This window comes from Mustelus asterias, chromosome 4, assembly GCF_964213995.1.
Source record: "Mustelus asterias chromosome 4, sMusAst1.hap1.1, whole genome shotgun sequence".
Classification (NCBI taxonomy): domain Eukaryota; kingdom Metazoa; phylum Chordata; class Chondrichthyes; order Carcharhiniformes; family Triakidae; genus Mustelus; species Mustelus asterias.
In genome coordinates, this window is record NC_135804.1 from 44,652,014 (window position 1) to 44,724,102 (window position 72,089).

General features: G+C 43.2%; 1 long non-coding RNA gene across 1 annotated transcript; it reads left to right on the forward strand.

The window, feature by feature from the left end:
- The first annotated feature begins 13,054 nt into the window (after window positions 1-13,054).
- On the forward strand, window positions 13,055-38,898 carry LOC144492271 (uncharacterized). The gene is made up of 3 exons (XR_013497571.1): window positions 13,055-13,228; window positions 29,354-29,437; window positions 37,468-38,898. It is a non-coding gene; the product is annotated as an uncharacterized LOC144492271 (long non-coding RNA).
- Window positions 38,899-72,089: the final 33,191 nt, after the last annotated feature.

Genomic DNA, 72,089 nt, shown 5'->3' on the forward strand with positions numbered 1-72,089 from the left:
ATGGCACTTAACACAGACACACCAGGATTCATTTTCAACTTGTGGTCCAAGCACATAACCGGCATTGTGGATATGCACCTGTGGCGGATGTATATATAACTGGCAGTAAGTTGGAACTCTACCCCATCGGCTGGTCTGCACTAAATTAAAATCACATTCATATGGAATAATTTCTTCAACTGAGTAGCACAAAGACTTAAAAAGGAAATAGGGCTACATCTCACCATCCCAGCTGTGAATCTGAAAATATCTGATGCAGAAGAGTTTTTTTAATATAATGAGCCAGCCAGTAAACCAGTCACTAGTGGAATGATCAGATTCAGTGTCGGACAGTGCTGTGTCTCAAAGGCTGTAAATGCAGTTAACTCTTGGACTAGAGCAGAGCAATTAAAGTAAATCCTAGATACTGTGTGCACATTTTGAATTTAATACTAAAACTGAAACAAAAGCAAAAAATGTTCGAAATACACAACATGTTCATAGAATCATACAGTGCTGTCGCAGGCCATTTGGCCCATCAAGCTTGCACCGACAACAATCCCACCCAGACATTATCTCTGTAACCCAATCAATTTATCCTGTTAATCCCCCTGACACTAAGGGTCAATTTAGCATGGCCAATCCACCTAAACCGCACATGTTTAGATTTTGGGAGGAAACCAGAGCATCCGGAGGAAACCCATACAGACACGGGGGGAACGTGCAGACTCCACACAGACAGTCACCCAAAGTGGGAATTGAACCTGGCTCCCTGGAGCTGTGAGGCAGCAATGCTAACTACTGTGCCACCGTGCTGCCCATGTTAGTCAATGTCTGTAAAAAAGAAATAACAGGTTACTATTTCAGGCGTGATAACAATTTTTTCCTTGATTATTTTTTAAGTATTTAGACATCCAATACAGCACTTTTGTTATAAAGAACAAAGAACAGTACAGCACAGGAAACAGGCCCTTCGGCCCTCCAAGCCTGTGCCGCTCCTTGGTCCAACTCGACCAATCATTCGTATCCCTCCATTCCCAGACTGCTCATGTGACTATCCAGGTAAGTCTTAAACGATGTCAGCATGTCTGCCTCCACCACCCTACTTGGCAGCGCATTCCAGGCCCCCACCACCCTCTGTGTAAAAAACATCCCTCTAATATCTGAGTTATACTTCGCCCCTCTCACCTTGAGCGCGTGACCCCTCGTGATCGTCACTTCTGATCTGGGGAAAAGCTTCCCACCGTTCACCCTATCTATCCCCTTCATAATCTTGTACACCTCTAATAGATCTCCCCTCATTCTCCGTCTTTCCAGGGAGAACAACCCCAGTTTACCCAATCTCTCCTCATAGCGAAGACCCTCCATACCAGGCAAATCCTGGTAAACCTTCTCTGCACTCTCTCTAACGCCTCCACGTCCTTCTGGTAGTGCAGTGACCAGAACTGGACGCAGTACTCCAAATGTGGCCTAACCAGCGTTCTATACAACTGCATCATCAGACTCCAGCTTTTATACTCTATACCCCATCCTATAAAGGCAAGCATACTATATGCCTTCTTCACCACCTTCTCCACCTGTGTTGCCACCTTCAAGGATTTGTGGACTTGCACACCTAGGTCCCTCTGTGTTTCTATACTCTTGATGGCTCTGCCATTTATTGTATAACTCCTCCCTACATTATTTTCTTCCAAAATGCATTACTTCGCATTTATCTGGATTAAATTCCATCTGCCACCTCTCCGCCCAATTTTCCAGCCTATCTATATCCTGCTGTATTGCCCGACAATGCTCATCGCTATCCGCAAGTCCAGCCATCTTCATGTCATCCGCAAACTTGCTGATAACACCAGTTACACCTTCTTCCAAATCACTTATATATATCACAAGTAGCAGAGGTCCCAGTACAGAGCCCTGTGGAACACCACTGGTCACAGACCTCCAGCCGGTAAAAAGACCCTTCGACCGCTACCCTCTGTCTCCTATGGCCGAGCCAGTTCTCCACCCATCATAGAATCCTACATTCGTGGAAGTGGAAATGAATAGGGTTGGGAAGCATTTTCCGATCAGGGCCAGTGTGATCTCCTGGACTCGTTTCGATCGCCTCAGGGGGTCGGAGAGGAATTTCCCAGATTTTTTTTCCCCATATTGGCCCTGGGGTTTTCACTCTGGGTTTTCGCCTTTCCCTGGAGATCACATGGTCTGGAATGGGGGGGTGGGGGTGAGTTAATAGGTTGTGATGAACAAAGCATCGTAGCTGTGAGGGACAGCTCGGTGGATAGGATATTGGTATGTAGATAGGCTGGAAAATTGGGCGGGGATCCTGGATTCAGGATTCAATCCTGGACCGGGGAGCGGCGCGGGCTTGGAGGGCCGAAGGGCCTGTCCTGTGCTGTATTGTTCTTTGTTCTTTGTACTGGCCAGAAACCTAACAGAAGAAACAATGGGTGCAATTCTCCCAAAAATGTCTAAATGTATTCTCTGGCTGGGGAGGCAATGCGGTTACTGCTGGGCCGGTTGGCAGAATCCCGATCGCAATCCATCCACTCTTAGATATGTTTTTGGAGGTTGGAATTATTTGCGCCATGAATGAGATGTGCGGGATTGAAAGACGCCAGCCAGATCGGCTCCTGAGAGATTGGGACGCACCAATCTCAAAGTAAAGTGATGACAGGCCCCTCCCTCCATGGACATCGCAACCATACTTCCCCTCCCTGCAGCCAAGGAGAATGCCCCTTGACAACAGAAGGGAAACCTACTCCCACCACTAAATGTTCAGGTCAACCCACACCACACAGGCATGAGGGTGACCCAATCCACCACCCATCCATATTCGCCAACATTGGGTCTTCAGGCCCCACCCCCAAAACGCTGGCATCAGCATCCCCCCAATCACCAGCATCAGCCCCCTCCCCCACCCCACTCCCAATTGAGTGACTCCCTGCTAAGGAGTTGCCAATGGCCGTGTTCGCCTTTGGGCCCCTGTCAGGCCCCACCCTTTGGCAACCTGGCACTGCCCCCTGGCTCCCTGACATTTCCAACCTGACAGCACCAACCTCTCATTGGCCAGCAGATCTCAGTGGCGGGACTTCTGCACCCATAGGCTCCTTGGTCCCGTGGAAGACCTGCAACTTCCCAGATAATGCCTGATTAGCATTTAATTTGGCACGCCTTCCAAAGATAGATGATAAGAGGGCTCACGCCTGTTCTCTGGCTGGTGAGTGAGACACCCATCACCTCCATTAGATACCCTCCACTGTGTGTGACACTGGTAATGGGCATCCACTATACAGCCATGGCAGCCATCACAGCTGGGATGAAGTTGAGTGCATAACAACAAAATCATGTCCCCATGGTTACTTTTTTCTCCTTCTAGTCTAAGAGTGCTGTCAGGTTGGAAATGTCAGGGAGCCAGGGGGCAGTGCCAGGTTGCCAAAAGGTGGGGCCTGACGGGGGCCCAAAGGCGAACACGGCCATTGGCGACTCCTGCTACCCCAATTCAATTCAACTATCTCAGATTTATTCGCTTAGCCAATTGGAAATAAACTGGAGCCATCCTTGTTGATATAGCTCCGTATCTTTGTACGTCCTGCATTCACCTTTGGAGCTGGTGAGCTTCTTCAGTGAAAATGGTGTCTAGTCCCTTCCTTCACTCATTTACTTTTCGCCTTCTTCCCGTACGGACAGCCATGGGACATTTTTCATACAGGAGGCACTTCACAAATACAAGTTGTTGGAATGAAATGTTTTCCCCTTGACTAATCTGAAGCTAGAATGTACAATTTCATGATGTGTCTCCTGCTCCCTGCAACAATCACTTTTGGTGCATTTTACTCTTCATTCTTACCATTTAATAAAAACTACGCAATACTTGGCTTTTCCGCCTGATGATATCTTTGTACTTGGAGTAATATAAGCAAATAAGTTATCTTGAAGCTATTAAGTCATTTAAAGTCCTACTAGGACTTTAATGAAAGTGAGTGCTTAAAGGCATTTATTCATAAGGAACAATAATGCCAAAAAATATTTTTACCTTTGAACCTTTCCGGAAAATGTAATTTAATCCTAACATGATTTTCTTACTATGGGTGAATTGAAGAATGCAGCACAAGATGATTTGCTATTAAATCTGCTGCTGTTTCACTGACACATTTATGTAAGAAAGTAAGATGTAATTTCGGAGTTCCATCTCAGGGAAGTCACAGCAAGCCATTGTACAGCGAACAATGATGAACAAATTACATTTTAAATTTCATGTGAATGCTCTATTGCACAGGGTATTTAAAAAATGGCAGATATGTCACAATCATGCAGAAACAAGCTTCACAAACATAATTGCAATGTGGTTTGTAAGATTAGTCCAAATTCTCTTCAGATCTTCCATTCTGACGATTTTGTTGGAGGCTGTGAGTGGCTAAATGACAAATTACATTAAGAAAAATATCTCTGATCAACTAAGCATCAATTGGAATGCTTGTTCGGGTGCTTGTATTTATAATACCCCTCGTTAACAACTGTTTTTTGAATTTGCTGCAGATACTGTTGTATTAAGATCTGAAGAAATGGTGATTTACTGACAGATTTTGAGCATGAAAGAAACAGAAGACTATTGAACCAGATGTATTGCTCATAGCTGAGTTAAGAAATGCCTTACCAACATCTGTTTATAGCATTGGTTCTCATATTGTTGAATGATAACATCCTGATTTTGCAATATGCCAGAAGTTGTTCCATATTTGGAAACTTTATAATGCGAGGTTCAGGGGTTTCTGGCCACGTTTAGAAACACTGAGAAAATCTAGCTCTGTCATAATAACACAACATGTGCTGAGAATTCATTCAAGTTGTGAGTATCATTTCTTACGGATAAATATGTCTAGGATTTTGAGAGATGGAAGATTTTTGCATGGTGAAGTAAGTCCACTTGACACCTGGGATATGGAAAATTATTGGTGCTCCGAACAACTGACTTCTTTGATTGGAGAATAAGCTATAAAATAGCCCATTAAGCGCACACAAATAAAGCTGAGCCCCTGAAGCTTACAATAAAGGCTAAGAAGTCAATTAGTAATCAATTGTTGGTGACACAGTGATGTAAGAGAGCTGTGTAGCTGGGCTCTTCTCTCTCTCTCCCTCCCTCCCTGAACAGCTTGGGATGAGACTGTGGGACTGGGATACGGGAGGACATCACCTTTGCTGAGTCTGTGCCGACAACATTGAATAACAACTTAGCAGAGAGCCTAATCTTTCATCTTACTCTAAGCATGGTGACCCTTTTCATCTGCTGCATTGTCACTATTTCACATGCATTGTTCCTCTGTTCAATGTATGTATTATTTCTGCAATGAAGTGGAATGCTTGCTAGATTTACCATTCAAGAAACAGAAACATTTACTTGATTTCATGGATGAGCCTGGAAGCAGGTCTAATTGTATATATTGTTGAACTTGATTCTGGTATGACATGTAACTGATAGTATATATTCCAATATATATTATTCTAATAAATTCTGTTTTTCTGCTTTATCCTCCAAACCAATTAAAGTTTATTTATTAGCATCACAAGTAGGCTTACATTAACACTCCAATGAAGTTACTGTGAAAATTCCCTAGTTGCCACACTCCGCCTGTTCGGGTACACTGAGAGAGAATTTAGCATGGCCAATGCATCTAACGAGCACATCTTTCTGACTGTGGGAGGAAACCGGAGCACCCGGAGGAAACCCACCCAGACATGGGGAGAATGTGCAGACTTCACACAGACAGTGACCCAAGCCAGGAATCGAACCTGAGGCCTGGCGCTGTGAGGCAGCCGTACTAATCAACGTGCCACCGAAGGTGTGAAACACCAAGGTGTTAATTACATGAACCTATCGTGTATGTTTACTTTTGTGATTTGTTCTGGGTACTTTTCCTTGTACAATCCTAGTAATGTGATTCCAGTTAGTTAAACTGAGATTTCACCTATCAAACGGAGCTACTCATTGTGATTAGCCACTGAAGCCCTGACTGATTTTAGCACAGAGCTTTGAGGTCAAATTCTACAAACCAACTTTTGGACTAAACAGTGTGGTTCAGATAGAGTTATATGCTTATCATTATTGGCCATTACAAATCAAGAAGATAAGTAGCTAAGGGAAACAATGAACATCTGTGCCATTGTGCACTTAACCTCCAGAACTACCCAAAAACAAAAGCTTAGGAACCAGGATATAGGGGTAAGCCATTTCTCAGACCTCCTTTGTAATTCAGTTAGACCATGGCCAACCTAATCAACTCCCTTGATCTGTTTCTGATCCATATCTCTTGATATTCTTACCTAACAAAGTCTAATGCTCTAATCTTGAAAACTCCAATTGTCTTACTACATGAATTGATGATCCATTTTACATGACCCAGTGATATTATCCTGGGAAGTTTATTTTTTCTGTTCTACCTCGACTGTGCCCAACAGCTCTTGACTCCAAGCACTTATGAAGAACAGAATAAACAGGTCATTTTCAATTCACTAGGTTGTAACTACTTTGGTGCTGTAAAGATCTAAGCATCAGCTATTTACAATCAATGTCACTGATTTAGATTGGGGATCAAGCGTAATGTATCCAAGTTTGCTGTCAGTACAAATTTAGGTTGCAGGTAAGCTGTGAGGGGGAAACATAATGGCTGCAATAGGATATAGACTGATTAAATGAGTGTGCAACAAGGTGGTACTTGGAATGTAATGTGGGGAAATGTGAAATTATCCATTTAGTAGGAAGTATAGAAAGTGAGTGGGCGGGATTTTCCGGCCGGGGTCATCCCAATGTCTGAAATTCCCGCCCAAGGTCAACAGACCCTTGCATGGTCCTCCCCGCCCGCTATGATTCCCATGACAGGCAGGATGGGAAAATTCCACCCAGCATGTTTTTAAAAGGTGAAAGACTTGGTACGTTGGGGAATTTGAGAGCCCATGTACACAAGTCACATGCAGGTACAACAATTAGAAAGGCAAATGGTGTGTTAAGTTTGGGTCTGAATCTTTAGGATGGTGGGGCCAAACCTGAAGAGATGGCAGGGAACACAACCCCACTGGATCTGACTGCCCTGCTGCTAGTTTATGCTCTAATGAGCATTGATTAATGTTAGGCTGGACTTTTTCCCCTCACTCAGGAGTAAGTCCCGTCTTGAGGAGCTGTTGGCCAATCTAATTGTCCAGCTGCTCTCCAGTCCCCCCAGCAACAGTGCTGCAGTGGCCTGAAGACAAACTGCACAGAGCTGCCTGAAACTGGATCCCGATAACCAGAGACCCAGCTAAGTGTAAGGTGTCACACAGCAGGGAGGGTAAGGAAGGCCAGAGGAGTCGCAAGAGGAGAGATTGGGGTCTCAGGGAATAGGCCAGGGGGAGTGGGGGTTGGGAGGGGTTTTGGGGTGGGAGGCCCAGGCCCAGATGTCACCAGCCAGAATGGGGCTTCTGATGAAGACGATCCCCTTAGATTGATTTCTGGAATGAGAGGTTGACTATGAGGAGAGATTGAGCAGAATAGGCTTTTTTTCTTTGAAATTTAGAAGACTGATAGGCGATCCTTTTAAAACATATAAAATTCTTAGATGGTTTGACAGGGTAGACACTGAGAAAGTCCTTTCCCAGGCTGGAGAATCTAGAACTAACAGTTATCATCTCACCGTAAGGTGAGAAATTTCTTCACTCATTTTTGGACTTCTCTAAGCTAGGGACACACCATTAATTGACTATATTCAAGACAGAGACCAACATAATAAAATCAATGTAATATTGGGATGAGTGGAAAAGTGGAGTTGAAGTTGAAGGTCAACTGGATCTTGTTGAATGATGGAGCATGCCCGATGGACCTTATGGCCTACTCCTTTAATTTTTTCTGTTTTCTGTTTTTATATGCTAACATTCAGAGTCTTTTGGGGAGACTATTCTACATATCTACCACCCATTGTGTGGAAAATATTGCTTCCTGATGGGCCTAGTCCTACTAATATAATGATATCCCTCCCACCTTTGCCCCCACCCCACAGTTCTTGATTCCCAAACGAGAGGAAATGACCTTTTCATATAGAATCATAGAATGTACAGCATGGAGACAGGCCCTTCGGCCCAAACTGTTCCATACCAATCAAAAAGCCCATCTAAGCTAACCTCATTTGCCTTCATTTGGCCCTTATTTCCCCTATCAAATTTTTTCGTCACTTTGAACATCTTGATCAAATCACCCCTCAATCCTCTGTACTTGAAGGGGTCACCTCCTAATTATTAGGGACAAGTAGAAATAGGAGTGACCATTTTATACCCTAAACATCCTCGATGGCAACAAACTGCCATTTTTCTCAAGTAATTTTAGTAAGTTTTTATCTTACATAAATGTATCAATATGGAATTATAAAATAATACCAAGTCTGGTCAGATTACTAATTAACCAAAATAATTATTTTGACAGCATTGGAGAATTCAAATTGCTGGAAATTTTTATTTTGAAGATCTTACATCTCAAAATGTGGAAATAATTGTTCAGGCATTAAAAATGTTATAGTATTTACATTTTGTCAAATATTTCTCAAATTGTAATGACCAGAGCAGATGTTAATTACTGAGTAAACAAAATCGCAGTGGGAAACTTGGCTTACAGACCATACCCTGCATATGTATTCTGAAAATGAGAAGAGATGATCTCAATAACGTAAAATTATTCTAGCAGTCCATGATCTTAAAAATTAAAAGATTTAATAACAAGAAGAAAAGAAAACTTAAGCACACAAGATTATAGTTACACATTTAAAATAGCTTTACAAAACATTCCTCAAAAGAAACCCAGTTGGTCAGACCAATAAGCAAACACCTTCCAGTTTTAACTATAAATATCCAACGATATTACCTAAAAGCTTTTGTCACTGTATAAAGGTATACCACATGGCCTCTCATACTCATTTCCACTCTGTTGTGGAAACCCAAAAAACTTCAGAAACAAGACTGTTTTCTGAAACCCAAGACTTTTCTGTCTTGACTGGATGGCTGATTCAAACTTTGCACCTTTTCCCAGCATAAAGCTGTTTTCAGGATGTCTTCTCCACACGGCCAACATAACTCAGTTCAACATCTTTCCTTAAGTATCCTTTCTCCCTTTCATTTCCGATTCCATTGTGCTCAACACCCCTTTAAACTTTTAACTTTTAAAAATGATAAAAATATTTAATGATTTTCCTAATGCCTCCACTTTTGGGTCAAATAAAATGTAATAACTTTCCCTTGTTTACTTATAAAACCTTTATAAACTGTAAAAAACTTACTTCCCTTTGACATTGGACAACTAAAAAAACAATCCCCCCTTTTCTCCTAATGCAACTTTCTAAATTTTACTTATTTACTTATAAGTCCACAAGCTTCATTACAATTGAATGCATTTAGCACCTCCACTCCTTTCATCTCTCAATCCCTCCAGACAAGCTGTCTCCATTAACCTTTTGGAAGCTTAATTATATCATTTACACATTTAGTTATTAAATGACACAATATTCCTCAAAACGTTTTAAAAAGTAACATACATCTTCACAAAATCCATTAAAATAACGATTGGTACTACTGATAAGAAGAGCAGCATGACAAAAGCCCAAATAAGTATGATTTATTAAGGTCTCCTTATTAAATAGACCTTTAATGATTGTCCTGAGTACCATTCACTATCCAGCTGTAGTACAGCATGGGCATCAAATGAATGAAGCCCAGTATTGTGCTTAATTTTAGAAGACAAATAGTAAGCTGCAATAGTTAATATGTAAGAACATTCGCATACTCTATATATCTGTGAGATTTGAGTGGTCAATTTACATTTGGTTACTGTTAGCCGTTTTCCTAAGGTAGAAAAGATGGTAGGAAAATAGTAGTTGGGGCAGCATGGTGGCACAGTGGGTAGCATTGCTGCCTCTCAGCACCAGGGACCCAGGTTCAATTCCAACCTCAGGTGACTGTCTATGTGGAGTTGCACATTCTCCCCATGTCTGCGTGGGTTTCCTCCAGGTGCTCCGGTTTCCTCCCACAGTCCAAAGATTAAAGTAAAGTTTATTAAAGTTTATTTATTTATTAGTGACAGGTAGGCTTACATTTACACTGCAATGAAGTTACTGTGAAAATTCCCTAGTCGCCACACTCTGGAACCTGTTCATGTACATTGAGGGAGAATTTAGCAAAGATTGGCCATGCTAAATTGCCCCTTAGTGTCAGGGGGATTAGTCAGGTAAATATGTGGGTTTTGGGGATAGGATCTGGGAGGGATTGTTGTCGGTGCAGGCTCGATGGGCCGAATGGCCCCCCCTCTGCACTGCAGGGATTCTATGATTCTATGAAATATAATTGCAAAGGTATCAATTCAACATAAATTCATTTCATATTGCAAAGCATATGAAAACCATTATGGCTGCTTGCTTTGACCTGAAATCTGACAAGTTAAGGGAAACTACAACATGTGCAAACAAAAACTTAATGGTTTTTTTGTTCTCCCACAGTCCTATTTTTGATTTCATCGACCCACAGATTGACAGATTTTTTCATAGGATTCAGTGATCAATTTGAATACCCATGTATGAGTCGCAAATCCAATGCTACTCATTAGATTGGATTAAGCAGTGAGTGGCAGGCTATCGATGGTAGAAATTGAAGCACATTTCCACATGCCCCTCTGTTTCAAGCCTGAAAAAGCACCAATCAGACTATTAATGGCTGCCCAACTGATTGATGAAAGGGAAGTGCCCATTTTGTTGAATTGTGTTTTGAGGGAGGGTTGTAGCAGTGAGGTTGAGCCATATTACTCAAGGAGGATTTGGCCTTAGATATAAAGGGTCAACAGAATTGAAAAGATGAGTCTCATGGGCAGAGAGTCACAATTATCTGGCCTTCATTACATGTTGGAAAAAAAACCATGTTTTGAGCAGGTGACTGAAATGTAAGAGAATTACATCAGATGCCAGAGACACTTAACTATGGCAGCTACATTCCCTGACCAATGGAATCAATCTCTCCGCATCCACCCTATCAAGATCCCTCAGAGTCTTGCATGTTTCAATGAGATTACCCTTCATTCTTCTAAACTCCAGAGAATTATAGGCCCAATTTTCCCAGCCTCTTATCATAGACAACACCCTCATCCAGAGACCAACCTTTGCTGTACTGTCTCCAATGCAAGTATATCCCTTCTTAAATGTGGAGACCAAAACTGCATACAGTACTCCAGATGTGGTCTCACCAAAATCATGTACAACTGTAGCAAGACTTCTTTATTCTTGTACTCTAATCCTGGTGGCATTATGGTACCATGTTTTCCAACCTGTTGGTGCTGGTCTGGCCTACATGTGACTCCAGGCCTACAGCACTGTGATTGACTCTTAACTGGTCTCTTAAAGGGTGTGGCAAGCCTCTCAGTTAAAGGGCAATGAGGGATGGGCAATAAATGCAGGTCTTGGCATTGTAGGTCACATCCCATGAAAGAATGAATCCTTTCCAGGATTTTGATTCAGTGACAGTGAGGGAATAGCATTATAACTCCAAGTCAGGATGGTGTGTGGCTTGGAGGGTAATTTGCAGATGGTGGTGTTCTCATGCAACTGTTGCCCTTGTCCTTCTAGCTCGTAAAGGTCACAGGTTTGGCATTTGTTGTCAAAGGAGACTCGGCAAGTTTTAATAGAGCTGTTCCGTAGTTTAGAACTGAAACCCTGGGCTGATAAATTGTTTATTCATCCACTTTCTACATTCCGAGTGATTGTGCACTTGTGATAGATCTAGCAGAATACATAAAGGAACAGGGTTCTCTGTTTGAGCCCAAGCCAATGTTACATTTCAATGTAAAATCACATTCCGGTCGGTGTGAAGTGAGGGCTCCATGGTCTTTGGCGAAGAGCATGGAATAATTACCTGGGCAAATCGGAAGGCACGATCCTGAATTCTACGCAGAGGGCTACAGAGCATGGGCTATCTAATCAGTAATACGTTGCATTGTACTTCTATTTTGCCACAGTGGGAATTTCTGGGCCTGATAGGAGAGATCAGAATAAACTGCAGAATTCAATTATGCTATTCATGGAAACGATAGTGATCTGACCACGTTGCAGCCTCTAAACAGTTGCGGTTTTTTTTATTGGTATTTATGAGGAACTGAAAGTGAAAGTGTTTATTGATTTGATTTGATGTATCATTGTCACATGTATTAGTATACAGTGAAAAGTATTGTTTCTTGCACGCTATAAAGACAAAGTATACCACACATAGAGAAGGAAAGGAGAGTGTGGAATGTAGTATTACAGTCATTGCTGGGGTGTAGAGAAAGGTCAACTTAATGCGAGGTAGGTCCATTCAAAAGTCTGATGGCAGCAGGGACCCTTGATTCAGAGATCAGTGCCACCACTGAGACAAGGCTGACACACACATTCCTGTTGAGTTGGATGACAAAATTAAAAGTTTACATTCACAAATTTGGATCACAATTAGTTTTGCTCAAAGAAAACTAAATGTGGCACACAAATTTGAGTGAGAAAACCCTGATGATAAGCACAGTAGATGTTCACACCTGACAGGCCAGTAATTTATGGTGTTCGCTGCAACATCTGTTTCCAAATGTAACAGTGCATATTAATACTTATGGGCTGGATAGGTTCTCAGATTAATGGCAGGTTCGCCATGCAGGGCTGTGGGGGCTCAGCCTCTTTGATGTAATTACAGTGTAAAAGGCCACAGCCCTGAGACAGAAGCTAAATCTCACTTAACTTTACTTGACATTAAAAAAAAGCATGAGGGAAAACAGAAAACCTTTCTTTTTGCCTATTTTGTCCTGTTGTGCTTCTGTGAGATTACTGAAACATCAAGGGCAAAGAAAAACGTTAAACTCTGGGATATAACTTGATTGAAATACCTGGACTCATTCATGAGCCCAGTGGGACATGTTTGTGATGTACCCTTTCTGACTGAGAACCGAGGAGGGGGCGTCAGAGGAAGTATCGGTCATAGGAAAGCAAAATTAACCTTTAGACAGCTGCTGCTAACGGAAACCTTCTGACAGGCTGCAGGGAATGTTTACAAGGAACTGCATGGGTCAGGGATTATGACAGTATAAAGAAAACAAGTTAAAGAAACATACGTGGAGGCTAGAGTTTTACTCCTACTAAGAGCTTTTAAAAACACTTGGGAGTTCAACAATGAGAAAAGGAAATGTCAAGACGTGACTCCAGAGATTAAAACAGTTGATACATCTCGCAGATCTGAGGTAAATGTTATGTTTCTCTTGGATAACCGCTCAGTTATCGAGTCCAAAAGATTTAAAAAACATTAGCAGATATATTGTTTTACAGCTATTAAAAATATACTGTAAAATTTCATTAAAATTCTCTCTCAGGCCTTATAGTTTAGGCTTGATCAATATTTCAAAAACTGTCATCAATTGAAGACAGACTCAATATGCAGGCAAAAATCATGTATGCATATTTTATTTCTATTTATCAACTAATTGTGACATGGATTTGAAAGTGAAATTCTTTAATTTCTAAAGTTTATTTATTAGTCACAAGTACGCTCACATTAACATTGCAATGAAGTTACTGTGAAAATCCCCTAGTCGCCACACTCTGACATCTGTTCGGGTGAGGGAGAACTTTGTGTGGCCAATCCACCTAACCAGCAAGTCTTTCGGACTGTGGGAGGAAACCGGAGCACCCGAAGGAAACCCATGCAGACACAGGGAGAATGTGCAGACTCCAAACAGGCAGTGACCCAAGCCGGGAATCAAACCTGGTCTCTGGAATTTCTCCTTTCATATCAACAATATCTTTTGTGTTAGCTGGATGTCAGAGATAGCACTCTCATTTCTGATTGATGAGTTCAAGCCTTTCACCAGAACTAGTCTTGGTTATCACCACAGTGCATTACTGAGGGAGCACGGCATTGTCAGAGGTACTGTCTTTCAGATAAGATGTTAAATTAAGGCCTCATCTGCTCTCTCAGGCTGTAAAAGATTGCCTGGCACTATTCAAAGAAGATTAGGGGATCTCCCTCTGGTGTCCTATCACTCAACCATCTTAAATAAAGTAGATAATCTAGCCACTTATCTCCTTGATAACTGTTTGCTATGTATACATTTCTTGTTGTGTTTCTTAACATTATTCAAGTGGCAACATTTTAAGAGTAAAAGAAAAGTACTATGAATGTTGGAAATCTGAAATAACAACAGAAAATGCTAGAAGTACTCAGCCTGTCGGGCAAACTCATCTCCACATCAAACTCTTCTTCTACCATGAAGTTGCACTCCTCAGAACTTCACCATTCCCACCAGGGTCAGCAAGTCCCACAATTTGAGACCCCCACCAATCTTACTCCGACCATGGCCCATTCCCAATGCAGATTTGCCTGCTGCTGCCATAGTCAGGGACCAACTCCTATCCAACTGGAGGTCCAGATGTAAATCGGGCTGGGCTCCTGGGTATCCAGCCAATCATTAACATCACTAACATGCAGGGGTGATTCCTGAATGCTGGGTTCCTCCAACTTTCTGACTGATGCAATTGAAAATGACATATAGGGTGGAATTTTCTGATCCCGCCTACCACAAGAATCATAGCAGATGGGGCATGGACCATACAAAGTCCGTTGACCTTGGGAGGGATTTTCCGACCTTGGAGAGAGCGCAGCCGGAGAACCCTGCCCATAAAGTCACTCTATAAATGTTTCAGTGCTCTCCCAGCCTATGTCTCAGGGTCCACCTTCGGGCATTTCTGCGCTCCTCCAATTGAGGCCTCTTGCACGTTCCCAAATTTCATCACTCTGCCTTCAGCTGCCTGGGTTCTAAGTTTGGGAATTCCCTTCCTAAACCTTCGACAATCCTTCCTCTTTTAATATGCGCTTTGAAACTTACTTCTTTTTCCAAGTTTTTGACTATGTGTCTTTATGTTTCAACATCTGCCAGGGAAACAGGGCAGGTGGACACAACAACCAGGAGATGAAATTAGAAATGAGATGACTGTATATAACTTAAAAAGAGGTGAAAATGTCTAGGCACATTATGGATCCGCACATTTTAAAACAATTTAGGGAAGAGATGATTAGCATTCTCCCATCTGTGAGAGATGACAGGAATGTAGCCTCAGAACTTTGGTGAGCTCAGATAAGATAATCTGCTGCATTTCTCTTGATAATTGAACAAGTCGATTCTGGAAAGGCAAAGTCTGTCACAAGTGCCACACGTGGTGTAGGATGATCTCTACTGACACTACTGAATTCAAGATGGTGCCAAAGTATGGTGACTTCTTGTAAGCTGTCCCCAGCATTCCCTCTAATTCTATCTTTTACTCTGATTCTATGCTTTTAAAACTGTACTCTAACTCTTTTATGTACTCTATGAATGGTATGTTTTATCTGTATTGCACACAAGAAACAATACTTTTCATTGTATCCCAATGCATGTGACAATAATAAGTCAGATCAAAACCTTGTTTAAAGGACTGACACTTACTTTGGAACTTCTGAAACCACATGGCATTGTGGCAAATTCTTGTCAACAAGTAGTGTCACCATCGGTTGTTAGCCAGAGTTTCTTACTTGTCATGATTGACATTGAGGGCATTCATGTCTCGTTTTGGCAACATCCTTGAATCAAAATTTTGAGTACACTGCTGGACTCTTGGCATGGGTTACCTCCCCTTTATCATATCCTTGGAGATATGGCCATCATCCATCCTGTGCACTTGCTCAATCCAGTGATGCCTTCTTTACTTAACTGGAACCAGAATGTTTAGCATTTTTCCCCTAGAAAGGATTGCTTCATTGGTGACTTTGTCCTTCCATGTGATGACCGGAATGCATCATAGGAACTGGAGGCGGAACTCATTGGATCTTTTCTCTTGGTAGGGGTAGGTTGTTCAAGCATCACTGTCATCTGAGTTTACAGGCCTTGTAGATAAGCATCTTGGTTTGCTGGTCAGTTTGTTGTTTCTTCATGCCTGATCTGTTAGTGGGTTAAAGTTAGTAACTACCTTTCCGATGCCAGTTTTGAACTCTTGGCTTTCAGTCTTGGTAAGTTGAGGAAATTCCCATCCAAAGGTACACTCTTTCCCTATCAGCAGGGAAAGCATAGGCTAATAAGACAAAAAGAGATACCAAACAGAGTAGGAGCTAAGGCGCAGTCCTGTTTCATCCCATTCTTGATCTCAAAATGCTTTTAAAACTGTACTCTAACTCTTTTATGTACTCTATGAATGGTATGTTTTATCTGTATTGCACACAAGAAACAATACTTTTCATTGTATCCCAATGCATGTGACAAGAATAAGTCAGATCAAAACCTTGTTTAAAGGACTGACACTTACTTTGGAACTTCTGAAACCACATGGCATTGTGGCAAACTCTTGTCAACAAGTAGTGTCACGAAAGAGGTGGAATGTCTTGTGAAAAGGAAGAGGGAAGCTTATGTAGGGGTGAGGAAACAAGGTTCAGATGGCTCGATTGAGGGTTACAAGTTAGCAAGGAATGAGCTGAAAAAGGGGCTTAGGAGAGCTAGGAGGGGACACGAGAAGTCCTTGGCGGGTCGGATCAAGGAAAACCCCAAGGCTTTTTACTCTTATGTGAGGAATAAAAGAATGACCAGGGTGAGGTTAGGGCTGGTCAAGGACAGTAGTGGGAACTTGTGTATGGAGTCAGTAGAGATAGGCGAGGTGATGAATGAATACTTTTCTTCAGTGTTCACCAAGGAGAGGGGCCATGTTTTTGAGGAAGAGAAGGTGTTACAGGCTAATAGGCTGGAGGAAATAGATGTTCGGAGGGAGGATGTCCTGGCAGTTTTGAATAAACTGAAGGTCGATAAGTCCCCTGGGCCTGATGAAATGTATCCTAGGATTCTTTGGGAGGCAAGGGATGAGATTGCAGAGCCTTTGGCTTTGATCTTTGGGTCCTCGCTGTCCACGGGGATGGTGCCAGAGGACTGGAGAATGGCGAATGTTGTTCCTCTGTTTAAGAAAGGGAATAGAGATGACCCTGGTAATTATAGACCGGTTAGTCTTACTTCGGTGGTTGGTAAATTGATGGAAAAGGTCCTTAGAGATGGGATTTACGACCATTTAGAAAGATGCGGATTAATCCGGGATAGTCAGCACGGATTCGTGAAGGGCAAGTCGTGCCTCACAAATTTGATAGAATTTTTTGAGGAGGTAACTAAATGTGTTGATGAAGGTAGGGCAGTTGATGTCATATACATGGATTTTAGTAAAGCGTTTGATAAGGTCCCCCATGGTCGGCTTATGATGAAAGTGAGGAGGTGTGGGATAGAAGGAAAGTTGGCCGATTGGATAGGTAACTGGCTGTCTGATCGAAGACAGAGGGTGGTGGTGGATGGAAAATTTTCGGATTGGAGGCAGGTTGCTAGTGGAGTGCCGCAGGGATCAGTGCTTGGTCCTCTGCTCTTTGTGATTTTTATTAATGACTTAGAGGAGGGGGCTGAAGGGTGGATCAGTAAATTTGCTGATGACACCAAGATTGGTGGAGTAGTGGATGAGGTGGAGGGCTGTTGTAGGCTGCAAAGAGACATAGATAGGATGCAAAGCTGGGCTGAAAAATGGCAAATGGAGTTTAACCCTGATAAATGTGAGGTGATTCATTTTGGTAGGACTAATTTAAATGTGGATTACAGGGTCAAAGGTAGGGTTCTGAAGACTGTGGAGGAACAGAGAGATCTTGGGGTTCATATCCACAGATCTCTAAAGGTTGCCAGTCAAGTGGATAGAGCTGTGAAGAAGGCCTATAGTGTGTTAGCTTTTATTAACAGGGGGTTGGAGTTTAAGAGCCGTGGGGTTATGCTGCAACTATACAGGACCTTGGTGAGACCACATTTGGAATATTGTGTGCAGTTCTGGTCACCTCACTATAAGAAGGATGTGGAAGCGCTGGAAAGAGTGCAGAGGAGATTTACCAGGATGCTGCCTGGTTTGGAGGGTAGGTCTTATGAGGAATGGTTGAGGGAGCTAGGGCTGTTCTCTCTGGAGCGGAGGAGGCTGAGGGGAGACTTAATAGAGGTTTATAAAATGATGAAGGGGATAGATAGAGTGAACGTTCAAAGACTATTTCCTCGGGTGGATGGAGCTATTACAAGGGGGCATAACTATAGGGTTCGTGGTGGGAGATACAGGAAGGATATCAGAGGTAGGTTCTTTACGCAGAGTGGTTGGGGTGTGGAATGGACTGCCTGCAGTGATAGTGGAGTCAGACACTTTAGGAACATTTAAGCGGTTATTGGATAGGCACATGGAGCACACCAGGATGATAGGGAGTGGGATAGCTTGATCTTGGTTTCAGATAAAGCTCGGCACAACATCGTGGGCCGAAGGGCCTGTTCTGTGCTGTACTGTTCTATGTCTATGTCTATGTCTAAAACTGTTAGTGGCTAGCCTCTAAGGGAGATGTTTAATAAATCATTCGAGAAAAGTGTTGTGCCAGAAGACTAGTCGATAGCTGACATTATACTTTAGTCAGTGAAGGAACAGAACATGTGCAGGGTGTGGCTCAGTTAGTAGCATACTTGTCCGAACTCAGAGGGTCTGGGTTCAAGTTCCACTATCCAGCTTCTCAACATAATCATCAAGGCTGACACTCCAGTGCTTCACAGAAATCGAAAAGACAGCCCCTAATTTTAGCCCAAACAGATCGGGTACAAAACTGACCAGCAAACTAAGATGCTTATTAACAAGGTCTGCATCCTCAGCATAGAGGGCAGTGAAACTGGACAACCATGAGATGTCAAATTGATAAGCTCATTTGCTTACTCAGGTAGATGTGAAAGATCGCCTGGCATTATTTTGAACTAAAGCAGGGGAGATATTCTTAGTGTTCTGGTATTTATCCCTCAATCAACATCAAAAAGACAGACTATTGGGTCATTATCGCATTGCTGTTTGTGGGTGTTCACTGTGCATGATTGGCTATCACATTTCCTCCATTGTAACAGTGAATATACTTCAAGTTTATTTCTTTGGGCTGGAGAGTGCTTTGAGATGTCTGGTGGTCAAGAAAAATGCGACATAAATGCCAGCCTTTCTTTTATCAATCGGTTGATCAGTGGAAGGAAAAATAATGGAGTCCTGACTAAAAGAGAAAATAAAAGACCAGCTAGAAATCAAAAATTTAATAATGAAAATGTGGCATGGATTGTAAAAGGGAAACACTTGCCTGACCAACGTTGGTGAATTTTTTGAATAGGTAACAGAGAGCAGATAAGGGTAAAGTAGTAGATGTAAGGGACGGCCTGGTAGCACAGTGGTTAGCATTGCTGCTTCACAGCTCCAGGGACCTGGGTTCAATTCCCGGCTTGGGTCACTGTCTGTGTGGAGTTTGCACATTCTCCTCGTGTCTGCGTGGGTTTCCTCCGGGTGCTCTGGTTTCCTCCCACAGTCCAAAGATGTGCGGGTTAGGTTGATTGGCCATGCTAAAATTGTCCCTTAGTGTCCTGAGATGTGTAGGTTAGAGGGATGTGGGTAAATATGTAGGGATATGGGGGTAGGGCCTGGGTGGGATTGTGGTCAGTGCAGACTCGATGGGCCAAATGGCCTCTTTCTGCACTGTAGGGTTTCTATGATTTCTATGAACTTATTTGGATTTTCAAAAACCTTTGATAAGTTAGTACACAATAAATTAATGAATAAGATTAGAGAATGCAAGGTCAGGGAATAGATAGCAGAATGGACTGCTGGTTGACTACAAGACAGAAAGCAGAGAGTATGAATAAAGGATAGTTATTCAGACGGTACTGTATAAGGTGGAAAGCAGTGTTCCACAAGGATCAGTGCTGGGACCACTGTTGTTCACAAATTATATTAATAAGTTAGAGTTGAGAAGTAATTACAACATTTCTAAATTTTCAGAGTAAACCTGAATACAGGTGTGGAGGTGGGTGTTGGAGCAATAATTAATACTGAGGAGTGTAGAAAATTACAAGAAGATATTAATAAACTTGCAGAATGAGGATATAATTGAACAATTAATTTCAGCATAGAAATATTTCACAAGAAAAAAAAAGCTGGTGGCATTTAATTAGAAAATAAGAATTTAAATGGCATTGAGGAGCAAAGGGACTTGGGAATACAAATACACAGATCATGAAAAGTAGCAACACAAGCTAACAAGGCCATAAAAATAAACAAAGCATGGGCTTCATTGCTAAAGAGATAGAATTGAAAAGTAAATAAGTTATGCTGAACTTGTACCAAACATTGTTTAGGCAGCAACTGAAGTACCTCATACAATTCTAGTCACCATTTTGTACAAAAGCCATAGAGACACTGGAGATGGTGCAGTGGGAGCGTGGCTATAGATAAGATCGCACCTTTTTTTTAACATCAGGGTCTGCTTTAATGGCAAAAGCAACTCGAAACAATGGCTAATTCTCTACTTGCTGATAAATAATACAATATTTGTACCTCGCATAAAAGGTTCAGTAATTATGGCCTCATTAATTTGAACCTTTTTTTAAAACTGTCGTCAACTTGGGTACAATCAAGACTATGGCACCAAGAGTGCTTAAACTTCCAAGCTTTATTACTTGTGCACAAGGAAAACACGCATACAGTGGGATGCACTGTTTGGTATTCTGTCAATTCATACAGATAATTTACAGTTATATTTCATTACAGCAAATGAGAAACGAGCAACATTCTAATCCTTAATTTACATACATAGTCCACCAATCATAGTATAGCTTATTGTCCTTTCTTATCCAATAGAAAACCGTCTCCTTCTAATCCATCATTAGCATAATATGTCGCCATATCTTGTTTTTGGTATTTGTTCTTGTGCTTGGTTCATCCTGTGGCCGTGGCCATGACCGGGAACATAGTATTTAAGAAACTGACACAAGGTTAGATTAGTCACTTTTCCGAATAAACGACCGTTGACCTCACCCAGGCCTTGTCTGCACATAGGCACTTTCCATTCTTGCTGATAGAGCTTTCTGCCATAGTTATTGTAACTTAATTTCCACAAATTATGCTCTTGAAGATAATGAATGTCAGCACTCAGATCACCCTAATGTATTTGATCTTTTGGCATTTCTGTGCATGTTAACAATGCAAATCTATTCCCTTTCCTGAACAGGAGATGTTTACATTGTTAATAGACGGCACATTTGTGTCGTCCATTAACAAGAAGCCTCAAGTAACTTAGGGTCATAGGATCATCAAATAGTCGCAGCACAAAAGGCCATTTGGTCCATCGTGCTTGTACCAGCCTTCTACCAGAGAAACTCAGTTAATTCCGCTCCCTTGCTCTGCCCTCATAGCTCTTCATCTTTTTCTCTCTGATAATTATCCTACATCCTTTTGAAAGCCATGGTTTGTGTCCACCACACTATCAGATTCTGTTTCTGTGGTAGACAACTTAAGCTTTGGGTACTGTACTCCTGTACAACCCCAACACTTAGATTATGGGCCTGATTTTACCAAAACTTCGGGCACGAAATCGCATTTGCATGCATTTAAATCGACTTAATGAACTGCGCGCCCAACTCTACCGCCAAATCCCATTTTACCGTCTTCTGGCCCGATCCGCGTCCGCGCTGTTACCAACCTGCAAAATAAAAGTCTGAAGTCGCCACTGCAGCTTCCGAAGAGCGGGGTCAGAGACTGCAACAGCTGTCTGACCCAGGTCATCCTCTGGTCGGGGCGGGAGGGGGGTGGGAGGAGGGAGGGGGTGTGACCGATCATCCCCTGGGGGTGGGGGGGCGGGTATGAGAGGGGGTGTGACGTCTCATCCTCTGGTCAGGGGGGGAGTCAGCTGCCAGTCTGCGCCGATGCCTCCTGCCGGAGTGGACGTGTGGCCATGCCATCCCACGAACCTTCAGGATGAAGCGATTCCTTGCTAAGAAGATGAAGTAGAACCGGCCGATTCCACAGTAGCCGATTCCACAGTGTAAAGGGATACACCATCACTGGTACACTACCAGCCACCGATTACTCTTCCCTGCAGGGGCAAGAGAGCGGGAGAGATCCCAGACGCGGATCTATTTGACGCCCAGATTCGGCACTTAGGCTCAAAATAGTAAAATAGGGCCCTATGTCTCACTTTTTTGGAAGAAAATAAAACCATGTCTGGACAGTCGAGTGGTGAAAGTGAGCTTAATGCAAAAATATGGGTTGGGATTCTCCAGCTGAGCTCGCCCCAAAACTGGAGAATCCTGCCCAAGGTCAATGGACCTTTGCTTGGTTCATTCCCTGCACACTACAATTCCCATGATGGTCAGGATGGGAGAATTCCCCCCATGATCTCTCCCACAGTGCATCACAAAATAAAGCACCCATTGGCAGCTTCATGCTGTTAAGAAGTTAATTCATGTCGAGCAGGATTTCTTGACACTGGTTCAGTTCTTTGCCGAAAGACAGGTCTGGGCAGGGAGGCAGGTCCCAAATCCACACCAGCCAGAACAGTGATCAAACCCCATGCTGTTGGCACCAGAATGGTCATCCAGCCAACTACCCTCAACAAACAGTTTGAGTTGCTGTGGCTACAGACACTTTTACACACATGTCGTAATGTTGGAATGATTAATACTGACTGCAGGGGCTCCAATTTCGTTCCACCACATGGCTGACCAGGAATCTCACCCACTCTTACTGCCTGCCATTGGCGTATGTTGGAAAGATTTACAAGTTCATACCCAACCTGCTGGGCCGTGTTATGAATCCACCTTCCTTGGCCATCAAGTCCTGGACTGGGATTTGAACCTGGAACTTCTAGTCATCCACCACAACACATGACATTCTTCTCAATGCCACAACTTTTGAAAACAAACTTAAATGGAGAATTATCAAAGAGGATAGATGTTTGAGTCTCCCAGTTGCAGTTCAGTAAAGGAGACACAGAAATAAACTACCTTTATTTCTTTGATCCAACTCCGCATACGATTCTCCACCAACACCCAGTGCCACCTGTAGCCCCTTTATATATCAATGACTTCTACTGAATACTTCACATCAAATTAGGACTGAATTGAAAGGTCTGTTAACCCATTCCTAACAGTAAGACTCCCTCTTAAATGCATTTTGTTCTGTGAGTGTGATGTATTCGATAAATTGCTGGCCATTCAAAGCTTTTGATTACATTATTCTGCCTTTTTTTTTACTTAAGAGGAGGTTTGAAATATCATTATAGATCAGTCTGCTTCTCCAACAGGTCAGCAAGCTGAAGCAATAATAAGAGCTGATTGCTGTCGCGCAATATCAGAATTGCAGAGCTGGAACTATGTCGGCAATCTGATATTGTACAATGACTTCTTTTCAACATGCCCAAGGGCTTGCTTGACACAGAAAAAAATATTTTGTAATACACTTTCATATATTTCTTGTCGAGTATATTGGATTTTCTTTAATAGGTTTAGCACAACAAAAATATCAGTTGAAATTGTGCTCATACCATTTTTTAGATTTGAAATTGAAAGCTTAGATAATAAAGCTACATACTACTTTCCTTAAGGTTCTTATATACACAGATGCGGAGATCTTGTGGCATAGTGGGTACCATCCCTGCCTCTGAGCTAAAAGCTCCAAGTTCGAGTTCCAACCCAGGACTTGATGGCTAAGGAAGGGGCACTCATAAGGCCAAACAGGTTGGGTATCAACCTACAGATCCTTCCAACATGTCAATGGCAGGCAGTAAGACACACCTGGTCAACCATGTTTGATGCAGAGTAGCACCTGTCAAGCGATAAGCCTCAGGCAACAGACTAGCGACCTGTTCCAGCAATTACTAGCTATGGAAACAGACAAATGCCTACCTTAGCTACCATTAGGTGCAGGAAAATAATTAGAATTGGACTTGGATGCACCCTCTAAGTAATACTGAGATATTTGTGATTTGTACTGGAAACTTGGCACAAGATTGGACAGTACTCGTAAACGAGTGCTAGGATCGCGATATAGGATTACGCTGCACCAGTTGTTTCCAATGCCAGCTGCCCACAAACCTCAAGCTGCCAGCCACTTTAAATGATGGTTGGCAGTCTTCAGCCAACACTAAATGCGCCATCTATGGACTGCATACTTGAGCAAGGGGCACAAAATTGTCAGAGGCCGTTAACATGAGTTCAAGCCAGTCTGCACCACTTAAATCAGCTTGCAACATTAAAAGGGAAAGTGCCTTGTAGCTGGAGCAAGAGCTAGGAGTTATTCTACAACTAATTCTAACCTGAGAAAGGCAGAAGAATGACACAACAGAGACATAGCAGAAAGCAGGGTCAGGCCTATGTGCAGGAGGTGACATGATTTCATCTGTCCATAGTGGGGCCAGGAGGTCTTTTGGGCCAACTTTGTGAAGTGAATGGAACTAGACAGCTGTGGCATTCACTGATACGAGTCTGCTTTTGAGGACCTGGATATAGTGTCACTGGAAGATCAATGACCTCACATGAGTAGTTAAGTAGTTGTGAATGTATTTTCCAACGCCATATTCTGCCAACTAGCCTCACACGCTGCTTAGTGCAGCATATCCCCTTCACTCATCTACCAACAATCCCTATCAATCACGACTCATATCTAACATCAATAGCTTCAACACACCCTCATACACTTAGCACTGCTACAAGTCTCACATCCTCGGCTCACAGCTTGCACGCACTTCCAGCTCTTCAAACATATCATCCAAACACATTGCATCAAACTCACCAGCACACTTTCCTGTCAAGGTGGTACATAACCAGAGGTAGCTGCATCCAAGCAGCAGGGAACATGCACTTCTGCACATCCTGATCCCATGGAGTTGGTGGTTGTCTTCATTCGAACAGTTGTGACTACAGCAAGCAGCACAGCTGAAACCATTGAAGAATATGACAACATTTTACCTAATTCTCCTTGTCACATTTTCCCATATCCAATAATCATAGAATAATAGAATCCCATAGAATAAACCAAGAAATAATAAGGGCACAGCAGTAATCATGGGTGATTTTAACATGCATATTGACTGGATCAATCAAATTGGCAATGTAGCCTTGAAGGAGATTTCAGAGTATATATAAAGTGTTTCTTAGAGCAATATGTTATGGAACCAACCATGGAGCAGGCTATTTTAGATTTAGTATAATGTAATCATAGAATATAATCATAAAATCCCTACAGTGCAAGAGGAGGCCATTTGGCCCATTGTGTCTGCACTGACAACAATCCCACCTGGGTCCTATCCTTGTAACCCCACATATTTACCCTGCTGATCCCTCTAACCTACACATCCCGTGTCACTAAGAGGCAATTTAGCATGGCTAATGCACCTAACCTGCACATTTTTGGACTGTGGGCGGAAATCGGAGCACCCGGAGGAAACCCACGCAGACACGGGGAGAATGTGCAAACTCCACACAGACAGTGACCCAAGCCGGGAATCAAACCCAGGTGCTTGGAGCTGTGAGGCAGCAGTGCTAAACACTGTGCCACTGCGCCGCCCCTGAAAAATAAATGAAAAAAGGATTGATAAATAGTCTTGTTGTTAAAGGCCCTCTTGGAAAGTATGATCACAACATGCTAGAATTTCATATTCAGATTGAGCGAGAGAAGACAGAGTGCCATACTAGAGTTTTAGCACTGGGCAGAGATAATTATGATGTGGAGATGCTGGCGTTGGACTGGGGTAAACACAGTGTGGTGAACCATAGATGGTTACCACTATGGGTACTGAACCATAGATGGTTATCACTATGGGTACTTGTACATATGTTACTCTTGTCACTGTTGGGGTTAGGGTTGGGGTGTTCCACCTGTTGGCATTGTTCTGTGGTACACTCCGGTTGGCTCCGCCTTCCTATAGGAGTATAAAGGTCACTGCACTTCCTAGTGACCCTTTAGTCTGGGATTGTATTGTAAGCAGTATGCTCTATTCTTGTTGCTAATAAAAGCCTTTATTTCCCGGGTACGATCCAACCTCCCGAGTGAATTAATCGCGCATCACACAGTAAGAAGTTTAACAACACCAGGTTAAAGTCCAACAGGTTTATTTGGTAGCAAAAGCCACTAGCTTGAGCTCCGAAAGCTTGTGTGGCTTTTGCTACCAAATAAACCTGTTGGACTTTAACCTGGTGTTGTTAAACTTCTTACAGAGATAATTATACAGGCTTGAGGAAAGAGTTGGCCCAAGTAAACTAGGCACAAATAATTGAGGGCAGGACAGTTGAGGGACAATGGCAGATGCTCAGGGAAATATTGAATACCTCTCGATTTAAGTATATTCCTGAGAGGAAGAGGAATTGTGAAAGGAAGAAAAACATTTCATGGCTAGACAAGGAAGTCAAAGAGGACATAAAGAAAAAGACTAGGGCATACCAAACTGCAAAAGCTAGTGTCAGGCTGGAGGATTGGGAGAACTTTCAGGTTCAGCAAAAGGCTACTAAGAATACAATCAAAAGAGCTAAGATGAACTACGAAAGGAAATTAGCAGAAAACATAAACACAGATATCAAAAGTTTCTATAAGCATATAACGAGGAAGAGAATAGCTAAAGTAAATGTTGGTCCTTTAGAGGACAATACTGGTGAGGTATTAATGTGGAACACAGAGATGACAGAGACACTAAACTAACATTTTGCCTCTGTCTTTACGGTCACCCCCCTGGGGTAGCACTCTATAGGAGCAGTAGGACAGATGCACACACATGGAAGACAGTAAGGAAATACACAAGCATGGTAAGTTGACATAATTACATCATAAATTTCGTTTGTAATGTTGACTTTGTAACAGTTATTATTTTTGAATTGTGGCCAAGGGATCGTCAGTAAAGGGGGAAGGTGTGGAAATGTTGCTGAATGGGCAATTGGGGTTAAGTTTATTAGTGTTGCAATCAATCACAATCAGCCCAGCCCAATGGGACTGCATCGGCTCCCTCCTCCTTTCCTCTGCCCCTTCTTCTTCCTCCTCTCTCTCCTCATCCTCCTGCTAAATTGATCACTGTAGATCTGAAGGCAAATGCTATGTCTTCACGGTGGAGAAGTTGCACAGCATGAATCTTGACCCTGGCTCTGTCAAATACTGCATGGCTACTCCAGAGCAGTCATGATGTGGAGATGCTGGCGTTGGACTGGGGTAAACACAGTAAGGAGTCTAACAACACCAGGTTAAAGTCCAACAGGTTTATTTGGTAGCAAATACCACTAGCTTTCGGAGCGCTGCTCCTTCGTCAGATGAGTGGGAGTTCTGTTCACAAACAGGACATATAAAGACACAAACTCCAGAGCAGCCCAGGCAGCAGTAGCATTGTTCTGCTGTCTCACATTTTGTGAGAGGATTGCACACCAGACTCATGAGCCTTTGGTCAGTCGATAGCTCTTGCCACCTAATAGTCACCCGTTGGTTTGCAGTGGGAGCTCACCAAATTCCCACACCTTCCCCCTTTACTGACCGTTGCTTGGTCACATAATAACTGTTGTAAAATAAACATCACAAACCAAATTTATGGATGAAAGCATGTCATATTACATACAGATTTTAACTTATCATGCTCATGACCACTGCCAGGATACCAGGCAGTGACCTGCATGATGCGCATTTCCAAACAGCAGCTGGAACCTGAAGGAGTAGAATCCCTTTCAATTACATTACATCTTAGAATCAGTGTGCAGCGCCCACAAAGTGATGTGTAGGCCTCCATGCTACCCTGCAATCTGCAATGCTAGCAAAGCTGTATGCTCGCTCTATCTGCTTCTTACTGGTAGATAGAAAGAATAGCATTGAGTTCTCTTGGAATACAGTGACCCAGTGACCTCCCTTATGCAACTTTGGATTGAAAACTGGGAGATGTTAGAAATATTGCATGTTCCAGTATGGAAGGAGCAAAATGCAAAGATGTTCATGGTCACAGTCACCTTCACAGCCACTTGCAATGCCACCATCCTAACTAATTTCAGTGAGGGCCTCTTTTGTGAAGCAGAGATGTCTAACACACTATACTTTGCTGAGGTCCAAATCGGAGAATTGATCTCTGAGTACACATGCTGAAAGCCCTTCTCCTCCCCCTTCCAGCAGCAAATCCTGTTCTACGTTACCTATGCCCTATTCTCCCTATCCTGGTGTACTCCAAGCGGACTGCATATTGTTGTACCAATGTCCTTGTACAAATCTCATTCCTTAACACAATTTTTTTGAAAAATGAACTCAATACTGCATGATGGAGGCCTGAGCATTATGTGTGAACAAGCCTAATTCTTGGCAATGAGGTACATGATATGGCAGCTCAGGCCAAATACGTAACTGAGAAAAGAATGTTTTAACAAATGGAATAGAAAAGAACTCCCAAACATTGACATTAGGTAGAAGACAAAACAAATGCTGAAAAGGCACAGGGAAACAAGTCAAAAACATACAAAAATCAGACAATGTCAATTCAATGAACTATAAAAAAGAGAATTTTTTTTTACAACTAGAAGCTTTGGTAATCATTGCACCTCTATTTGATCTTACATTACTTGACACTACAGTGGTATCACAAGTTAAACAAAATGTCTCTAAACTAAAATTTCTCATCAGATTGCAATGTGCAACAACATGTGCGGAAGCTATTTTACTTTCCCTTTTGGGATAAATTCTTAAAAGTCTACATTTGAGTAGGCACCGGGGAATGTTTTGGATGCATTTGTAAAGTGTCTTTTAGATTTTGCACATACATCAATAACATGTTTTCAGGAAGTATTATAGTTAGTAAGACACTGTTTCATTCCTTTGTTGTCTTGCCTACTGTCTGCTTTCCTTCCTGTCATCTTGGTAGACTGTCAGAAAAGGCTGCAGGACTAAGTGATATTATACAGCCAATGCCTTTAAGGTGTGTTTTAATACTCTGTGCTTGCAGTCAAATATATATGAATGCAAGATATATTTTATAAATGCATATGCTCAATCTATATGTATATATAAATGTAGGTCAAATGTTAATGCCGTCATAATTTGTTGTATCAATTGTTAGATGATTTTAAGATATACACATACACATACACGCACACACCTACAATCTTTAGGTATACCCAAATATAGGTCAAACATTAATGGATTCACAAACTATTGTTCCAATAGCTTGACAATAAAAGATCTTCAACCCTAAAGTCCTTAAAAGTGTTACCGAACAGCATTAGACATTTATGGAAAATACTATTACCTACATAAGATAGAAAATATAAATAATTTAAAAAAATAGAAAGTCAGTATTCTATGAAATAAAGATGTTACAGGTACATTAAAGACAAAAGTCTACTTGACTGAATGCCAGCTCAGAAATGTCAGTCACGTAACAAAGTTACAAAAGTAGGAACATTAAGTTGAAGCATACATAAAATTTTAAATAATTTGATTTGAGTTAAGATTAATGTTTGTATTTGTTTTGTATGTTTTTGCTGCAGAAGATGGGTGGTTACCAAGAATCGGAGGAAGTATTAGTGTGTCCAATTCCCTTACGGTTCTGTCAGCCATGATAACATATGCAGGTAATAAGATTGATCCAATATCCTGCCTCTTTTTCTTGACATCTGTCCCTAATCACACTCATGATTCCCATTTCAGCAGCAGTATTTTCAAAAATCATCTTCTTCAAAGGATCATCTGGATCTAAATCCTTTAAAGTTTGTATTTATAATATGTGTATCACGCATCATAAGCACAGACATCTCTGCATCATCCAGGAAATGAGTGGGTGAATTCGCAAATTTGAACCTCTTGCCTATAACTGTGTAAGGTGTAAATGAACATTATGCTGTATCCACACAGCAAGTGGCATAGAGATGAGGGGACATCACTGCTTGGCATATGCATAGGGGATGCATGTCCCTTGCTATTGTCTGAATGGGCAACAGGGGTTAAGTTTATTAGTGTTGCAATCAATCACAATCAGCCCAGCCCAATGGGACTGCATTATCATGAGTTCCATAACACTCACGTGATGAAGGAGCAGTGCTCTGAAAGCGCATGATACCAAATAAACTTGTTGGACTTTAACCTGGTGTTGTGAGACTTCTTACTGAGCCCACCCCAGTCCAATGCCGGCATCTCCACATCATTCCATAAAACTTGGTCAAATGTTGCTTATCCTGTCGCAAGTTGGCATCTGAATGGTATACCTGCTCATAAGCCACTGTCAGGAATCAGTAGGCTGTATATTTGCATGAATTTCTTCTAGTAACTATAAGACTTGGCCAATGTTTTCATAATTGAACAAAATATAGTGGGACTTATTTAAATGGATGGTGGAGTGATTCCATGGAGTGACAAATGATGTGACCGCTCAACAGGGTGGCAATTAAAAACCGATTACATAATAATTAAATAATGACAGTGTAATCTCAAATCCTAGACACAAATGTGGGGTTATTATTCAGTGAGGCTGATAATTCAAAGACTATTTTAGACTAGCGCTGTAAGTATCAATAAATGCACAAAGCATTAAAATGTTCATTGAATTCATGGTATCTTTCTAATTATAGAAAAGGAATTAATTGAAGTTCGTTTCACATTGAACTTTCTTCAGACCTTCACTTCCAGTTCTTAATGACTCACAGAATTTCCAAACTCCAAAGTTTTCATAGTTTTAATAGTATTTCTTGATATCAAAAATCATACACTTTTATTTATTTTTATAAATCTTAAAAGGCTAGCAAACTAGAAGGGGTAATAACATTGTTAAACAGTCTTAACACACAAACACATAACACAACTTTTCTTCCCACCATTCATTTTTGTACATGAATCAGGGACCTTTGATTATCAATAATGATCAATGCATTGTCATGCTGTTAGAATGATATAGTAGTCACCAGTCACTCATAAGGAATTGGGTAAACCAGCTGTAGGTTCACGTACAAAGACTAGGCACACAAGAGTGTACATGGGTACAAAGCTTGAAGAACTGTGTGTGCTCTACTAAAAGCAAAAGTAACATTAAGACTGGAGCACATGACACATTTCCCTACTAGTGATGTCATGCTGATATCCCTTAAAGGAATATCACAACATCCCCCCTTCTAGTTTGCTAGTCTTTTAAGACTTTTAAAAATAAAATAAAAGTGTATAATTTCTGATATCAAGAAATACTATTAAAACAATGAAAACTTTGGAGTTTGGAAATTCTGTGAGTCATTAAGAACTGGAAATGAACATCTGAAGAAAGTTCAATGTGAAACAAACTTCAATTAATTCCTTTTCTATAATTATTAAGATACCGTGAATTCAATGATCATTTTAATGCTTTGTACATTTATTGGTATTTACAGTGCTAGTCTAAAATAGCCTTTGAATTATCAATCTCACTGAAGAATAACGCCACAATTGCGTCTAGGATTTGAGATGACACTGTCATTATTTAATTATTATGTAAGATTACCATCCCCCACACTTTTCCCTTAATCCAACGTATAACTACTTGCAATACATGTTCATGTTTGGCTTGTTTAGTTACCATTATGTATGTGCGTAAAAGTGATGAATCTATGAGTGTCTAAAGCATAGATATAACCTGCTGGTAAGCCCAGGCTTTGTAATGATAATTTTGTCTTGAGGTTTCTTAAACTGCTCACAATGATCTATAGGATTGTTATCATTGGTTGTTGCTCCGGCTTGCATGTGGGATCTTATCCTAGATGCAGTAGGGCTGCATGATGGTCAAGGAGCAGGAAAGACCTGATTTTTCCTCAGTTACACTTCATCATTGTGCCTTTGTATGTTATGCTGCATTGGACCTTGGTTCTAAACAAATCCTTGAGCCCTTGGCTGGTTGCCATGTACCTCTGTGGGATCCTGGATGTTGTCCCAACTGTAAAATTGGGAATTCTGGAACTATGCTTTAATTTTTCTTTTATTCATTCAGGGGAGATGGGAGTTGCTGGCTGGCCAGCATTTATTGCCCATCCCTGGTTGCCCAAGGGCAGCTGAGAGTCAACCACGTTGCTGTGGCTTTAGAGTCAAATGTAGGCCAAACCAGGTAAGAACAGGAGGTTTCTTTCCCTAAAGGACTTAATGAACCAGATTGTGCACATTGGTCATCTTCCCTTGCAATTTTAAAAGCTGCTCCGCAGTTTCTGAGAGAGTATAATCATAGAGTCACAGAATCATAGAATCCCCACAGTGCAGAAGCAGGCCATTTGGCCCATTGAGTCTGCACTGGCTCTCTAGCATCTTACCCAGACTCTACTTCCGTAATCCCACATATTTATTCCCCCTAACCTACACATAATAGGTAAGAGTGGCTAAATTGACATGCACTGCTCTGCCAAACACAAGTGATGCCAGCGATGGAATGGTCACACTTAAAGATATCACTCTCAGATGTAACATTGCAATGTATAGATCCTGCTTGGTTTATTAATATTTGAGATTTAAGGATCTCACAATGCAAATCATTCATTCAGCTCACCTGTTAGAACTAGGCCTGGTAATGAGGTGAAGAAGTAGTGTGATTGATATTCAACTTCTCACACATATCCTGAAATGGTTTGCCAATGATTTCTCTACACACACCAAATACATTGAAAGTAGCACGAGTGCGCGCAACACTTGGTGCAACAGTCGAATGATGGACTATATGATAAAGCAGTCAATGCAGTGCCATGGACATGAAAGAAGTTGAATGTGATTTTGGATCAAGTATGAATAGGAACTTTATGTGAAATCAATGGTACTTTGTGTTGGCTTGAAATATGTTCTTAACATGCCTCATGACTTCAATATCATTGTTCATACTCAGCCAATAGCCTGTCTCTCTTGAGAATCTTCTCATCTGATCTCTGCCCATGTGTGAGTGATGAGGTTGTTGAAGAATATCAGGTAACAAAGACTCCAGTGTGGTGAATACTTGCCTTCAAAAATGACTTCACAGGAGATGCCTAGCTCATCCTGATAAGGCCAAAATAGTCTCACGTATTTGTGGATGTATTGGATTGAATCAGGCCATCCTTCAATTATGGTTTTCCACAGATTCTGTAGTGTAGAATCTTTTGCCATTTTTTATTGTAACTACTGGCATTTCCATTGCACCAAATGTACCAGATCAATTCACGGACTTGCCTTCTCCTGCAAGCTTAATGCTACAGCTCCCTTGAAACTGCCAATTTTGTTGAAGCATTCTGGACATTTCAGCATCAGGTCATTTTAAGAATAGTTTCAGACATTGATTTGCCTTGAAATGTCTGACTGATTCCATGGACTGTTACGAGTCTGAGGTCACAATATGCTAGTAGACTTATAAGCCAGAATTTTACCGCCACGCCTGCCCTGAAATCAGGTTTATGAGCCTCGCCCGAGCGAGGTCGTAAAATACTGGCCATAATCTCTGGGTCTTCAGTTTCCATGGTGTCAAACATCTGTGACACCCTGGTGGATTGATTGAATATGGACTCCTGGATTATGGGTCCTGCACATGTCTGTGAATACATGTATTTATCTGTCTGCTAGCTTTGCATTTGGAAAATCACAGTATGTACCCTTTCCTCTGCTGACAGAGTGGTCTATGGATTCTGTAGACTGTTGTCACAGTGACATGAACTCAAGTCAATGAACATGCAAGCTCAACCTGGCCTTCCAATGGCCATCTCTACATCATGACTTCCAATGTAGTCCATGGCCAAAATTTTCTGACCATACAATCCAGTGGGATTCTCAGGTCCCACTGCAGTGAACAGAGATTTGGCTGAGCGCCAAATTCTCCATCCTCGCTTGCAGTGGTGGCGAGACGTGAATGGCCAGAAAATTCCGGCCCATATCTTTTGGGAAAACTTTAGCTCTTCTGTCAATCCAGATGTGTAGACCTTCATTTTGAATTTTTTTTTAATGGCTCGCTTGTCTGGTTCATAAGCCTAGGAACCAAGGAACCATGGCTCCGTATGTTGTCTAAACATTTTGAATTTGGATAGTAGGACATCTGCATGCCAATTCAAACTGGGGAGTTTTGTGGACATTTCAACAATATCCCTTTTACCTTCCATCTGCTGTAAGATCTGGGATGAGTGTCACTGCAGCTGCTTTCCTGCAATTTTCCAAAGCTCCGCCATGAAGTTGCATGTTTTTTTTGCTTGAGTCTACCTCGCTCGCTATCGATCTGGCCCACACCCTGGTTGCTCACTGTACCTGACTGAGCTAACCCGGTGCTGGTGCTCTCACCCTGCTGACTCACTGAACTGATAGGCTATGCATTTCAATCTCACCACGGGGGATCCGTCTGATTACCAGATCTTTATTTAAGTACTATCTTGGTGATGTGTCTTCAGACCTTTTCATTACAGTCAACATAATGCATGTTCAACATTTTCTGATGCTGACCAAAACATTGCCATGTAGCACGATCTAAGGCTGTTCACCATATCGTCCCTATACTTAATCTTGCTGTCACCTGCCTGACCACCGGTGAGCATCATGAGTTCTATAATGAGATAATAGTCACCAATCACTCTTAAGTAATTAGGTAAATATATTGTGGGTTCACTTATTAAGACTAATTTTTTGAAAACATAGCTATACAAACCTGATATTATCAGAGCTGTTTGCATGCTCTGCTCAAAAGAAAAGTGAAACTAAGACTGGGTCACATGGCTCATTTCCCTACTAACAAGCTAATGCTGATATCCCTTAAAGGCATATTACAACAAACGCATCTTTCGTTAGCACTCAAGTAATTCACCATAACAACTGTTCGGAAATGAAGCTACTGAAAGGAATGTCAATAAAAGAGAATATTTAAAGTACATTTTAAGTTTCTATTAACAGACTATGCCATCAATAAACAATTGGTGTGCTAGCTGAGAGTGGCACAGTAGCACAGTGATTAGCACTGCTCCCTCACAGCGCCTGGGACCCAGGTTCATATTCTTGGCTTGGGTCACTGTGCAGAGTCTACACATTCTCCCTGTGTCTGTGTGGGTTTCCTCCCACAGTCCAAAAGATGTGCTGATTAGGTGCATTGTCCATGCTAAATTCTCCCTCAGTGTACCCGAACAGGCGCTGGAGTGTGGTGACCAGGGGATTTTCACATTAACTTCATTTTGTCTTGATGTAAGCCTACTTGTGACAATAAATAAATTAACTTTAATGTATAAATATGTGATTTTCTGATAAGAATGCAAAAAGCAATCTAGTAAATCCAGAACATAGTTTTTCTAATTAGCCGCTTGTAAATTTTGAAATTTCCAAATTAATTACCTCTACTCTATGCAGTCAGACTAATTCAGAGGCGAATCTATTGACAAACAAGCCGGAGAAAACCTTTCCAAAAGTAAATAGGGTTAAGCAACCTACGGTAATAACTTTTACAAAGTCGCATAGGATCCAAATGTCAACAACCCAACAAGCAAATAGAAATATTGAAAACAATATAGATGGAAATTTTCAGGAAAATATTTGGAAACTCAGCTGTGATGTCGTGGTGTACTGATATACATCAGATAGAAGAAAAATGAGGACAAAGTTATAAAGAATCTTCACGATTCATAGCAGCTAAACGACTGTTAGTATTGTGCTATTGAAAAGCAGTTCACATCGTGATTCATCAAGGTAGATAGTCCAAATCAAAAAAATGCTTTGGGTATAATGATTAGAATCACGCAGCGTGCTGCATTCATTCCATTTTTAAGGAGGTACATATTTTTACTTGAGTTTAAATTTGGATTTATTAATCATATTTTCTGATTTCTAAAGGACATGCGTGATAAGGGGTGGAATTTTATTGCACCATCACGATGGGGCCGTGAAAAGTGGGTGGCCATTTCAAAGTCCTGCCAGCAGGAGGGGCCGTAAACCTCTGCACACTCTCCTTTCACCTCTAAGATCTAGGTTCAGAGCAAGTCAGGACTGATTATGGAATCAATGTTCAAAGCTAACTCATAGAGAAGCAACAGATGGCACTTGGGAAATAAGAATTAGGGGAGACGGCCAAAATCATGGCAAAAGGGATCTGTTTTGCTAAGTCTCTTAAAGGTAGGGTGAGACACAGCAAAGTGGAGGAGTTTGACAGGACTGTATAATGAAATGGTGGCTGATGTCTCTGAAACATTGGTGAAGCTTTTGTAAGCAAGAGTCAGAAAAGTTTTTGAAAGACGCATTTCGGCCTAATTTGTTCAGAGAATGTTTGCCGCAAAGCATTTGTATGCTGAAATGGTAAAAATATGTAATCAGACTATTAGTTCCAATATTATATGACTTCATTTCCTTAGGAATTTCTTCAGATCACAATGGATACCATATGATGTACATAGGATCAGACCTGTGTAAAAGGCTTAACTTACACTTAACAGCATCATGTCACATTTATTTGACTTTCTTCCTTCTGTTTCATTCATTGTTTGCAAGCTGCAACTTCTTTCTTTGAAAATACTGAGCACTTCCATACCCAGCAGATATTTTTTCAACATAAATGCTTTCATTTTAACAGATGTAGAAAGTCTCTAGGCAAAAATCTGAAACAACTTTGGTTCTGGATTAGTTATGTAAATATATTAGAAATCTGATTGAGGTCAGAAAAAAATGGCGTATCTTCAATTCTATTGCAACAATCTTTGACTTATTTAATCCAGAGCAGAAATTATCTTTGGGAGAATTATTTATAATTGTGCATTTTGCTGAAACCTTCTTAAGACATTCTGTATCATTGTGGTATCTTTTCAATATATGAACGCAACTTCCTTCCCAGCAAGTCTTCCTGTTAAGAGTTTCAACATCCAAGTTACTCGCTGACAAGTGGCAAGTAACATTCACATCACGAAAGTACCTGCCAATGGCAATTCTACTTAAGACAGCCCACCTCTTCTTGACATTCAATGGCTCAATAATGATTCAACATTGAATTCCCCCATCATCAACATTACTGGGAGATACTATTGACCAGAAATATAACTGGACCAGCTGCATAAAAACTGACAGCACTGTGACAGCACTTTCACCACATGGAATGGAATGGGTTGAGTCAAGAAGCCTTTCTAAAAGGCAATAAATGCTGGCTTTCTGTGAATGAATAAAAGCATTTTAAAAATTAAATTGTTATTCATCCATTAGAAAAAGAGTGGGTGGGATTCTCCAGTCTCATCTGTGATGGAACCCGTTGAGAGCGAGAATGGAAAATTTGGTGTTCCAGCCAAAATTCCATTCGCCTTCAGCGGCACTGGAAAATTCGAGCGGCAAATGAGGATGGAAGATTTTGGCTAATCTGTTTTTTACGCATCCTGCTTTCCCTCACAATTTTAGTTGGAAGTTCCCAAAATATAGTCAATCTCCATCAGCTGGTACATGGAATATTAAGTTCATTCATTATTGCCCTGCCAAGGGTGAATAAAATGCAAAAGTGTTAGAAATATTGAATATTTGATCCCTGACCTTTACACAGTATTGCCCATACATCTTTCATCAACTTAGTCAATCTCAAGGTTTGTGAAGGCCGTGAACTCTTAGCTAGTCATTGGCCAAATTGTCCTTTGCATTCATGGTGTAGACAGGATTCAAAAAGAATGAATCTGCTTTATGTACTTCTTTATTGTGTCCTCAGAATGCTGCAAAACAATTTACCTCCAATGAATTAACTTTTGAAGTGAAATTACTGCCATTCTGCAAATAAATGTGGAAGAAGCCAATTTGCACAGAAGATGCCACAAACCTGGAAGACCTGGGCCAAAAGATGGCAGATGGAATTTAACCCAGACAAATGTGAGGTGACGCAATTTGGAAGGTCTATTGCAGAAGGCAAGCATACAATAAATGGTAGAGCCCTTAGAAATATTAGCATACAAAGGGATCTAGGCGTGCAGATTCGCAGTTCCCTGAAGGTGGCAACTCAGGTGGACAAGGTGGTCAAGAAGGTGTATGGCATGCTGGCCTTCATCAGTTGAGTACAGGAATTAGAAAATCATGTTGCAGCTGTGTAAGACTTTGGTTAGGCCACATTTGGAGTATTGTGTACAATTCCGATGCCACATTACCTGAAAGATGTTGATGCATTGGAAAGGGTCAGAAGAGATTTACCGGAATGTTGCCTGGTTTGGAGGATATGGATTATGAAGAAACGGTGAAAAAGCTTGGATTGTTTTCATTGGAGCATCGGAGAATGAGGAGGAACCTGATAGAGGTTTACAAGATTATGACAGGCTTGGATAGAGTGCATAGTCAGAGTCTTTTTCCCAGGGTCGAAGGATCAATTACTCGGGGGCATAGGTTGAAAGTGGGAAGGGGAAAGTTTAAAAGAGGTGCAAGGGGCAAGTTTTTCACACAGAGAATGGTGAATGCCTGGAACGCGCTGCCGGAGGAGGTGGTGGAAGCAGATTCTATAAAAACATTAAAGAGGCATCTGGATAGATACAAGGATAGGCAGGGAATAAAGGGACATGGACCATGTGGAGGCAAGAAAATATTAGATTAGAGAGCCATCTTTGTCGGCACAGACCTGGTGGGTCAAAGGGCCTGTTCCTGTGCTGTACTGTTCTTTGTTCTTTGTTCAAATAGCAAACAAGGTGAATGCGCAGTTAACTCGATTTGTTGCTATTGGTTAAATAGTTTCCAGGACATTGGAGAATGCCCTAGTCTTTTTCAAATATTGTGATTGAACTTTTTGCACCAATTTACACAGGTGAACTGTTTTACATCTCATCGAAAAGGCAACTCCTTTGACAATGTAGCAGGCATCAGTGCAGCCTGGAATACATGAATCAAACTCACAGTCAGCTTTACCAAAATTTGTAGTCTTTGGGTGGTATTTTCTGGCTGCACTCACCCCAAGACTGGAAAATCCTGCCCGAGGTCAACGGACCTTTGCATAGTCCTGTCCCGCCTGCTACGATTCCCATGACGGGGGAATGCAAAATTCCGCCCTTTGTGTGAGCGCTATCTGTTGTGAAAATGTCAACTATTAATTGTGCTTCTTTCAACACTGAATGTGTCACAGGGGTAATTATTACTTTGTTTAATAAATGTCATTTATTACTTTAACATGCCTGTGTAGTTAATTAATTCATTCTGCTATTTTTAATGATGCCACCACTACCAAAAGCACCTTCAATCATCTCAGTTTAAACATTTATTAGTTTCTTTTTTGATTGAACTACTTTCTTTAATCTGAATTAGTTATGGGTCTGAATTAAGTTTCCAGATATGCATGAATCAAATTAGCAGTGACTGTGGATTCACTTCTACTACTTAGAATTATATGACACAGAATGGGGTCGTTTGACCCATCATGACTGTGCAGGCACCTGGCAAGGGTTCAAGCATTGCTAAGGACACATATATCTGTGACTGTCATCATGTCTCCAAACTGACAACTCTTCATAGATAGTGTAGGAAAATGTAGCAAAGATACAATACCTGAGGAGGCGGAAACATTTATAATGTAAGATGGTTATGCAGAGTCGGAGAGGAAATATGATCGTTGGTAGTTTCATGGCAGTGGGACCGAAAGAGATGGAGGTTGACAAATTTAGTGCAATTGGGTAACAGGAGAGCTCGGAAAGAAGCTAGAGAAAGGCTCGGTTCTGATCTCAGGGATATTGGTGACGAGAGGAAGGGAAATGAAAAATGAAGCAAAGGCTGTTGAATATGTTGACACAGATTTTCGCCACAATGGATCATGATGAATATAGTGCAAGTTCCTGAAATTCCAAGTCCCATCCCTGCTTCCTGCTTTTGCAGGGATGAGCGCAGGATTGGAGACAAGGCAGGTTTCACATATGAGTATGTTACAGAGGTAGCAGGCCATTTAAATCATCAGCTGTCTCCACTGAAGTGGGGTTTGGTAGACCAGGAGTGTGAAACCTGAAATGTGCACATTCGACCAGGTCTGAGCTTTATGCATTCATTTGGATAGCCAGGTGGCCCTTTGGAAAGGTAAGGCACCCTTTGGATCTCATTCTGGAGATAAGGCGTCCTTTGGTGGATGTCGATGTCCCTTGGAATTGTTGGAAGTAGGCATAAATGTGTGTAAAAGGCGTATTAACCCATTATTGTCAAGCTCATTGGAACTATCAAAAAATCAACATTAAAACTGTACAAAAACACCTGTCAAAGGGAACTTTCAAACCATCTGGATATTTAAAAGTCCTGCCCTTTAAATCTTTGAAAAAACTATCTGAAGTTTTGAAAAAAAATCTGTTTGCTATTTCACACCGTCCGTTGAGATAAGCCTGAGGGTTTTTATTATGGGATTACAACTGTATGGCTGCATTCATGACCGTGCATTATCATAGTAGGGTGCCTGCTATTTCACAGTTTGATTGACAGCTACAAGTGGTAATAGGCTCTTTGATATGGGCTAATCAAATATGGGAATATTCCAATACTTGTTGTTGTAAGGGATTGTTCAGTTGAGTGAAATGTTTGTTGTAATAAGGCTTTACTTAGTTGAAGGAATGTAAATGTAATAAATTATTTTTATGAATGCAAGTGTTTTTTCAATATAGTGAAGTCTGCAATATACACTTAGAATTCATTTTAGAGAACTTCACTTTATCTAATTTCTACATGTGTTCTGAGGTCTATGCATGGTAGATGTAAGGACAAAGGGTGTGTGTGTGTGTGGCATGAGCTAGCATTTCATTTATACTAAATTGACATAGGGGCTATAAAACCCTTGTGGGTGGGCAAAAGGGTATAGTTTGGCAGAAGGGCTATAAAAAGCCATGAGACTGGATATAGGGGTATAGGCTAACATAGGGGCTATAAGAGGCAATAGGGTGGGTGGGTGGGGGCATAGGCTGGCATGCGGGTATAAGGCATTGCAGGGGTGCAGTGCATGAGGTCGCATGGGTTGTTATGGATAAAACCTAGGGAGTATATGAAGGTTGAGGGGTAAGAGATGGAGGGATGTTTCATGTTTCAATATTTATTTTTAAACTTTGAGCAGTGCCAGAGCTGCAAGGCAGACCTTCCACCCAGCCTGCCTCTGCACCCGGCAGCCTCCTCAGTCTTCCCAGGCTGCTTGACCCAGGTTCTAATCTGATCCACATTCCTGGACCAAACATTGATGCCCGAACAACTATTTTTAAAGGTTGGGTTCACAGGTCCAGGAATTCTCCGATCTCTGCGCACCTGACCTGGGAGCAAAAATCTGGCCATCCTTTCAATCTTAATGACAAAGAAATTCAGGACCTCAGCAAAACATAGCCTTGCACTTGTTGATAGGGCCGAGGATGGAAGAGCCATGGAAATGGTTGTTAGTGGGATAACAAAGAAGCTGTGGTTTAGGTTTCAGAATAACCCTGGAGTGGTGAGAAATTTGGCAAAGGACACCAAGTTATTGTCCACCCAGTACTGCATCATTAAACCTATTGTGCACCAAATACATTCAAATCTGTGCCTTTGGCCTTGAAGGATTGAAAATGGCAGTCATACAGGAGAAACAGCCAAGGTGAGAGAGAGTGTATGAGTTTTATTTGGGACAAGGGCATCAAAGGTGTCAAAGTAAGGGAATAATTGATCAGATTAACAGTTGCAGAAGTGTCACAGTGAAAGGAGGGATAAATGCTTGGCAGTTGGGAGTTTGAAAGTGCTTTTGGAAATGATTTGGGGGAAAATGTTTCTTCAAGGTCAGATGCAGAAGGAAATGGGGCTGAGTGCCAGTGGTGAGACATGCAAGGAAGTGATCACCAATGTCATGCATTAAACTTTGATTGAGAACACATTTTCCTATTTCCTTTTTGCAAACAAGAGATGTTCGGGAAGGTTCTTTTCTTTTCTTTTTGATCCAGTCACTTTTCATTTTCAATTACACATTTACCTGCCCTTTTGATACTTTGTGACATTGTGATTTTTATATTTAATGGAGGATTTGTACTTTTGGGTTACTTCAAAGCACTTCGACTTCACGTCATTGCGAACAAATGTCTCTGTGATATGCACACATGTTACATAAAATCTTTTTTTAATAACTTCATTGTCTATGTTAATACTTGATAAATTTAATACAATTATTTACAGGCTATTAATCAAACTTTTATTGCTTTATATATTACAGTGTTCATTTTGATTGGTTTTTCATTGTTGTTTAAAAATTGTCAAGCCTATTTTCAGAGCGCGCTGAGGGGGTTTTTTTTATTTGGAGCAATGTTCCAGTTCTAAATAACTAATATTTCATGCTGACAATAGGTAAAACATGATCCATTTCCTTCATGACTATATTTATGTTCTGTGAAAGTAAAAACTATTGTAATTCTATGCCAGAAAAATCATTTGACAACGGATGATGGATGAACAGGATATCAAGCAAAGCCTGGGGGCCTGGCCCTGATGCTATACTTGACTTCGCCTCCTGTACGTACTAAATGCTCTGTCAGATTGATACCGAGGGAAACACACACTGCTTCAGATTGCACATATGTGTAACCAAAAATGAATACTTTTAATGTTACTATATGTGTCATGTCCAATTTTGGTATAATCTTATAAAATATAATACAGGTTTTTTTGCCTCACAGTGTCCTGGTTAGCTGGAGTAGCTTGCCATGTGTGTACATGTACCTATTAAGTGAAGGGCAATATGAGGCTCTGACAGTGTTGGATGGGCCCCACGTACCCTTTCCTTTTGTGATAATTATTTATGCCTCTAAACTAGCCAAAGAAAGATGGTCCTGATGTTTTCTATCTGATTAATCACTTTGGATATGACTTTTGATATACTACTGCACATGTGCCTGGAATTTCCAATTAATTTGTGCCTTCTAAACCCGGCACAATATCGATTTCTGGGGCAAAGGATAATCAAGGAAATTTGGGCACAAATGAATTAGCTCCGGCTTCAACAAGATTTTTGCTAAGGCTCACCACTGTTCATTAGCATTTTTCTTTTTAATTCATTCACAGGACATGGGCATCACACCGGTGGTCTTGTGGCACAATGGGGGGTAGCATCCCTACTTCAGAGCCAGAAGTTCTGGGTTCGAGCCCCACCCCAGGATTTTATGACCAAGGAAGGTGCATTCATAACATGGGCTAACAGATTGAGTATTGACAAACAAAATCCTTCCAAGATGCCATTGGCAAGCGGTAAGAGTGGGAGAGATTCCTCATCATCCATGCTGCGGAGTGGTTTCCCTCAAGCTTCCAGACTCTGGTCGCAGGCTAGTGCCTGGTTTAGGAAAAACCTTGCTAAGGCTGCCTTGTGCACCAATGGGTGTGCGAAGAGAATCTACAACAATAAACAACATGAGCATCGCTGACAAGGCCAACAGATAGTTCCCATCCCATTTTACTATTGAGAATGTGGCAGTGAGCTGAACACCTGCAGTCCATGTGGTGAAATTATTCCCACAATGCTGTTCAGTAGGAAATTCAGGCTTGTTTTGATTTGATTTGAATTATTCTTGTCCTGCATTGGGATACAATGAAAAATGTTGTTTCCGGCGCTATACAGACAAAACATACTGTCCATCGAGCACATAGGGGAGAAGGAAAAGAGAGGGTGCAGAATATAGTGTTGCAAACATTATGAGACAGTTTAGAGGAGTTAGAGTTAAGTTTTAGGAGCATAGAACAAGAGTAAAAGATGAAATTAGAGGGTGTGCCGGGGACAGCTCGCAAGAAGTTACCTTTCTCCGGCGCCATCTTTTTTTTCAGCTAGCGATTTCATCTAGTGACAATGAAGGAACAGAAACGCACTTCCAAGTCAGAATGCTGTGTGATTGCAGAGAACCTGCAAGTGGTGTTGGTCTCAGGTGCTTGCTGTCTTTCTCTTTTTAGGCTGTCGGGGTCGCTGGCTTGCAAGGTATTGTTGAAAAAGCCTTGGGGAGTTGCTGAAATGCATCTGGTAGATGGTACATACCCCAATAACTGTGAGCTGGTGGTGAAGGGAGGAAATGTTTAAAGGTGGATAGAGTGCCAATCAAGCAGACTGCCTTGCCTTGGATGATGTCAAACATGTTGCGTGTTGTTGAACTTGCACCACACTAGTGGAAGGCATTCCAGATCACACTCCTGACTTGTTCCTTGTGAATGGTAGACAGGCTTTCAGGAGTCAGGAGATGAGCCACTCACTGCAGAATTTCTGGCTGCTGGCTTGAACTTATAACCATAGTATTTACTTGGCTGCATCGCTGGTAAACTCCCCCAGATGTTGATGGTGGCTGTTTTGATGATGGTAATGTCACTGAATGTCAAGGGAGATGGTTAGACTCTATTATGTGAGATACCGATTACTGGCCTTTGTGTGGCAGGATTGTTACTTGTCAATTGTCAGCCGAAGCCTGAATGCTGTTTGTGGGTGGCACAGTGGCCCAGTGGTTAGCACTGCTGCCTCACGGCACCAAAGATCCGGATTCGATTCCCAGCTTGTGTCATTGTCTGTGCAGAGTCTGCATGCTCTCCCCGTGTCTGTGTGGGTTTCCTCCGGGTGCTCCGATTTCCTCCCACAGTCCAAAAGATGTGCTGGTTAGGTGCATTGACCATGCTCAATTCTCCCTCAATGTACCCAAAAGAGTACTTTGGGTCAGTATTCACCAAAGAGAAAGACTTGGTGGATGATGAGTTTGGGAAAGGGTGTGTAGATAGTTTGAGTCATGTTGAGATCAAAAAGGAGGAAGTATTGGGGTTCTTGAGAAACATTAAGGTAGACAGGGCCTGATGGGATATACCCCATAATACTGAGAGAGGCAGGGGAGGAATTTGCTGGGGCCTTGAGTGAAATCTTTGTATCCTCAATGGCTACAGGGGAGGTCATGATGTGGAGATGCCGGCGTTGGACTGGGGTAAACACAGTAAGAAGTCTCACAACACCAGGTTAAAGTCCAACAGGTTTATTTGGTAGCAAAAGCCACTAGCTTTCTAAGCGCTGCTCCTTCGTCAGGTTACCTGACGAAGGAGCAGCGCTCCAAAAGCCAGTGGCTTTTGCTACCAAATAAACCTGTTGGACTTTAACCTGGTGTTGTGAGACTTCTTACAGGGGAGGTCCCAGAGGATTGGAGAATAGCCAATGTTGTTCCTTTGTTTAAGAAGGGTAGCAAGAATAATCCAGGTAATTACAGGCCGTTGAGCCTTACATCAGTGGTAGGGAAATTATTGGAGAGGATTCTTTGAGACAGGATTTATTCCCACTTGGAAATAAATGGACCTATTAGCGAGAGACAACATGGTTTTGTGAAGGGGAGGTCGTGCCTCACTAACTTGATTGAGTTTTTCGAGGATGTGACAAAGATGGTTAATGAGTGTAGGGCAATGGATGTTGTCTACATGGACTTCAGTAAGGCCTTTGACAAGGTCCCTCATGGCAGACTGGTGCAGAAGGTGAAGTCGCTTGGGATCAAATCTGAGCTAGCAAGGTGGATACAGAACCGGCTCAGTCTTGAAGACAAATGGTAGCAGTGGAAGGGTGCATTTCTGAATGGAGGGCTGTGATAAGTGGCGTTCCTCAGGGATCAGTGATGGGACCTTTGCTTTTTGTAATATATATAAATGATTTGGAAGAAAATGTAACTGGTTTGATTAGTAAGTTTGCGGATGACACAAAGGTTGGTGGATTTGCGGATAGCAATGAGGACCATCAGAGGATACAGCAGGACATAGATCGGTTGAAGACTTGGGTGGAGAGATGGCAGATGGAGTTCAATCTGGACAAATGTGAGGTAATGCATTTTGGAAGGTCTAATACAGATAGGAAATATACAGTAAATGGCAGGACACTTAAGAGTACTGATAAGCAGAGGGATCTGGGAGTACAGGTACACAGGTTACTGAAAGAGGCAACACAGGTGGAAAAGGTAATCAAGAAGGCATACAGCATGCTTGCCTTCATTGGCTTGGGGCATTGAGTTTAAAAATTGGCAAGGCATGTTGCAACTTTATAGAACCTTAGGCCGCACTTGGAATATAGTGTTCAATTCTGGTCGCCACGCTACCAGAAGGATGTGGAGGCTTTGGAGAGGGTACAGAAAAGATTTACCAGGATGTTGCCTGGTATGGAGGGTATTAGCTATGAGGAGAGGTTGGAGAAACATGGTTTGTTCTCACTGGAACGACGGAAGTTGAGGGGCAACCTGATAGATGTCTACAAGATTATGAGAGGCATGGACAGAGTGGATAGTCAGAAGCTTTTTCCCAGGGTGGAAGAGTCAATTACTAGGGGGCATAGGTTTAAGGTGTGAAGGGCAAGGTTTAAAGGAGATGTACGAGGCAAGTTTTTTACACAGAGGGTGGTGGGTGTCTGGAACTTGCTGCCAGAGGAGGTAGTGGAGGCAGATATGATAGTGACATTTAAGGGGCTTCTTGACAAATACATGAATAGGATGGGGATAGAGGGATATGGTCCCCAGAAAGGTAGGGGGTTTTAGTTAAGTCAGGCAGCATGGTTGGTGCAGGCTTGGAGAGCCAAAGGGCTTGTTCCTATGCTGTAATTTTCTTTGTTCTTTGTTTGAACAGGCACCGGAGTGTGGCAACTAGGGGATTTTCACAGTAACTTCATTGCAGTGTTAATGTAAGTCTCCTTGTGACACTAATAAATAAATGTGTCTTGATGCGTGCAGACATGCTTTGCTTCATTATCAAACAGATTGCAAATGGAGCTGAATACTGGGTAATCATTGGTGAGCATCTCTACATGATGGAGGGAAGATCATTGATGAGGCATTTGAATGTGGTTCGGCCTATAGGACATGAGCCTGAGGAACACCTACAATGGCATGGTGGCACATTCGGCCCATCGGGCCTGCACCAACAACAATTCACCCAAGCCCTATCCCTGTAACCGCAAGTATTTACGCTGCTAACCCCCTGACACCAAGGGTCTATTTAGTATGGCCAATCAACCTAACCCGCACATCTTTGGAGTGTGGGTGGAAACCAGAGCCACCAGAGGAAACTCACGCAGACACAGGGAGAATGTGCAAACTCCACACAGGCAGTCACCCGAGTTTGGAATTAAACTCAGGTCCCTGGCGCTGTGAGGCAGCAGTGTTAACCACTTGCTGCCCTGTGTTAACAAATCAAAATATAGCAAACAACAATATCAAAGAAATAAAACCCTCCATTGAGTTAGTAAAAATGGTTGGCACACAATTACTGCAAAGCAGAACATGGTGGAACTGGGCCTCTCACTGAGTGACTGAACAATCAAAATTCACCTTCAGCAAATCAGGAACAGACAAGGCAGATGATACTTGCCCCAAATGGCAATAAAGCAGCACATTAGAAGAGAAAAAGTATGATTATGATCTGTAAAGATGACATATACATTTGACTTTGATACAGTTCAGTTCATAGGTTAATGGAAGAAATATTAATACTGCTTTTCATGTTTAGCTGCGTTAAGCAGTTTTGGGAGTCTCGGTTTTCACTATTTTTTCATGAAACTACATCAAATCCAACCGTCACCGGTATATCATATCGAAAGAATTCCAACAAAATATAATGGTCTGTGTGGCAATGATTTCTGAAAAACACAAATGATAAATATGATTTTAAATGATTTGTGAACCTCCATTACGTCAGATCTTTGGTAGCAATAGATTACTGGGCTATGGTGGATCATGAACTTCTACTCAGAGTAAAAAAAAACACAAAAAAATTAACTGCAAAAAAATCAGCGTGCCTTATTGTAACAAAACCGCAAGATTATTAAACCAGTCAACATGAAACTTATCAGTGGGTTCGTGTCACCGGCTGCAATTTGTTTCTAAGTATTTGGAATGCTCAATTCACTCTGCAAAGATGAAGTAATTTGCAGTGAAGACAAAGTGAATAAAAATTAAAAATGATTTGTCTTTGAGAAACACCATTGCCCAAAATTACAATGTTTGGCGAATGGAATGGAATATCCTGTCGCTTTTAACAATTTTGGACTCTTACAAATATTCAAGTCCCAAATGTTACAATCTCTCTAATTCCAAACATGACTGCTTGGTTTGCACACTAAAAGTGGGATTTTTTTGGCCACGCTCGCCCCAAAATTGGAAAATCCCACCCGAGGTCAACGAACCTTTGCATGGTCCGGTCCCCGCCCACTACGATTCCCATGGCGGACGGAACAGGAAAATTTGTCTCAAAGAGTTAAAGCAAAAGAAAACTTGGAAATTAATAATTGGACATCAGCATAGCTATAACTCAAACAGTATATAATGCAGTACTTGTTTTAAAAACTCATTGGTACTGAACGAAAACAACATGATATGATTTGGTTACCTTTAAAATCCAATTTCAAAGTAATTTCAGAGAATTGGGATTGATATATCATGGAAACTGAAGACATTTCTTTGTTATGTTTCCATTAAGCTTTAGTTTTATCACTATGGTGTAGTCCAATTAGTTCCACTGGAAATCTCAGTATAAATTGGCATGGATAAAATCATTGTATGAAGGGGCCTCCCCAGGAAATTCCATGTCACAATGTATTGTCATCACTCGATGCTGTACATGTCTCCAGAGAGGCCACACTGAATTGGTTGGTCACAGATGGACATTGTACCGTTGGCTTAGCATTCAATGCAATTGGAATGGGTAATTAACCCTCTGGTCCAGAGGCTGAAAATTTGCTATTTGAATAATTCATTCGCGAGGATTCAAGGGGGCAATTCTCCTAGCCCGCTGCACTGCTCGAGTAGCGCAGCAGGCCGGGAGACATCAGCAGGGGCTGTTTTGTGAGCTTCTCGCTGGGCGTCATGGCCTCCACATGTCTCCAGACGTAAGCTTTTTAGCGTAATCAGCTCCGCACCGGAAATCGGGGCAGGCACAATGAGGTCCGTGAGACCAGCAGTCAGGGTTTCGGGGGTCAGAAGGCCAGCGATGGGGGGATTCCGGGGAAGGCCAGTGATTGGGCTGACCAGTGATCTGGAGGCCTGCAATAGGGGTAGGTAACTGCGCATGCAGCAATCTTGGTGCTTGTGGTGAACCATCGTTGGTTCACCACTGGGGGTTGTTACTATGTTACTGTTGGGCTAGGGTGTTGTTACTGTGGGGGTTGTACAATGTTGTTGGGTTAGGGTGTTTACCTGTTATAAGAGTTATCATGGCACATTCCAGTGGGGTCCCGCCTCCGGTGGCAGGGTATAAGACCCCCTGCTCCGGCAGGACCCCTTCAGTCTGAACTGGTGTATTCGTGTTAGTAGTTCCATTGTTACTCTATTAAAGCCTTCAATACCGAAGCCTTGGTTCCATGTGCTTATTGTCGCGCATCAATTTAATAGAGTAAACAGAAAACTCACAGCTGTACAACAAGAAGAAAAAAAAAACAGAGAGTATGGAACAGATTCTAAAACCGGATCGTCTGACACTGGACCCACGTGCGGTCGGTGCAGCTAACACATTCGACCATTGGTGGAAGTGCTTTGAGGACTACCTGGCAGCCTCGGTAGCTATCACTACAGACAGTGATAAACTCCAGGTCCTCCACGCAAGGGTAAGCGACACGATTTACCTAGCCATTCGTGCAGCTCCCACTTACCTGGGTGCCGTCGAGCTCCTAAAAAAAAGATACACTATGCCACCCAACGAGATACATGCTCGTTACCTCCTCGCTACACGACGTCGGCAGTCGGGCGAAACCATGGAGGACTATGCCAATGAGCTCCTGCAGCTTGCCAGGGGTTGCGATTGTAAGGACGTATCAGCCGAACAGTATATGTACGACCTCGCCCGAGATGCATTCGTAGCAGGGGTAGGGTCCTCGTACATCAGGCTTAAATTGCTGGAAAAGGGGAAACTCAACTTGACCCAAGCAATGGAGATGGCCGTGAGGTTGGAGGCGGCGTCGAAGAGCTTGGCGCTGTACCCCGAGGACCACGTGCAGTCAACGTGGTTGGAGCAAGCTCAGCTCCCTCCTCGCCCCGCTAACCCGCGCTCCCAGATCGATTCGACGACGGCGGCAGCTCCAGGTGGCCAGCGATGCTATTTTTGTGGTGGGGCCAAGCATCCACGGCAACAGTGTCCGGCAAGAACGGCAATCTGCAGCCAGTGCGGTAAAAAAGGCCACTACGGCAAAGTCTGCAGGTCCAAACCTAAAAACGGCAGTGCAGCTTGTAACCCTCCAGAACGGAGACAATCTCCTTTGGCGTCGTAGTACCCACGAGGTCCGACCACGTGCGATCCCAGGACGGCGCCATCGTGGCTGACAGAGGAGGAGGAAGACCACCAGGAGTCGCTGCGCTTGGCGCCCTCGCCCACGTGCGATTCATGGGGGCGGCCATCATGGTCCACGACGACTAGGAGCGACCAGCAGGGGTCCTCAGCATCCACATCGGCAGCATGCAGTGACGCCCAGGGGCCAACGGTGGCGTCGATCTCCCTGGATCAGACCAGGCACTACAGACTGGAACATTCTATGATGGATATAAAGGTTAGTGGTAGAACTGTGAATTGTCTGTTTGACAGTGGAAGCACCGAAAGTTTCATACACCCTGAAACTGCTAAAAGGTGTGGACTCCGGGTTCTCCCTGCCAAACAGACAATTTCCATGGCATCACGGTCCCGGTCTGTACCGATCCAAGGACGATGTATGGTAACTCTTGAGGTACAGGGCACAATTTACGAGCAATACAGGCTCCTTGTGTTACCTCACCTTTGCGCACCAATTCTCCTCGGACTAAACTTTATGGTCCACATGAAGAGTGTGATCCTACAGTACGGTGGGCCACTCCCTTCACTGGCAGTAGGGAATCAGCCGCAGCCTCCAAATTGCCCAAAGCGCCCCGCATGCAATCTATCCACCCTGAAAATCACTACACCATCCCTTTTTAAAAATCTGGTACCTGGCTGCAAGCCCATCGCTACTAAAAGTAGGCGTTACAGCGCTGAGGACCGGATCTTTATTAGATCTGAGGTTCAGCGGCTCCTCAAGGAAGGGATCATACAGGCCAGTGCTAGTCCGTGGAGAGCGCAGGTCGTGGTAGTCAAAAGCGGGAACAACCTCGGATGGTCATCGACTATAGTCAGACCATTAATCGTTATACGCAGCTGGATGCATATCCTCTCCCGCGCATTTCTGATATGGTCAATCAGATTGCGCAGTACCGAGTGTTTTCTACCATAGACCTTAAGTCCGCCTACCATCAACTCCCCATCCGCCCAGAGGACCGACAATATACGGCTTTTGAGGCGGATGGTCGTCTATACCAATTCCTCAGCGTTCCATTTGGTGTCACCAATGGGGTCTCGGTCTTCCAGCGTGCTATGGACCGAATGGTGGACCAGAACGGGTTGCGGGCTACCTTCCCGTACCTGGATAACGTCACCATCTGCGGCCATGACCAGCAGGACAACGACACGAATCTCCAACACTTTCTGCGCACTGCATCTCGCCTGAATCTGACCTATAACAGGGAGAAGTGCGTATTCCGTACGCGTAGGTTAGCCATCCTCGGATACGTGGTGGAAAACGGGGTCATTGGCCCTGATCCAGACCGTATGCGCCCACTCACTGAACTTCCCTTGCCCGCTAGCACGAAAGCACTGAGGAGATGCCTCGGGTTCTTTTCGTATTATGCACAGTGGGTCCCCAACTACGCGGACAAAGCTCGTCCGCTCATTAAGTCCACGACCTTCCCACTTACGCCGGAGGCCCAATTGGCCTTCAAGGTTTTGAAGAGCGACATCTCGAAAGCCACGATGCACGCGGTGGATGAATCCATTCCTTTCCAGGTGGAGAGTGATTAATCTGACTTCGCCCTAGCCGCCACACTAAACCAGGCAGGCAGGCCCATCGCGTTCTTTTCCCGCACCCTTCAAGGCCCAGAAATTCGGCACTCAGCAGTGGAGAAGGAGGCTCAGGCCATTGTGGAGGCAGTCAGACACTGGCGCCATTACCTGGCAGGGAAGCGGTTCACCCTGATCACGGATCAATGATCCGTGGCGTTTCTGTTCAGTAACACGCAGAGGGGCAAGATCAAGAACGATAAGATCTTGCGGTGGAGAATTGAGCTCTCCACCTATAATTACGATATTATGTATCGTCCAGGGAAGCTCAATGAGCCCTCGGATGCCCTCTCGCGCGGAACATGCGCAATCATGCAGGAGGACCGCTTGAAGGCTCTCCACAATGATCTGTGTCATCCTGGAGTCACCAGACTCTACCACTTCGTCAAAGCCCGCAACCTGCCTTACTCGGTGGAGGATGTCAGGTCAGTGACTAGAAGCTGTCGGATTTGCGCAGAATGCAAACCACACTTTTATCGACCAGACCGGGCACAATTGGTCAAGGCCACTCGCCCTTTTGAGAGGCTGAGTGTGGATTTTAAGGGCCCCCTTCCCTCAACGGACCGGAATGTCTATTTCCTCAACATAATAGACGAGTATTCCCGGTTTCCGTTTGTTGTCCCCTGTGCGGACACGTCGACTGCCACCGTCATCAAGGTTTTCAGTGAACTTTTTACCCTGTTCGGGTACCCCTGCTACATTCATAGCGACAGGGGCTCGTCGTTCATGAGCAACGACTTGAGGCAATTCCTGCTCTCATTCGGGATTGCCTCTAGTAGAACCACGAGCTACAACCCTAGGGGTAACGGACAGGTGGAAAGGGAGAATGCTACAGTCTGGAAGGCTGTCCTACTGGCACTGAAATCCAGGGGCCTTCCAGTCTCCCGTTGGCAGGAGGTCCTTCCAAATGCGCTCCATTCTATCCGCTCCCTCCTGTGTACGGCAACCAATGCTACTCCCCACGAGAGGATGTTCTCATTCCCTCAGAAGTCGTCCTCGGGAACCTCATTGCCAGCCTGGTTGACGTACCCAGGACCCGTCCTTCTGCGGCGACATGTGAGGGCTCGCAAGTCCGACCCCTTGGTCGAACCGGTCCAACTCCTCCACGCCAACCCTCAGTATGCCTATGTGGCATATCCTGACGGGCGAGAGGACACTGTCTCCATTAGAGACCTGGCGCCCGCAGGGGACGTAGCAACTCCTGTCGCTCCTATTCCCCCAGTCACAAATCCACTACTCCTCATTACTTCCCCAGACGTGGCGCGGTCAGCACCGGGACCAGTGCATAACACTTTTACTCCCATGTACAGCTTGCCTGAGACTCGGAGATCGGCGCCACCATCATCACCACTACCACCAAACGTTCCAGGATCCCCTGCACCATCGCCTCACCAGGGCCGGCCGGCCCGGGAGTCCTTGAGGGGACAGCCAGACGTTGCTTTGGAAAGAGCGCCACCACAAGCACCTGCTCCGGTTTCGCAACTGGTGTTGAGGAGATCGCAGCGTCGGTGCGGTCCTCCAGACCGTCTGGACTTGTGAATCCTGTGATTTGTCTGTTTATATGACCTGTTTTTCGTGCACCCCGCCACCTTTTGTTCTTAAAGGAGGGGTGAATGTGGTGAACCATCGTTGGTTCACCACTGGGGGTTGTTACTATGTTACTGTTGGGCTAGGGTGTTGTTACTGTGGGGGTTGTACAATGTTGTTGGGTTAGGGTGTTTACCTGTTATAAGAGTTATCATGGCACATTCCAGTGGGGTCCCGCCTCCGGTGGCGAGGTATAAGACCCCCTGCTCCGGCAGGACCCCTTCAGTCTGAACTGGTGTATTCGTGTTAGTAGTTCCATTGTTACTCTATTAAAGCCTTCAATACCGAAGCCTTGGTTCCATGTGCTTATTGTCGCGCATCAGTGCTGACAGATTGGCACATGCGTAATGGCCCACTCAGTGCTATGCTGCCAGCCTCTCGGGTGGCAATAGGCTCCGCCCCCCAGAGTTCCAGAGTGAATCACGCTAGGGCACTCTGTGATACACAGAGATTCAATCTGGAAATCACGCTAAAAAAAAACGGGATTTATTCCCATTTTCCCGCAAGTTGGGAACTTCGCATTTCTTTTGGGAGAATCCCGGCCCAGATATTCAGAAAGAGTTAAAAGAATTTTAAAAGATTAATCGTACTCCCCAGGTTAGCATCTCCCGCTTGTGGATATGGCCTAGGCTATACCTCAGTAGCACACAAATTCCAATGCAGTATATAAAGAATAAATGAAAATGATAGAACAGGCAAGATGGGAGGTAGGTGTAAACTAATGGGACGAAATATGTTCCTTCACATGGTGTCCTTGCATTGAACACACATAAAAGTAATGTTAAAAAAAATGTCACTGTTTTATTGTTAGCTTTGAATTTGTTGCTCTGAAATACATTTACTGCAAAAAGAATTATTAATAAGGATATTGAATAGACTGAAACCAGTGAATCTTGATCAAGCTAAAGTGCACTTTTGTAACTTCCATGATCTGCCTGATGAAAAGAAAATGTCCACTTTTGATTAATCATTTGGATTATTTTATGAGTAATGTGAACCAGCTACCATTAGATTCAATCCAGCAGTAAATCATGAACTGTTATTTTATTTATTGTTTTTAAGGAGATCGATGGAACCGTGAAAAAGCCAGATTTTATTTTGTTAAAAAATTATTTTAGGACTTTGTTCCATTTCTTCTGTACGGTTTTCCAGAATGTTTCTGGGAACGGCTCCAGATTCTGTGGTGGAGGGGGTGGGGGTTTGGGGTTGTGTGTTGGGTGCAATAGGAGAGTTTTTATTCACTGTCCTGAAACAAATTTTATACGATCATACGTTCACAGATAGTGCCTCTGAAATAAAACAATTCTAGTCAGACCTGTAAGTGGTTTGAGTATCTTGCATTTAGGGGTATGCTCAAACTGTCCAATATGGGCGGCACGGTGGCACAGTGATTAGCACTGCTGCCTCACAGCTCCAGGGACTGGGTTCAATTCCGGCCTCGGGTCACTGTCGGTGTGGAGTTTGCCCATTCTCCCTGTGTCTGCGTGGGTTTCCTCCGGATGCTCTGGTTTTCTCCCACACTCCAAAGATGTGTGGGTTAGGTTAATTGGCCATGCTAAACAGCCCCTTAGTGTCCTGGGATGCGTAGGTTAGCGGTGTAAATATGTGCAGTGACGGGGAAAGGGCTTGGGTGGGATTGTTGTCGGTGCAGACTCAATGGGCTGAATGGCCTCCTTCAGCACTGTAGGGTTTCTACGATTCTATGATCTAATAATAGAATAGCAAAACCCCAGGAGCATCTTTTGTGACCTGAACCAGATACTTGTGTGTTTAGCACAATTTCTTGAAAAGCAGACCCAGGAAACCGTTGGTAAAATGGTAAAGGAGGTCAGATATAAACTGTTAAGCTGTTCTATTTCATAAACTAGTGAACATAAGAAGAGGTGATGGCCTAGTGGTATTATTGCTAGTCTGTTAATCCAGAAACTCAGTTAATGTTCTGAGGACCTGGGTTTGAATCCTGCCAGATGGTGGAATTTGTATTCAATATAAAATATCTGGAATTAAGAATCTAGCATGAAACCATTGCCGATTATTGTAAAAACCCAAGGGAATGAAATCTGCCATCCTTACCTGGTCTGGCTAACATGTGACTGCAGAGTCACAGCAATGTGGTTGACTATCAACTGTCCTCTGAACAAGGGTAACTCGGGATGAGCAATAAATGTTGGCCAGCCAATGACACCCAAGTCTGACGAATGAATTAAAAAAACATACAGGTTAACAGTTACAGTCAGACACATTGGGCGAAACTTTTCGGCTGCGCCCGCCCCAAGGTTGGAAATTCCCACCAGTGGTCAATGGACCTTTGCATGCACTCCCCCCACCCCCACCCTGCCCACCCGCTACAATTCCCGGGCGGGATGGGAAAATTCTGCCCATATAATTCCAGTTAATACAAAATACTGAACACGCCATGCATCCCCAAAACACTGGGCTACCTGGCTTGATTTAAACATGATAAGGCTTTACCTGTCCCTTGCTTTCCATCCTTCTCACTGGCTTCTCAGCCTCTGGTGGAAGTAAGCAGTTTCTGCTTGACCTGAATACCTGGGCGGAATTTAATGATGAGAGGATTTTACAGTCCTGCTGTAGTCAGTGCCATTTTGAATGGCTCGCCATATTTTACAGCCCCGCCCCAGCACAATGGAATCACAAAATTCTTGCCTCTGTTTTTCCTCCTTCCCCCTCTTACAACTGAGGGAGGATCTACCCTAGCCAATTACCGCCAATTACTGCTGAGGATCAGGGCCTCCCAGTGTAATAGGTGCGAGACGAGATTACTGAGTTAGGAAGTTCTTATTGTTGGCATTCTTTGGGTGAAACAATGTGTTTAACATACTAATAACCTTTAAATTATTTGAATATTAATAGTATCAATACAAATTTAAAAGCACATAATATTTAGAGATAAGAACATAGGAATTACCAGACAGAAAAAGACCATGGTCTCTGTTCACTCACAGCCTCATTATGAAATATTGGTTCTATATTTTCATGGCCTAATTACATATATTGCTCTACTCACCAACAGTTACAGTTGATATTTTTTCTCTCTGTTCACTATCTGCCACTTGCATATAATGTCTCCTTGTTCACCAACGGCTCTCACTACACACTTTGTTCCCTCTGTACTCACCAACATTCTTATTGCATAGGCTGTGCTTCCTACTCACAAACAGTATTCATTGAATATGAATAGGGTTGGACCTTGTGAATGACCAGGGCACTCACAGTTTCTGTATCTGCACAGAGTTCCCTACAGAACTACTGGCACCCGTCACAATAACGAAATGATGCTCAGTAGTATAGTTGCCTTTGTGGGAAGCCAAGGCCCTTCCTCAAAAAGAAGTTTAAAGTCGGAGGAATCCAGATCCCTGGATCTTTTATTTCATTGTTCGCTATAGAACACAGAACATAGAACGGTACAGCACAGGAACAAGCCCTCCAGTCTACAATGCGCCGAACATGACGCCAAATTAAACTAATCCCTTCTGTCTGCCCTTGTTCTATATGCCTCTATTCCTTGCATATTCATGTGCTTATCTAAAAGCCCCTTAAACTCCGCTGTCGTATCTGCCTCCACCATCACCTCTGGCAGCAGGCACCTACCACTCTCTGTGTAAAAAACTTGCCCCTCGCATTTCCTTTGAACTTTCCCCCTCTCACCTTAGGTGCATGCCCCCTACCATTTGGCATGGTAGCACAGTGGTTAGCACTGCTGCCTCATAGCACCAGGGACCCAGGTTCGATTCCTGGTTTGGGTGATTGTTTGTGTGGAGTCTGCACAGTCTCCCCATGCCTGCGTGGGTTTCCTCCAGATGCTCCAGTCTCCTCCCACACTCCAAAGATGTGCAGGTTAGGTGGATTGGCCGTGCTAAATTGACCCTTAGTGTCAGGGGGACTAACTAGGGTAAATGCATGGGGTTATGAGGTTATAGGGATAGGGCCAGGGTGGGATTGTGGTTGGTGCAGACTCGATGAGCCGAATGGCCTCCTTCTGCACTGTAGGATTCTATGATTTCAACTTTGGGAAAATGATTCTGACTGGCAACCCTATCTATGCCTCTCATAATTTCACAGGTTTCTATGAGGTCTCCCCTCAGCCACCGCCGCTCCAGAGCAAACAACCTTAGTGCGTCCAGCCTCTCCTTATAGCTCATACCCTTTAATTCAGACAGCATCCTGATAAACCTCTCCTGCGCCCTCTCCAAAGCCTCCACATCCTTCCTGTAATGCGGTGACCAGAATTGAACGCAATACTCAAAGTGCGGCCTAGCGAAAGTTTAATAAATAGATTGCTGATCCGTTGCCAGTGTGTCTGTCCTCCTTCCTTATTCCAGAAGGGCTGTTTGTCAAGGTGCCCGAGGCCCATCCCAGCCACTTAAAGCTGATGCTGCTGGGGAAGAAAATTACCTTGATATCATCACTAAATCTAATTTGGCAAACTGTTCATGCAGTCTTTCATTAAATAAACAAACTGACAGGCAACTCAGTTTAGCCCTCAATATACAGTCTCGTGTATGGATAATGCGGCTGGTGGGATTAATAGGGTTTTCCTTAACTGAGTAATATGAAGGAAGGTGGCGATGAATAATGCGGTGAATCTGTTCAATGGCTCTTTCCTATCAGTTATATTCATTTAGCATTCTGAAGAAGTCATTTGATGCCCCGTGGGAACAATTTCAAAAGGTATTATGATATGAAATTGGTTATTCCGAACAGTGCAAAGGGATACATCTTCTGCACTGAGTCAGTCAAAGATTGAAAGATGATGTTGTGCTCATCGGTGGAAATCCCTGCTGCTTTGTGATCATGTGCTGTCTTGTGGGTGCAGGCTCGGGCACTCCTCAGTGACGATCTGGGAGAAAAATTCAAAATATTCAAATCACCTAGGGAAAATCGGCAGGCTTTTTTTTTGTGTACAGTCATCCCCTCAATTTTATGTTAAATTAACTGCAAACAGCTTTCACGATAATGTGCTAATTTTAATTCCAATCCAAGGAAATTGCCCCAAAAGTGATTGTGTCCTGCGGATGTACTGTACAGGTGCTAAAGGTCCATCATTCATAGCACGCGTATTGCTTTACAAGCAACATCTTTCTTGCACTGCAGGCTTTCCCTTCCTTTCTACATGCTTGGGGGATTCTATGTGGAGTGCAAGTAACACAATACAGCTGGCTCTTTCATAGCTACTGTTTGCCTGAAGATTTGTAGCTTCATTCTAAGTAAATGGAGAGTTTAATCAGACACTGTTCAAGGTTTAGAATTATAAAATATAAAAAAGAACAACGTCATGATGAAAGATCTGACATAAAAAGGTTGACTATCCATTAAGAAGAAAAACAAAGAACTCTCCCAGTACGTCAGTGGGAAAACACACTGCAAGGTAGGAGGCGCGTCCTCACTCCTGATTGGCCTGGTTTCCCGTGTAAACACTCCTCCCGATCATGTGGCCCAAAAAGGATTACCCCTTCAAGGGGCCATGTTACCCAGTCCTTCACCCCCTAACTCTTGAGTCCACCCAAGAGTAAAAACAAAAGAGAAACATCATTATACATAGGCACATAGACACAGGGGGGAATTTTACCATTTTGAGTCTAAGTGCCGAATCCGGGCGTCAAATAGATCCGCGCCTGGAATCCTCTTTCCAGCGCGCCCATACGCGTTTTACCGGCTCCAGTCCGATTCGCCCTGTGGGCGAGGCTTAGTGCTGGCGGACCAATCGGAGCTCTGAACATGCGCGGTTCGAAAAAAATCTGACAGAGCGCGCCTGGGCGCGAAACAAAAAAAAAGCAGAAAACGGAGAGAGCGGCTCTCTGACACAAACCATCTGGGGGGTGGGGGGGACGGTGGCGGGGGGGGGGGGAGAAGGAGGGAGGTGTGACGTATCATCCTCTGAAGGGGGTTCCGCTGCCAGTCTGCGGCCGATCCCTCTTCCCCATCAGAGGAACGATTCCCTCCACCGGAGTGGCCGCATACGTCAAACACCAAGACTGTCATCATTCACCTCAGCATCCCGCCGGTCAACTGAGTGAACTTGAACAAGCAGTGGGAATTATCAGTGTAAAGCTGCTTCAGCAGTGCAAAAAAAACACACCATCCTCGCCGGGGTACCAAGAGACAACTCAGATCCAAATGAATAACTCAAGATTATTTATCTTTCTATTTACTCCTTCGGGACGAACATGGCTCATATCACAAATCTACTTAGTCTTTGGCATTTACCCTGGTCGTTTCATTCTGCATCAGTGCCCTGAACAGATGGTGCAAAGAAAGTGTGGCACTGTTGCGTTCCGCTGAGGTGAATGATGACAGTCTTGGTGTTTGAAGTATGCAGCCACTCTGGTGGAGGGAAGCGTTCCTCCGGTGGGGAGGAGGGATCGGCCGCAGATTGGCAGCGGAACCCCCCCCGGAGGATGATACGTCACACCCCCCTTCTCCCTCCCCGCAGCCCCCCCCCCCCCCCCCCCGCCCCGGAGGATGATACGTCACACCCCCCTTCTCCCACCCCCCCAGAGTATGACCTGGGTCAGAGAGCCGTTGCAAGCTCTGACCCCGCTCTTCGGACGCTGCAGCGATGACTTCAGACTTTCATTTTGCAGGTCGCTTACAGAGCGGACGCGGGTCGGACCCGAAGATCGGAAAGTGGGATTTGGCGGTAGAGTTGGGTGCGCGGTTCATTAAGTCGATTTAAATGCATGCGTGCCCGAATCGAGTGTCGGTAAAGCCGCGATCTGCACGGATTCGGGTGCAGATCGTGTTAAAGGCCGGACACCCAACTTCACCGTGAATTCACGCCCGAAAACAGGCGCGGAGTTTTGATAAAATCTGGCCCACAATATCACATTAAGGAGACCAAGGGAAAGTCCATTCACAAAGTCAATCAGCTTGGAGACATCTGGACTCTTGCAGAATGCTGCAACTCAATACAGGGTCCTTCAGCAAGCAATGAATCCAATCCACCAGAAGCAAAAGGTAAACTCATCAGCTTAGGGTTGACACCTTCTCTGGTGTCTCCTTTTTCTTTAGTTGCAGAAGCCTGTAGCTGCCTATGCTATACAGAAGCCGTAGTTTTCACTGGTTCCGTAGCTGATACACTGGAGTCCATGTTTGTTGGTCCCCTGGCTCAGGCCCAGCTCTCTTCCTCAAATGATCCACATATTTCTTTTACATGGCAACCTTGTACATCCAACACGTATGAAACTCGTTCTCTCTACAATCCTTCCTGATACACAGGTTGGTCCACTGTCAAAGTTTCTTGCCAAGACGAGGTCATTAATTTCCAACGCTCCTTTTTCTTCGAGTTGTGATGTTCTTTCTGGGAGGCAAACCTCCACCCGCCCCAACAAATCTGGAAAGTCCAAATCCAAGTGAGTTTGTAGGCTTTGCCCCATTAATAATTCAGCTGGCATAACCCTGGTGGCAGTGTTGGCATGGTACTATACTATAACAAGAAACGTAGAGTCAGTGGCCTCTGAGCTTGGTTTTTCAAAGAAGCTTTAAATGTTTGTACGGCTCACTCTGCCAAGCCATTCGAGGCTGGGTGGTATGAATGAATATGGCGTATACTGTTTGACTTGACAAATTGGCAGAACGACTTAACTGTAAATGCTGTGCCATTGTCTGGCACTAATATCTCAGGGGTGCCTTGAATGGCAGAAATCTGCTGCAACCTGTCGATGGTGGCTCTGGCCACTGTAGACTTCTTTTGTTGGACATCTAGCCATTTTGAATGTGCAACAACCAGGATGGGTAACGTATGTCCCTTGAACGGGCTTGCAGAGTCTATGTGCTATTGCAACTATGGCCGGCCCAGCCACTCCCATGGATGCATACTTTCTGGTGCTGGTAATGAATGCTGGGTTTGACAACTTGGGCACTGGCTCGTGCTTTCAATCTCTTTGTCGACGCCCGCCCACCAGACATAGCTTCAGGCCAGTGCCTGTATCTTACTTTGCTCAGGGTGTGCATCATGCAACTCCTGAAATAAAAGCTGTCACCCCTGGGTGGCACTTTAACACGAGCCTCCCACAATAATACGCCATCCTCACACATTGGGCCTGATTTTACCAAACCTTCGGCGCAAAACCGCAGTAAAGTTGGGCGTCGGGCCTATACCACGATCTGCACCCAATTCCGAGCAGATCACAGCTTTACCAACACCCGAAACATTTGCATGCATTTAAATCGACTTAATGAACCGCGTGCCCAACTCTACCACCAAATCCCACTTTACCGTCTTCTGGCCCGATCCACGTCCGCGCTGTTACCGACCTGCAAAATAAAAGTCTGAAGCCGCAGCTGCAGCCTCCGAAGAGCGGGGTCAGAGACTGCAACGGCTCTCTGACCCAGGTCATCCTCTGGTCAGGGCGGGAGGGGGGTGGGAGGAGGAGAGGGGGTGTGACCGATCATCCCCTGGGGGGCGGGGGGCGGGGGGGGGGGTGGGGTGGGAGGGGAGGGGGTGTGATGCATCATCCCCTGGGTGGGGGGTGGGTGGGAGGGGAGGGGTGTGACGTCTTATCCCTGGGGGGATGGGGTGGGAGGGGAGGGGGTGACATCTCATCCCCTGGGAGAGTGGGGGGGGTGGTCGGGGGGGAGGAGAGGGGGTGTGACCGATCATCCCCTGGAACACTACCATCACTGGTACACTACCAGCCACAGATTACTCTTCCCTGCAGGTGCGAGAGAGCGGGAGAGATGGCTGTGGCTGGTAGTGAACCAGTGATGGTGCCAGGAGGGATTGGCCGCAGACACACAGCAGAACCCCCCCCGACCAGAGGATGATACGTCACATCCCTTCTCCTCCCTCCCTCCCCCCCCCCCACCCCAGGGCGTGATATGTCACACCCCCTCTCCCCCCTCCCCCCAGGGGATGATCAGTCACACCCCCCCTCCCCCGTCCCACCGCCCCCAGAGGATGACCGTCAGAGAGCCGCTCTCTCCGCTTTCTGCTTTTATTTTCGCGCCCGGGCGCGCTGTCAGATTTTTTTTTGTACTGTGCATGCACAGTTCAGAGCTCAGATCGGTCCGGCAGCGCTAAGCCCCGCCCACAGCACGGATCAGGCCGGAGCCAGCAAAACGTGTATGGGCACGCTGCGAAGAGGATTCCAGGCGCGGATCTATTTGACGCCCGGATTCGGCACTTAGACTCAAAATGATAAAATTCCCCCCATTATCTTCATCCAAAGCTGAAGGTAAGGTCTGATCTACTCTGACTTGTCATTGTGCCAATCTCATAGCAGCATCCACCTTACTTTGAGGAGCAATGGATCCCTTGCTGTCCAGAAATTTATACGGACAGCTGAAACCAACAATGTCTCCAGTAGGTGCAATGCCAACACTATTTCTTGTGGCACAGGTAGTGACGGTGCTTTCTGCAGCAGAGAGAGGTACATCTGCATTCGATATTTGCAACCATGGACTATGCTGGAAGGAGTAGCTGAAAGCAGTCTACAACAAGGTCCATCTCTGCATCCTCACAGAGACAGTCAGTGGCATTGACTTATCCTCTCAGAACAATCCTAACAGAGGCTTGTGATTGGGTGGCACAGTAGCGCAGTGGTTCGCACAGCTGCCTCATAGCGCCAGGGACCCAGGTTTGATTCCTGGCTTGGGTCACTGTCTGTGTAGAGTTTGCACATTCTCCCCATGTCTGCATGGGTTTCCTCCGGGTGCTTCAGTTTCCTCCCGAAGTCCGAAAGACGCGCTGTTTTGGTGTATTGGCCATGCTACATTCTCCCTCCGTGTACCTGAACTGGCGCCGGAGTGTGGCAACTAGGGGATTTTCACAGTAACTTCATTTCAGTGTTAATGTAAGCCTACTTGTGACACAAATAAATACATTTTAAACTTTAAAACTTTTGATGGGATACAGTGGTGAAGTACCTTTCATATATGTATTGATGAAACCTCTTCTCTGCATAGTTTACTGCTGGACTCTCCTTGTCAATTTGAGAATATTTCTTCTCATTATCTTTGGGAAAGGACTGTCCCACTCCATATGGTTATGCATCACAGGTAACTACTAACAATTTAGATAGATCAAAATGTACAAGGAGTGTTGATCATTGTAAGTCTCACTTTACTTTAGCAAACACCTCTTCTTGCACCTCTCCCCATTTCCATCATTGATGCTTTTCAGAAGTTGGGGCCAGAATTGTGGACATATTCTGCAGGAATCTCCCATGATTCCTTGGCATGATTTTAACTCTGTCACATTCCTAGGCTGTGGTAGTTCTTTGATGGCTTTCACCTTGTCCTCGAGGGGATGAAAACCCTTGGCACCTACTTTGAAGTCTTTGAAACCTCATCTGCCTGGAGTGTATATTTCTCTTGTTTTAAGTGGATACCCACTTCTTTAAATCTTTTTAGGCCCTCTTCTCGATTTGCCTTATGTTCTAAGGGCACACTCCAGTAATTAGGACATGAGCTAAGTATATTTTATATCCTCAAGCGTGGTACTATCAGGACTATCTCGGTAGGTGGCAACTAGTTGAGTTGGACTTGGTTAAAAAAATATGTTCCAGATCCTTCTTCTATAGCAAGAACATCCTTCCTCAGGTAAGGAGACCAAACTTACACATCAATCTGAGAGGACAGACACAGCCTCAGTTTAATATCTTATTCAAAAGATGGTCCCTCTGTTATGTGCTGCAAAGCACTGCACCTCTGTGTGATTAGTCACAGGATGTGCTGCCACATCACCAGAGGCATTTGTAGTTTTTTTTTTATCTACCTTCAATGTTGGACTTCAATCTGGCAACAGCTCTTAAATAAATCTGCATTGAGTTGGTTCAAAACCCACATTGTGACACCTCTTCACCTTTTGTCTTGTCAAAACCAGTCAATATATAGCAAGGCAAAACTGATTTGATTTGATTTATTATTGTCACATGCAATAACATACAGTGAAAAGTATTGTTTCTTGCGCACTATACAGACAAAGCATACCATACATAGAGAAGGAAAGGAGAGAGAGCAGAATGTAGTGTTACAGTCACAGCTAGCGTGTAGAGAAAGATCAACTTAATATGTGGTAGGTCCATTCATGGCAATGAACAGATAGGTTTCCGAGCAGATTCTGGAATTTTGTTTCCGACCGAAACCTTGACATCAAGAAGAGAAAAAAATCCAGCACCTCAACTCTTAAAATAAGTCGAGGAAAGCCATTAATGCAGTGAGAATACATAATCAAAAAAACAAAACCAAGTAGGCTGAAAGAAAACATTTAAGAACATAAGAACTAGGAGCAGGAGTAGGCCATCTGGCCCCTCGAGCATGCTCTGCTATTCAATACGATCATGGCTGATCTTTTCGTGGACTCAGCTCCACTTACCCGCCCGCTCACCATAACCCTTAATTCCTTTACTGTTCAAAAATTTACCTATCCTTGCCTTAAAAGCATTCAATGAGGTAGCCTCAACTGCTTCACTGGGCAGGGAATTCCACAGATTCGCAACCCTTTGTGTGAAGAAGTTCCTCCTCAACTCAGTCCTAAATCTGCTCCCCCTTATTTTGAAGCCATGCCCCCTAGTTCTAGTTTCACCTGCCAGTGGTAACAACTTCCCTGCTTTTATCTTATCAATTCCCTTCATAATATATGTTTCTATAAGATCTCCCCTCATTCTTCTGATTTCCAATGAGTATAGTCCCAGTCTACTCAGTCTCTCCTCATAAGCCAACCCTCTCAACTCCGGAATCAACTTACTTACCATTTTGAAGCTGGGTAGGCTCCCAGGCTGTGGGGACCTTGCACATGGCAGGATGTAACAATGGAGATCCTCATATAAAGGGAGAACGCCTCTGTACTCTTAAAGGGGAGCTACTTCTCCAAAAAAAAAGAATTTTAATTAAAGCCTTCATTGCTCGTAAAAAGGAAATTGATTACCCACCAAGGAGCAGTTTGAAAACAAATCAAACTACAGATCCAACTAAAAAAACAAAGCAACAAAAACAATAATACAAATCAATAAGGAAGAGAAAAAAAGAAGGAATGAAGTCAAAGAAAGTACTGCAATTTAATTACTGGTAACTGCAATGGCGGGACAAGGCAGCGCCATAGCGATGTTCGGTGAAAATGTGGAAACAAGGATTTCTTACAAAGAGAGATTTCAATGTTATCTGTCTGCGAACAACGTACAAGACAAACTCAATGTTTCCTAAGCGTAGTACAGTGTAAAATCTTTGCATTGCTACAGAGCCTTGTCCACCCTGAGAAGCCTAGTTAAAAAAAACCTACGAGGAACTGACCAAGATTCTCGAAAGTTACTTCTTGCCTAAACCACTAATAATTGCTGAGAGATTCCGGTTTCATTGACGGAGCCAAGAAGAGGGCAAAAATATATTGCAATTTGTTACAAGGCTGAGAAGGTTAGTGAAGAACTGCAAGTTTGGCTCAACCCTTAAAGACACTCTGTGAGACAGACTTGTCTGTGGACTTCGAAACAATTCAAAGATCTTTGCTTACCAAAAGCTCTTTAACACTGAAACTTGCTGTTGAGATCGCAGTGTCCTTGGAATTGGCCACAGAAGAAGCTTCCCAAATTGGAGCTGGGACCAAAATACACAAGATGGGTATGGACAGAAAAAATCCTTTAAAATGCAAGCATGCCATAGGTGATAGATTAGGATGGCTTCCACAGAGAACCTAAGAAAATGACAGTGACCCGAGTTGTGCCAAGACCACAGAACTTGTCACAGTTACGCTCATTTTTAGGACTAATCTATTATTACGGGAAGGTCATCCCAAACCTCGCAAAACTACTAAAGCCACTTCTTACTTTATTCTGTGCTAACCAACAATAGAATTGGATAAAAAAGCGTGAAAGTGCGTACAAAGGAGTTCAAGACATGCTCAAGCAATCCAAGGTATTGGTCACTTTAACCCAGAGTTGAAAATTCAACTAGCATGCTAGGCATCGCACTATAGGGCGGGTGCTGTTGTATCTCATGCTATGAAAACTGGGGATGAGCAGCCAATAGCATTCACATCCTGAATGTTATCAAGCACATAACAAAATTATGCACAGAACTCAGAACCTTGTAACTGAGAAGCAAGCTTGTTACCAACAGAGCTACGGCTGAATCAGTGATGGATAGCACATAATGGATGTTGAAAACAGAAGAAAGCTACATCAGTGTAAATGTCCCTTCAAATGTAACTTGCACAAAATATAAATGGAATTACAATAGTTTCCCACTCCCCTCCCTTGCCTGCTGAGCACAGGTCGCACAGAGCATGTAATGCATTTTGCTGAATGGAATCAGTCTGCCTGTGTCTAAATGTTCAGATTGCCACTGCTCCTCTCACACAGGAATGGACCTGCGCCCAAAAATAGGGGCAGGAAATTGGACCAGTTTTTCAGACCACAGAAGCCGACAGGAATAATAATGGCAATGGGATTCAGAGGACGGGATTTTCTGGCCACGCTCACACCAGAACCGGAAAATCCTGCCCAAAGTCAACAGACTTTTGAATGGTCCGCCACCCCCCCCCCTCCCCCCCCCCCCCCCGCCCCCCCCACTACGATTCCCGTGGCGGACAGGATGGGAAAATTCACCCCAGAGTCTTATAGCTCCCATCCATTCCTACTGTTTATCCTGTGGACCCTGTGGAAAAGAGACACTGATCCCTTTGGTGCTTGTGGATGTTTGTTGCAGATCCTGTGATCTGAAGCAAGCATGCATTAAGTTCAACATTGTAATTGTGAAGCCATGTGAAAGGACCCAATAAACAGAGTATGATTGAATGTGAAGTCAATTTGTTTGGACAAATCTCTAGGCCCTAAGGTACATGATTATAATATAGAGACATACGTACACAAGATTAGCTTTGGGTCCTGGATGTAATGTCCACTTAGAGGGAATGACATTTGTCCCATTGCATGAATAGGAATTTGCTGTTTAGCTGTTCAGTGGGCACTGTCTTCACGAAGGAATTGACCTAGTCTGGTGATGTCCCAAACTTGATAAAATTTCAGAGGCCACCCATTCTATAGGAGACTGCATAACACTGTTACACCAGCACCACTCGTGCATCAGTTTGAGCTATGATTTTCTGGGGGTTTATATAGGGAAAAGCAAACGATTTCCATTTCTAAGCACAGGCATTCAGTGGAGCCAAGGCTTCAGGCTATCTGTCACTGATAACCAGTAATCTGGAGGAAGGGAAAGATTGGATGTTATCGGGGATGTGGGAGTATGGGCAGCGAGTGCTGGAGGGGGTGCTCGATTGGCGATCAGAAATCAAGAGGGAAGAGAAGAAAAGATTGAGAATTGTTGAGGTGGGGATGGGGGGGCTGTGGTCTGTCAATCACGGCAGCAATGAGAGGCAGATTTATTTGAGGGTCTTTAAATCATGGTCTCAATTGCATTGTGGGAGCCTGATTTAAATATTATAATGAGGCTACCCACCTCTCCAAGATGGGGCACATTGAGGTCTGTGTTTCCAGGCTTTTTTAACCCTTTCCCACCAACCCTCTCTCAAGCGCCATGGGAGATTGACGAGGGTGGAGGTTGATATCAGCCCAGCGGGCCTTGTCTTAATCTCTTTTGCAGTCTACTTCTCATAATTTGAATTTTCTTTCTGTCACAATATTTCTAGTTAGCCAATAATTCACAATAAACAATTGTACTGGCCTGTTGCAGAGTTCTTCATAAGAGCAATTCAAAGTTGAATTATCCAGCCAATTGAATTAGTAGGACCATGTTGCATTAACTAACTTCCAATGACAAACAAAAGTAAACAGTAAATGACTGTTCATTATATTAAACACTTATAAATCTCCCTCCCCCCACCCCTAAATAAAATGTTATCGCGAGATAACTTAAGTAAACTGGTTTATCTATGGTCATAATGGACAAATTATGCCACAGCTGGGCTTAGCCAAGAGCTCTGACATATTCATATAAACCTCTGAGAGGGGAATTTGTGAGCTCATCAAGCATTTGTACAATAACATGGCTCAAAATAACTTTGAGGCTATAATTTTCCGCTTTGAGTGTGAGATATCACTTGTTGAGATTGCTAACCAAATATTTTACATAGTTCTGTTTCTGATTGCTAGAGGAAAGAATGGGTTGGATAACGACAATGCATGGTCACACGAAATGTGAAAGTTTAGCTTCTAAATCTGTCTTTGTTCCTTGGCAGCCAAAGTGCCTTGAGTGATAAACTGGATATTAAATTAAATTTCTTTATTAAACCGGTCCAAGGCAAGAATGTTCCTGTCACAGTAAGGGACTCTAAATACTAAAGAATAGAGTGCTTTTCACCCTTAAACATCAAGCATAGGCACTGAGGGAATTACGGGATATTAGGATAATGCAGGAAGGTGGAGTTCAGATACAAGCTCAGCGAATGTCAGAACAGACTTGATGGGCTAAATGGCCTGTTCCTGCTCCTGTTCTTTGTTTTCTTTGCAACATCAAGCATTCAAAATTATGCATAGGAAGACAAGATACTATTCTGCATCCGTACATCGTAACACCGCCCAAAATAACACATTCAAAAATAGCGATATGCTGGAAATTAATGCAGAGTTAAGGTCAATTACTGCATTAAGTTCTGATTAAGCTGTGAAGCAGCAACTTACTTCTGAGGTTTGACCTATGTTTGATAAAACGTGCCTGAGTCCTTCAGTACATAGGATTTCGCTTTATCTATTGAGTTGAATATCAGCTGTGTCCAGGAAATATGTTTTGCAGGTTCGTGATGGAAGTGTCTGAATTTAGCAGAATAGGGTTGTTGATATAACTCAGTTATATCTCTGACACATGCATGCCCCTTGCTCCGGCCTTGCACCACATAGTAGTGATTCTTCCAATTAAATATCCAAAGAATCTTCTGAGCCTTCTTCACTTTGCTACCTGACCCACTCAGAAGCTCTGATCTGACAAGAAGGTGGGGTTCCAAGTGCAAAGTCAACCATCAACTTTCTTGAACGCTTTTCTAAGGAACAGGAAATTGAGGAGGGAGGATTGAGACCATGCCTCCTTCCAAATAGCCACAGTAAACTGTAGCCTCTTAATGTGACAGCAGCCCCTGCTCATCTATTTGAGGAGGCCCAGATATCCTGAGGGACAGAAATGAAGCTGAGGTCTAATTGGTCTCTGTACCCATATCCTAATGTCTTCAGTCACTAATAATCCCTTAGCAGCTACAGAGTCAGAGTAAGCCAGCGATCGCAGCTGAAGGCATAGGGTGAAAATAAATAAACATTTTAAAATTTAAGAGCAAGAGTCAAGTAGTGCAGGTGCTGGAAAGCTGAAATAAAAAGCAGAAAAACGTTGTAAATGCTCAGCAAGTCACACAGCATCTGTGAAGGAAAGAGTTAATGTTTCAGGTCAATGACCTTCCAACAACAATTTTGGTCGTGAGGGTAAATTGTCTCTTATAATGTAAAACTTTGTTCCTTCCCCTTTGCATTTAGCACCAGTGGAATTTTCCACTAAGTCTCTTCGACAAAGCATTGAGCACAGTCAACCACTTTGCATGTTTTCAAGGAATATATCATTGCTTAAAATTAATATGTACAGGATTTCCTTATTGCTTAAGCCACTGTAGAATAATATAACCCTCTTCCCAGTAGACACGCTGCTAGGAAGACAACATAGGCCACGCCTAAACGGCTGATTTACAATGACTTGATAGGCACAATTTTATTTTGATTATATGGGATTCTAAAACTTTTACCAGTGTTCTGGGATCACATTCCACAATTCCATCTGTTTACCATTAGGATCAATGATTTAAAGTAAATGACTAAGTCAAATTCCATTTTTATTACATGAGATTGTACCCTTGTTTTGGGGATTGCATTTTGCAACGTTCTCCATATTTTTGCTCAGTAGAATAAATCAGTAGTCTTAATGGTCACAAGCATAGTTGTGGTTTTATCAAATGAAGGAACTGACTTAAATTTTGAAATTCAGACCTGAAATATTTATTTTTGCGATGTAAAATTACACCTCTAAGTGCCTCTTCTGCATCCCATTTAATAAAGTGCAAAAGTTAAGCTCTTCCACTACAACTATATGTTGTGAAACAAATATGCAATTGATTAAACCATTTTAATCCTTGTTCTCTATTATAAACCTTCTGAACTGTCAGACGGAATTTTCCTCAGTATTTCAAAATCCATTGACATGTTCTCCACTGTTCTCTGGGATTAATTAAATTACCACATTCTACATGGTTGTCAGCAGATGGGCTAATTGTAAACTCTTAGGAAAGGCAGCGCAATCCACCATGTGTTTCACGGTGATAGGAGGCGGCCCGCCATTGGCCAGCAGCGGGATCTTCTGGTCCCGATGTTGTCAACAGGGTTTCCCATTGACAGCACCCCTTTCCACTGTGAAACCCACGGTAGGGATGCACTGTCGCCGGGAATGGAAAATCCCACCATTGTGAACAGCTGGGAAGTTCCAACCCAGCTACATTGTTCGCAAAATCTGATTTGCAGCATACTAATAAAAATTAACCAGCATACCATCTGTACCTGGGGATTTGCCATTTGATGTCACATTAATTCCTGGTTTGCTTTCAACTATTTGAAGACACCAATAAATATTTGAAATTGGAATGAAAGAAGCTTATTTAAAAATACCTAACATAAGGCTCACTTCACACTGTACACACTTGTATGTTTTTATTAAAACCTCTGTGTTGTAAATTATTTTGGTTCAAGAAGCATATCTCTCATTACTTAATGAATTGCTGCAATTTAATGTGTATATCTTTTATATTCAAAGATATAATAGAGAACTAGAATAGAATAGTTAATGCAGATTTCAAAAGATAAAGTCATGCTTAACCAACCTTATTGAATGATGGGGAGAAGTGACAGGACAGGTAGATATAGCGGTTGCAATCAATACAATGGAAATCAGATTGGATAGCCCCTAAAAGAGGGCACAGGGATTGCACTTGCGATTCACTCATGCTTGTTCTTTCCAATACAGGCAGTATAAGTATAAGCTAGTCTTCACTATACTTAGAGCTAGCCTGCCCCTCTAATTTTGATTAGAGTGGGTGCTGGAGATCATTTAAAAAGTGGACTTAACCCAACAAACAAAGATACATAAATAGAACAACATGGCAGAGAGTGGGCTCCAGGGGTCTCCATTGCAGCATTGGAGACCTTAGTGCAGGAAATAGGCAGCTGATGAGATCTTCTATCCTGAAGAGACCAGGAAGCCCTCCAGATGGACACAACAAAGCACTTATAATAGATATCCATTGTGGTCAATGATAGCAATGTAGCCTCAGGTAGCTGAATGTTATGCTGTAAGAAGTTCACTAACTGCATATGAGCAGTTAAAGTCAGTGAATGCATCTTTAAACACCACCAAGTACTATTAGACTCACACATTGCTCAATGCACCATTACACCATCACTCATCAACAACAATCTCTATTCACCACGATTTATACCTAACATCCAGTTTCACCTCTCCTTCATAAATGTAGCACAGTTGAAGCCTCACGCCCACATTTTACAGCTCACAAGCATTGACAGCTATTCAATCATGAAAAGCACATCACCCAAATAGATAGCGTCACAACCACTGATTCAATTCCCTCTTTCTTGCAGGATAAGTCAGTGCATAACAGCAGCAGACATCAGCACACAACTGACATTGTTGCATGTCCTCATTGCAATGAGGAAATGGTGCTGGTCATCATTCAAGTAGCCATCACTGAGCCTGTTGCTAGTAGTGAGGGTTGAAACCATAGAAGAGGGTGATATCCTCATACCCAATCCTTCTCCTTACATCCAATTTCCTCTGCGTCCCTCAATCTCTGCTGATATAAAAGCAGCAGCTGGTGCAAAGAATGCTTCTCACCCTCTCACCTCACCACTGTCTTATCCTTGTGTCTTTCTTCCTTCAGGTACCAAAGAACTGCACCTGGCCAGGCACTGTTTC